This window comes from Amblyomma americanum, chromosome 1, assembly GCF_052857255.1.
Source record: "Amblyomma americanum isolate KBUSLIRL-KWMA chromosome 1, ASM5285725v1, whole genome shotgun sequence".
NCBI classification, from domain to species: Eukaryota; Metazoa; Arthropoda; class Arachnida; order Ixodida; family Ixodidae; genus Amblyomma; species Amblyomma americanum.
This window is the reverse complement of record NC_135497.1, coordinates 404,064,443-404,136,531: the sequence shown is the minus strand read 5'-3', so window position 1 is coordinate 404,136,531 and position 72,089 is coordinate 404,064,443. Positions and strand designations below refer to the sequence as shown.

The following is a 72,089-nucleotide window of genomic DNA, read 5'->3' as shown; positions in this document are numbered from 1 at the left end:
TTTTGACGTCGATGAGAATACGGTCTTGGAAGACGGCTGCCTAATCAGGGTCGTTGATGTATGCTTGGTTGCCGAAGGCGCCCCTTCAGATGAAGCCACAGGAAGCTCGTAAGTGTGTTTTCCTTCCGCGAGCATTCTCAAAGCATGTACTACTACCACTTATGTCTTCAGGAGAAAAACTTTGTTGAGATTATCGCCGTTTTATTTGCCTGCATATGCTGTACAAGCTGTTATGCATATGCAGTACAGCATATTCAGGCAAATAAAAAGGCATTTAGGAACCGCGTCCTTTTTGTGATTTTTGCTGTTTCGACTACTTCGTCATAATTTGCCTACTTACGTTAAAGCATCGAGCAAATTCATGGGCAGGACAAGATTACACCGGGACAAAAGTTGCCAGGTACAGAGTCAGCTGAAGTGCAGCATGCCATGGGTATCCCATTTATAAACCTATGTAAGCAGGCTAAGAAAGTCATAGTTGTCATCTGCACTGATGTTTCTTTGTGCAAAAGACCTACTTGAATTAAATGTATATCCTTCGGTATTTGTTGTTGTAACAAGCAAAATGCTCAGTGTAGTCACAGCTCCACAGGCGCATGACCTATCACTGTGTGGTTAGGCGCGAATACTGCAGGTTGGTTGCTACCTTTGTGTGCTGTGTAGATGTGTGTTAATTATTACTGTCTTATGCACGCTCTTCACACCATAATCATGCACATATCACTACTCTTAGGCCCTCTACACCTCGAGTTGATTTTATCGTCTACATATTTTAGTCGACCAAAAACCTCGTGTTTGGCACTCTTTGGCCTTAGGTGCCCTTGCGCCATAAAAACCGAGCATCATCATTATTGCTGTTACTTTTTAATCTTGCACGAAATATTTATGCTTGCAAACTGCATAATTTGGGTCCTTTGCTTACTGTGTGAGCTGAAATGTTGCTGTTGCTTTCGTGCAGCATGTGGTGCTGGATTTCAGTGCAGACTTCTCCAACACTTGCTTCCGTCTAATGCTCAGTTTAACTGGTTTGAAACCATTGGCTTTCGTTGTCAAATGAAGGCAGTAGTTAATGAAATGCCTGATCTTGTGCCTTTTTCTGCACTTGTGCTGTGGCTGGGCAGCACATCAGAACCGCTATTTATTCTGTTTATAAATAACTCTCTCTGTACTGATCTCAAACTTGTTATTATCATGTGTGGTGATGGCGCTGGTTAAGTTATTCAAGTTAGTAGATATGTCCGATCTTGCATATCAAGCTGTTGCACTTGGATGGACTCTTAATCTCGGCTCTTGAATGTTTCTATCATTTTGCAATGCACACAAACTGGGGACTATTCTGTTTGCCATCTTTATTTATTGTTTCTGTATCAGTGAAAGTGGAGCTTGGGGAGACTGAGAAAGCGTACCTTCTGTGCAGGTCATTCAGTAAAACGGGTTTTACAGTAAAAACATCCAAAAAAAGGGCGAGTTGGTACATACCTGAAGAACAAAAACAGCACAGCAACAAGGGCAAGAAAGAAGACGGGACAGGTACTGACTAGCAGCTGAAGGTTGATTGAAAAGGAACATATAAAATATACTCTCTTTACAACCAAGAGTACGTATGAGCTACACCAACCATACTCACAGCTGACAACTTCAGTCATGGTGATCGACATAAAATAATTTAGTCATGAACAAGGACAGATGGAGTGCTTAGGCATGTGACTCGGTTTTTGTGAATATGAAATGCTTCGCTGAATTCTCTATTTAGTTTTTCTTTGTGATTGTACAACGTCTTAGTATCGTTAAAAAGTGGACTACATGGTTATGCAGTAGGCTTTGAGGTGTTGCGACGACATTCTTTGTAGTGCAGGGCTAGGTTTGAGGAAGGGGCCGCTTCCAAAGAACTGTTGTGCTCACGTAGCCAGGAATTCAGGCACCTTCCCGTCAGGCCTATATAGCTGTTCTCGCACGTGAATAGAACACTATACACCACACCCTTGGCCCAAGGAACGAGCTTCAAGTCATGTTTTATTTGGCACGCATCTTTTGCAGCGTTTAGACGAAGTCTATGATAAAGAGCTTCCCGATGGCGAGGAAGTCTGGGTGACAGTCGTGATCTCAGGTGTGCTTTGTAAGCGCTTTATTTAGCTAGTTGAGATGCCTGAGACCTCGTGAATTAAATCAGCCTTTAATTCCGGTTTTGATGACCTCTTCGAACTGCTTCAGCTGCTTTTTTCGTTGGCCGCGATTCCACTAGGAGCTGGAGCCCACTGAAATGTAATAGAATGGCCTGCGGGAGTACCGCAGTGGTGGCCTAATGGTCTGAGCATCCGCCTTGCATGCAGGAGGTGTGGGGTTCTATTCCCAGTGCCACCGCATACCCACCGGTGATACAACGGGTACAAGGTCTCCCGCCTTGAGTAGAAGAAAATATCTTGTGCAATGGCAATCACTGGCCATGGATGCCTTTGTGCCATAAAAATCCATCATCATCATCATCAGCCTGATGATGTAGGTTACTAATGTCAAAAGAAATTGGCTGGTGATTAGTTTTCTTCAGTAGGTTGTACAGAAATTGTAGCGCTGTTTTGACGCCCGTGAAGACAGCCCGACTACCATGGTTTCGGCGCGAGATATAGGTGACCGGTTTTTTGATCATGTGGAACTCTGCTGCCGTGGATGATGCATTCCTCTGCAGGCGATGGAAAACGGTTGGCCTGTCAGGGGCATATAAAGACCACAAGAGGAAGACTGCTGGGAAGTCGAGCCATCTTTGAAGGTGTGGATGTGCACAGAGTATTTCTCAGCAAAAAATGTCAGAGCAGCTCGTAGTGCCACCTGTGGCATGCGTCTCTTCGTATTTACACCTGGTATGCAGGCAGTTGTTTCGCACGGCCTATAGTGACCTTTTACTTGTTGGTGATAGCCTGTGAAGAACTGGCAAGAAGTAACAGAATATTCCTTCAACATTGGCTTGTTGAAGAAGAACCATGGAGTGACATTTCCAGCTCAATCGTGTTCCCGTCTTGGATAAGAGAACTTCGGATGATGTGGCGACCCCCTCACGAAGAATTTTAATCTGGCGAGTCAGAGAGATTTCTGTCTATAACGATGCTAAGGAATCATTGGCATGGCACGTAAGGTAACACCCGTCAACCTAGAAGTGGGTACCTAGCCATTTTTTTTTTCTTGTGAAAGCCCTGACAGAACTTTTTTATGGCAACTGTTGCAGGCCTCGGGGAGCCAAATCTATGTAGATATTCAGTAACGCTCTCCGGAGACACTGCTGTGTGATATGGCACAATTTTGACCCGCTCCAGATGCAGATGTCATTGGCATAAATCGTATTGTGTGCTCTGTGGGGTAGGTTTCTTTTTGTGTGTATCAGGGCGATATTGAACAGTAGAGGGCTTAGTATGACCCCCTAAAATATGCCCTTCTCTACTGTGTGAAACAATGTTGGACCGTTTGGAGTAGTGGCAAAAACTTGCCGCTTTTTTAAATAGTTTTCAATCCACATATACAATTCTCATCCGAGACTAATCTGGCCAAGGCTGCAAGTATGTCATGATGAAAAACAGTCAAAAGCAGCCTTGATGTCAAGAAAAACAGCTGTTGGGATGCTCCTCGCATGATGGTCCTCTTCAAGTGACGAAACGAGGGTGGCGACATTATCATTGGTGACTTGCTTTGGCGGAACCGTTGATTTCTGGGGGATACAGTTGACTGCTTTCAAGGAAGCATGTAATGCGCTTGTAGATCATTCTCTCAATAAGCTTACCTACGCAGCTTAGTAGGGTGATAGGCCGGAACGGGTGCGTAGCTTCTTGGCTGCTTTCCAGGTTTCAAGACGTGAGAAATTTTGGCACCTTCTATTCCGTAGGGACCTCACCATTCATCCAAGAAGCATTGTAATATTTGAGGTTGCGGAGGAAAGTGTTGCAAGGTAGCTTTGAGGTAACTTAATAGCTCACTTTGTTATGGCCGGGAGACGTGCGACTGTGCAATAGTGGTTGTGAGTTCTATCGTGGAGGATAGGTCCAAAACAAGCGTCGCCGCCTGTGGAAGCCCCGGTTGGCCATCTGCAGAAAATGCCGATGGCCTTGATCTCACTGACAGTAGTCTGCAATATTCATCGGAAACTGTTTTAAAGATTTCCTTTCATGTAGAAACAGTGCAACGAAGGGGTACAGCTGTTGCGGTTTGCACATGCCTCTAACGGTTCGCCAATTTTGGCTGCTAGTTGGCACACATTCAACATTGAACAGAAGTCTCGCCGTCATCGTCGACTACATTTATCCAGGTATCGCCGAATGGGTACCCGTACCTGTCAGCAAGCGCAAAGTCTTTTTTGTGCGGAGAGCTTTCCTTTTGGCTCACGATTTCAAAAGTCTAGTTGTTTGGTGGTAAGCTGCCGTTTTTAGCCCACATCTGCATACTTGTTTCCAAGCAATTAACTATTGCCAGGACTTATTCTTCATTCCGAGTCACACCAGTGATTCCCTTGCTTGCTGCCTCTTTATATGCACCCGAATCCATAGATTTTCTCATCATAACGGAATCGAGTCATTTTTGTTTTAGTACAGACCTTTGGCTTAAGGCTCCATATGAAAAGTAGGATGTTTGTACATTGGCAGGGTGACAAGTGTCATATTACATGACACTTTTTGGGAGGTCTTTAAAAATCCACTCATCTAAATTCAACTGCTCCATGTGTCGAGATGCAGAGCAACGAAGCACTTGAAATTATAAGTGTGTTTTGTGGTGAGATTGTCGCTATACTTTTGCTTGTTGCAGGTACCCAGGACCTCCGTATGCTCAGGCAGCAAAAGAACTTGTGCTGCAATATCCCTAGCTGAGGGATAGCTGTGATGAAGGACATGTGAGTGGTTTTCTTGTTTCACACAGCTGTCTTTAACTAAGTTTGCAGTTGTGGATCTGTATAGAATAAATGAATTATTCTTGTGATCTATTTTTGACATTTTTCGTTATTCGTATGTCTTGCAAAATTTATCGCCATAAATAATTCAGGGCAAAATGCTTACAATTTTGCAGGTCAGATGTGTCTGAGAACGGCACATTGTTCCTTTAATAAAGGAAACTGGCTGTAAATCCCCACGAGTTTATTGTCTTTGCAAACAAAAGTGCACTGTTGTTTCTAAAAATGGTTTCCTTCGCTCCTCATGGCTAATTTGTTCATTCTCAGTGCTGACGGGCAGCAGTTTAAAAGTGATCTTACCTACTGACTGCTTGACTTTGTTCTTTTTTAATCTTCATATTGAGTCCCTCTCCCCTCTAAAACAGCTGTAATGAGCGCAAAAGCCATCATCTCATGGTGGCTTCGGCAAAACAAACTTTATCCGCTATGTGAATGAGAGCAGTTTTCCATAAAAAGGGTTGTTAGGTCTTCGTTCAGGATGTAGGGTTTTGCAGACATTTGGATTGATTTGAGAAATGTCTTTTTTCAAGAATAACGGCCATTGGTGCTTTTCTTTTCGTGTATATCGCCAAGTTTCTGTTACGACTGCTGCAGCAAGAATGAGGCATGATGCAACGCTGAGCCACTTTCCTGTCTATGCAGCATCCAGAGCTTGCACAGTTATACTTCATCTCATAAGTTGCTTTTGCAGCACTGTGAAAGGTAGAGCTCTGTCATCCATTCAGGTCCAAGGAAGGCAACAAACAGTCTGAATATTTGAGCGGTGTTGTGACCATTTTTGAAGCTATTATAGCAGTAATAGAAAAGGTAATTCGGGATGATGTTTTCAAACTATAGAGAGTGTTTCGTTCACGAAATCGTGCTCTGCCATTCGTAAACTACCCCGCCACGGTGGCTCAGTTGTTAGGGCGCTCGGCTACTGATCCGGAGTTCCCGGGCTCGAACCCGACCGCGGCGGCTGCGTTTTTATGGACGCAGAACGCTAAGGTGCCCGTGTGCTGTGCGATGTCAGTGGACGTTAAAGATCCCAGGTGGTCGCAATTATTGCGGAGCCCTCCACTACGGCACCTCTTTCTTCCTTTCTTCTTTCACTCCCTCCTTTATCTCTTCCCTTACGAAGATCGTTTCCCAAAAAACCATTTGTTATTATTCATTCGTAAACATGGGGTCCGCCAAATCAGCCGAGTTTTCTGAGCGCAGCAGGTGGACACTGGTGCTCTTTCCTTCCAGAGATGGAGCCAGCAATTGTAGGGTGAGAGATGTGAAGGAACACGTTTCGCAGCGCACAGCTTTCTGATTGGTTCAGATTGACTTCAGAGCGCGGCAAACAGCTTGTGAGATGTAGTATAGAGGGAAGAGGGCAGCACTAAGGGGACTGCCATTTTTTCTTCACAGAATTTAGAACCGAAACTTTAACCAAATTCATGAAATAATGAGATGAAGCTGTGCATTCTTAACGGTTTTTAATTGTGCAACTTATCTAGGATTTCACCTGACTTAACTGCACAGCAGCAGTAGGTTAAGTTTGAGCTCATTAAAAGTCTGCTCGTATTGCTTCTATGACTATCAATATTGTGTAGACAGTCAAACTCCACACTGCAATTAAGTAATTTGTTTGGTGTGTGGATTTAGCAGAGGCCTGAATCTAGCATATACTGGCTTTGAATTTTTTACAGAAGAATGTGTATGCAATAGAAAATGCTTGTGCATGTTAAATGAACAGTGCGGACTAGTGGAAGATGACCTAATCCAAATGTTCGGATATTTTAGTGAGAAAGGGACTACTCTCACTGAAATCAATGTTTCCATAATCTAGGGAAGACCAAAAAATGAATTAAAAACTGGTGTCACTCTCACTGGCTGCTTTCTCAAGTGACGTGCAAAGACGTGAGTCTGTTTTCTAACGCGACAGTGTTAAGGAGCTCCTGTGCCGCAGAAAAGCAGGTGTCGTCAGCTCTTTGGACATAACCGAAAAATGGCACATCTCGTTGGACACCTAAACCACGCAGTAAGGGAAGGGATTTTCCTTCCCTTAGGGCGCTGTAGCGAGAATTGAGACAGCGGTCATTTTCTGTCCTTAAAACCAATTTTAATTTCAATTTCCACCCGCCGCGGTGGCTCAGTGGTTAGGGCGCTCGACTACTGATCCGGAGTTCCCGGGTTCGAACCCGACCGCGGCGGCTGCGTTTTTATGGAGGAAAAACGCTAAGGCGCCCGTGTGCTGTGCGATGTCAGTGCACGTTAAAAGATCCCCAGGTGGTCGAAATTATTCCGGAGCCCTCCACTACGGCACCTAATTCTTCCTTTCTTCTTTCACTCCCTCTCTTATCCCTTCCCTTACGGCGCGGTTCAGGTGTCCAACGATATATGAGACAGATACTGCGCCATTTTCTTTCGCCAAAAAACCAATTATTATTATAATTTCAATTTCCTTCCCTTAGTTCGGTGTCCACCTAGATATGTGAGACAGGTGTCTTTTCCTTAAATTGTCCAACGGCCACGCATCCCATCGCGCCTAACGGGCGTTGGCTTTCCTGGACTCCTTGGCAGCGCTGCAACACGCTGTCGCATCTCACTCTTAAAGAGGAAGCTTAAGCGTCCTCCAAATGTTTTTCCGTTCACCTCTGAAGTGAGACACATCCATGTATTTTCAGTCAGGGTTCACAGGGTCCATATAATAGTCTCAATGTCATCGTCACCAGTTAATGTTGAGTAGAAGTAAAATATATTTCATTTTCAAGACCAAATTTTTCTGCAATGGATATCTTTTTTGCCGAACAAATGTGAGCACAGCTACGAGAGCCAAACATTTGAATTTTACTAAGAACAAAAATAAATGCTGCTGCAGTTTTGCTCATTTGTTCAGTGCACCTTTAAGCTTGATGAAATTGTTTGCCCTTTTTTGACTAAAACTGCAACTGTGTGCTTTACTGCCTAATGTCCTCGAAACTAGTCGGTGATAAAGAATAATGAATTACAAGCAACTGGAAGCAATTAAGTGTTGGTTGGGATTCCAAGTGAAGCTTCTTAGTTTAAATGAATGACAGTTGAATGCAGTTTCTTATGAAAGCAAAAAAACACCACTTTCCATTTTCTGTAGTTCATCATTGCATGCATTTTTGTTTTTTATGTTAGCTTAGGTACTCAACAGAATAATTTGACTTTCTGGGCTTCTTTTTTGTACTCTGAAATTTTCGGGCTGTCTTTTTGTTCACTGATGCTAGCAGCCTAAAAATGTGGGGGCGGCTAGCGTGGGGTGCGGGTCCGGGTGCTGACGTATACGGAGCAACATACACTATACCTATTTTGCGCGCTATGACCCTTGTGGAGTTTTTTAAGTCGCGCTCGCGAAATTCCCACGTAATTTGCGCACCCCCTTCTTCGAGCCCTAATTTCTGAATAAAAAGTGTGCAAATTATGTGCGTAAATACGGTATATGGCACATCTCTAACATGACAGCCCTCTTGCGGAAATGATTTTGCGTATAATGAAATTTCATTTGGAAGTCAGCACTTCTTCGTTGTGTCCATTTTGTGTCTACTTGCCGCGGTAGGAACAGGTTAGTTATAGGCCGCAATTTCACATGCTGCCTGCCGTTGTAATGTGTACTATAACACAGAAATTCTGTCTTTATTTTGAAAATTGTGACAAAGACGAAGCTGGCAGCAGCATGGGAAGGAGCACTCGCGCTAGGCCAGCGGTCATTAAATCACCTCATTGCCATCAGTCAACCTGTCCCATTCTTTGACTGGCCGTCATCTAACCATATTTTAGCCCAGCAGCCACCTGATAGGCATGGTCTCAAGCCAATAATAAACCTTAGTGTAAATTTACTCCTGAATTAAGTCTTTCGTGATAACTTTTCTATGTGTTCACATGTGCCATGACTACTTCTTAATTTGCAGAGGGCATTTTGGAATGGGGATGATAAAAGGAGCCTTGCACGGCATATTGACCTGATGAAGAAAGAAGTCTGCATGGCAGATGGAAATGCCGAGAAGATCAGACACTCAATAAATAAAGCTTTTCAGATTCGGAGGCAATACATCAAGAAACAACCAGGTTTAGAAGAGCTACTTCATATCTACCCAGCCCTAGGCACCGAGCGAGAGGTAGGTGCAGCATATTTTTTGATTCCATGAATGTGCTGCTAGGTACCATCAAGCGGCAGCTCCATCTTACATTTTACTGTGCCTTAACTGCTATGCTTTGATTTTTTTTACTGTGACGTTAGAGAATATAGAAGTGCAGCTGTTTAGAGCAAAATAAATGGAACAATGCCATGTTTTGCAACAAATATAAAAGTAAAAGACATCAAAATAAACAAAACAAAAACAAAAAAGAGGACGGGGAAAGGCTAAACAGAAATAAATAAATAGGAAAATAAAAATTCAGAAAGAATTAAAAAATAAAACACAAAAATAGGTTTGGCTTATGGGGGTTTAGCCTCCCAAAGCGACTAAGGCTATAAGGGACGCCGTAGTGAAGGGCTCCAGAAATTTCGACCACCTGGGGTTCTTTAACGTGCGCTGACATCGGACAATACACGGGCCTCTAGAATTTCGCCTCCAGCCAAATTCGACAGCCGTGGCCGGGATGGCACCCACGCCTGTCTAGTCAGCAGCCAGGCTGCATAACCACTGAGCCTCCGCAGCGGCTAGTAAAATACAAAAATTAAAGAAAATAAATATCGCAAAATGGATGGAGAAAGAAAAGACAGGCAAAGGCATTCGCATTCCTGCTCATAAGCAGGCGTAAGTGCAAACGAATTTTTGCCTTTTGCCGATAAACGAAGTGACTAAAGAATATGCAGCCACGCGTTTGGTTCCCTATCAGACGCCTCAATAAAAAGGCAACCCAAGGTGCCAAAAACATACAAACAATATTTCAGATACACTTTTCTGTGCTTTTAAAGACCGAACATGTATTTAAAAAGAAAAGTACGTTACGCAAACGCGTATGACCTTGCAGTTCCGGTTTGCGGCCGCTGCATAATCCGATTGCCAATGGTAAACAACAGGCACCTAGATTGTAAACAATGCACGTCGTTTCACATTTCTCTCCAAGAGGAAAATAAATTGAGTGTAAAATTTGTGGTGTGAAGTCACTTGCTACAGCAGTGATTAACGCAAAATGCCGTATTGAAACACCAAGACGCCGTGACGACCTTCGGACAGCAGTGCTACGCTTGCCGTCTGCAATACAACCAAACTTGAATTGCTCCCGTTACCCGACGTCTGAGCAGACAGCAATAATATTTTACTTGCCTTTTATATACAGGCATAGCAGGAACCGCGAGACACTAAAGTATTTTTTCCTGTAGTAAATAAATAGAAAGGTCTGATATGCAACAATTTTTATATTTCTCTTGCGTCATGTACGTGTCGGCAGGAATGGCAGACGAAGTTTTCAAACGCTCGCCATGGCGTGAACTGCAGTGATCTAGAAGTAAGGGTAGCAACAAAAGCGAGAGGTGCGGCCTGAAGCCAGATGCGTCGACTGCCGGAGAGGCGCCGACACAGAGCTAATGGTAAAGCATTAATATGCATCGAGGTACCCTAGTTAATGACCCTGGAGTGCTGCCACCGATTTTTGGAACGCGCAATGCCTAATTCTCAAATTACTGCCTATTCTAGCTCCTATGCGCGAAAAAGTTCACTGAAGACAACAGCGCCTTCATTATACACCGAAAGTTGCAGTTGAGGTTCGCGCATTGAGCGTATCTTGCCCCCGAAGGCGACTTACCTTGCCTTTACCAAGCCGCAAACGAGGAGTCGAGTTCGAAGATTGGCAATCGTTGCAGCAAGCCTAGCTGTGGCGCAGGCAACGTCGCAACTAGAACAGCGTCGTCTGCTCAGGAGTAGCACACCAGCGCCTTTTACTGCATGCCAGTGCCGCTGTCGGTAGTCGGCATTTCTGGCTTACCACATCTAGTTAAATATAGCGCGAAGCTAGCACATCCTCGCGTGCGCTTAAAAACTGCACCAGCGAATAATTTCAGAGTGCAGAAGAATTTCGTTTGCCAAACCGTCGCCCGCTGGGCAGCGGAGTGGGTCCGCCGCCTAGGTTGTGGCGCTGTGGTCGCTTGCGCCATGTCGCTCGCTATGCTGGGCTGACCGCGCCGCCGGCTCTGAGCCCTTCCGCGAGACTCCGGGAGAGGAGGTCCCACGTCCGCTCGCACAACCAACACCACCTAGACTTTTAAGGCCTCTCCACGATTTCTCCTCCGACGCGTGACAGTTCCTGAGCCATTTGTTAAAATGCCAGGACACTGTTGTGTTCCCGGCTGGCGCGGGAATTACGATGGAGAAAAGACTGCGCGTCTTCACTTTCCCAGCTGATGCTGACAGAAGGAGGCAATGGTTGAAAGCCATTCCACGAGCTGATTTCGAACCCGGAAAGCGCTCAGTGGTAAGTCGAAAAAGCGTGATATTTATTCCGCGACGTAGCTGTGTGTACATAATGCGCTACAACATGGCCTAGTGGGCGAGCTGGAAATATTCTAAATTTGAAATATTTCACTGGGCTAATTGCTATTGCACCCATGGAATTAATCTTAAATATGCTAACCTTATCTGCGCTGGGCTTTGCAGGTCTGCGAGCGGCACTTTAAAGAATCAGACATTCGGACTTCTAAGTATGTGGACTCAAAAACGGGGAAAGTCGTCGAGGCAAAATTGAAGATCGCTCGTCTCAGCTCCGACGCCATTCCCAGTGTATTCCCGAACTGTCCCGCGTACCTTTCTGCGCCCGCCACTACGTCCCGAGAAGCACCGACTGAAAAGAGAATGCGTCTTGAAGCAGCTTCTTTACGAGATGCCATCGCCATGTCACTCCAGACACACGAGGAGTAAGAAGCAAAGAACAAGATTGACACTTTCCAAGTTCTACTGGAGTGCCTTCCTCAAATCAAGCTTTCTGATTTTTGGAATGTTATTTCTCGACCTGCCTGCGTCCTTTTTCTCAATCTTGCTGTTGATGACGTCCCTCGTGTTTTGTCGTCAGTCACGGTCTTAGAGAACCTCACGGTGAAAGTTCATTACCGAAATGTGCAGCTGACTACAATTGATGGCATAGATACCATCCCTCACACAGTACATGATATCTGTTGCTTGATAGGTCTGCTGGATGCTGTAGAGTCGTTTCACGAAAAATTGTTGTCTAAGCATGAAGAAAAAATTGATGGTTTGCTTAAGTTGGCACTTTCCCTGCTTGAAGATGCCTTAAATTGTGAACTGGCAGATGTTGAACAACCCAATGCAGTTAGTTTTTTGAAAGAGCAAGTTTCTCTTCTTGTCAAGCATAGCAGGTCATCCCGGTATTCTGCAGAGTTGCTGGTATTCTCAAGCATTTTATTTACAGTTTCTCCGCATGCTTATAGGTTCCTTCACAGTTCCGGAAACCTTAGATTACCCCATCAATCTACAATACGTCGTATATGTAACTCCTACAGCGTAAGCCCGGCAGCTGAACAGCAAGGCACTTCTTTCCTATCGTATGCAAAGAAGCTTGTCGCAGCAATGACGGAGCATGAAAAAATTGTTGTACTCATGATGGACGAAATTCACCTGCAGCCGTATTTTGATAAGGGAGGAGTAATTGTTGGTGCGGCTACAAATAGCCCTAATACAGCAAAAACAGCCCATGTTTTTATGATGCAAAGCTTGCTTTCGCGTCAGAAGAATGTTGTGCACATACTGCCAGTAGAGCCCATCAACGCATAGCAGCTTCACACTATTCTGCATAGCATCATTACTCAGCTAGAGCATGTTGGGTTGCGTATAATCAGTCATAGCTGACAATAACTCAATCAACCGGAAAACAATGTCACTTTTTGGGGCCCCCTGCAAACTTCAGAGTGTATATCAATAACTCAATCAACCGGAAAACAATGTCACTTTCTGGGGCCCCCTGCAAACTTCAGAGTGTGTATCCACACCCTGCAGACTCTAAACGTCCTCTTTTTTCTGATTGATCCTGTGCACTTAATAAAATGCGTCAGGAATAACTGGATCAATCAGCGAAATGCTGGAACATGCATGTTCTTTCCTAGCCCCACAGGACCTAATATAAAACCACCTATACTTACATCTTCATTTAAAACACTTCGAGAACTTCACTCGAAAGAACAGGGTCAGCTGATTAAATCAGCACCAACACTTTCGTCTAAATCTCTGAACCCATCGAATATTGAGCGACAGAATGTCAAGCTTGCGCTAAGGATTTTCAGCCCGTCTACGGCAGCAGCTCTGCGAGCATGTGGGCCCAGACTTGAGCTAGATCATGTGTCTGGTACTGCACAGTTCCTTGAAACAATAACAAAGTGGTGGAACATTGTAAATGTAAAGACATGCAACAAGGGTACTCGACTTCGTGATGAGCTGCAGTCACCGATTACATCAGCGTCAAGTCCACAGATCCAGTTTCTGTTAAGTATAGTGGAGTGGCTAGATCTGTGGCAGTCTCTCAAATTTGACACAGGCATACTTACAAGAGAGACTCACGACAGACACCTTGGTAAAGGTGACTAGGTATTGCCTAGATGAAATGAACTTCGAGTATGTACTTTTAGGAAAGTTTCAGACTGATTGCTTGGAAGAGAGGTTTGGCAAATACCGCCAACTCTCTGGTGCGCAATACCACATTTCCATAAGACAAGTCTATGAGTCGGAGCAAAAGCTTCGTCTACAGAACATTCTGGAGCTCCCAGAGTTTGAGGCTGCAACAGATGCGGTGGCAGTAAACGATGCAGTACTTGAAGTGTTTGACATTGAGGTAACGGACGACGATTATGCGAAGGCGCCAAATCTCCCAGCAACCACTTACGTTGCTGGCTATTGTGCCCACGCTGCGTTCAAAAAGCTGTTATGCATGACTTGCAAAGAAAATTTAATGCTAGAAGATGAAATTGAAGTAGAAGGTGGAGAGTTAGTCAAGGCCATGACTCGTGGTAGTCTCAAGTTTCCACAGCCTGCCATAGTAAATGCTGTTCTTACTGCTGAGATAGTTCTTGACAAACTGAGAAGCGAAGAGCATGCGACACAGTTTCATGCACTACCAAATCAAAAGGAGGCTCTCTTGGCACTCACACATGATGTGTTAAACGACGGCATTGACTTTGATGCGTGTGAGAATGGGCACACTTCACAGTTGGTAATGCACTATGTCCTAAGTGCAGCAGCAAACACGCTTCTAAATAACCTGTGTAAAAGAAAAAATGATCAACTTATAGTTGAAAAGGCTGCAAAAGAAAAAGAGAGAAAATTGAAGACATTGAAGAATTGACTACTCTGTGTGCTTGTGACTGTTTTTGTTAGTTTTTTTTTAGTTTCGAAACCAATTTTTGCATTGTATTATATATTCTGCATATTTTCTTTTGTTTGCTTTCTGTTTACAACTTTTCTGTTGTTGGCTTCACTTACTGCATTTTATGATTCAGTGCTGTAACAGTTACCTTACCTCCTACTCCTACTGATCGTGTTTCTCATCTGACAATAAAATACGACTTGTGAAAGTCCTCTGCGTTGTTCATTTTCAATAAAAAAAATATTACGAACGTATCTTCACACATGCGCGCTTTGATATAAAGTCAGTAAAAGTCTGCTAAAATGTAACTGCTTATACTTTCAAAGAAACAAGAACAAAAAAAACATTAAGTTAGGGTGTGGGCAAGCAAAACACGATTTAAAAAAAAGTAATTTTCTTTTCGAGAGACATAATCAGCACTTTGAAATGCGCGAATGCATGCGAGCGCGGAAGCCGAACCTACTGGGCCGTCGCAGTGCGGTGACGTCACGCAAACGTGGAGAGGCCTTAAAAAGTCTAGGTGGTGTTGGCACAACCCCCTCTCGGGCTCGCTGCGAAGTCATCTGCTTGCGGCGCAATAAACCGGCCGCGTTTGGCGACGTGCATTTGAGTTCCGCTGCGCTCATTGTGTTCTTTCTTCGACTTGCGCATGTATACAGCATATTTATTTGCCAACTATGTGTGTCGTGTCTATGTGAATGACTACATTCGTGGAGCAATCTTTTTATTGCGAAGCAATACTACTTTAGGTCGCACTTCAGCCCGTTCCGTAGCGAGGCGGTGGTACGCACCATTGACCTTTAGCGTGACCTCGCTGCGTGACGTCACACCACGCGACCTAGAGTGACGTCACACCAGCTGTGTAAAAACGGGGCCCCATCTCACGCCGTCGCGAGGCGAGGCGGTAGCCACCAACGGCGGCCTAACTCCCGCTCCTCTCACCAGAGGCGCTACAGTCAGAGTGACGTCACACCAGCTGTATAAAACAGCTCCGCTCCTCTCGCCAAGGCAAGATGGGTCTACCGTCGGACCCCGGGGCAACCAGCGACACGCTGGACACGCAGATGCACAAGTGGGGCAAACTTAAGATGACCGACGAACGATGGGGGTGTTATGCAGACAAGATGGCCATCTACAACGTGGCCGAAACATACAAGCTACCGCTAATGCATCGTGAAGACGACGAGGAGACGTACAACAAACTGTATCGCATTTTGGACGGGGACAATAACCCCAACATTTATTACGGCGTAACGCTACCGTGCTTTAACGAACGCTACTGCAAGCACCGAGTGGGCATATCTTACGACGCGGAGAAAATGGAGTGTTACCGCACCGTCGGCCAATCGATACTGGAAGATTTTGTAATGGGCACGCTGGTGAGGGAAATGTTTGTCGGCATACACGGATTCGACGGATGACTTCCTCTTAGATGATTCACTGTAAGCCGTAACACTAGCATAACCCAAGACTACCACCAGCCATACTACCAGCTGATCCGAGAATAACACACTATTGCTTCGCAATCACCAGGCTTTACCAAGCTAAGCCACGGCCGTTTTTTTTTTCGCTGTGAATTTCATTGTGTTGCACATCACTGTCGAATCTTGCGCTCTTTATCAAACCCGCGCCTTTTTTAGCTAACTGAAACAGTACCCATTCTAGAAGCCCTAGTTAGTTTTCCAAAACGACGAACAGCAATCGCAGGCGCATTGAAATTTGTGACATTTAGCCGAAGTAGTTATGCGGCGCCCTGTCGAAGGTGACGCACTTTGCCGAGCAAGCGGCGCACGAAAAGGAAAATCTGGCAAGTTCGCTTCTGCTTGAGCGAACTGGAAAAAGTGTATGGGGGGGCCAGATTACTCAACTGTGACAAATTCTGTCACAAGTTATTAACAGTGACGTCAAAATGACGACACGATGAGACATCACCACGTGACGCAACGAGGAATCAGCCAATTACAGCAGGGCGGCGCACCAAGAGCATTCGAGGGGCCGTCTGCTTGATTTTTGTAAAAATAAGAAATGAGCAACGATGAAAATAACTAATATTTTATTTTGCCAAAACATTTATGTTTGAAAATATTAAGCAAAACAAAAAGCGTTCGAAGTTGTGCTATTAAATTGGCTGGTCGGTAACTTTTGCTGCCGCGGGGATGCGCTGACGGCGGTACAAGTATCTTGGGGTGTGGATAAATAAGTGTTGAGTATCTGACAGAGCATGAAAAATATGTAATGAATAAAGCTAGTAGGAATGCAGCTGTCATGAAAAATAGGGCACTGTGGAATTACAATAGGTACGAGGTGGTAAGAGGGATCTGGAAAGGGGTGATGGTCCCTAGCCTGACCTTCGGTAATGCGGTCCTGTGTATGCCAGATGTTCAAGCAAGGCTGGAAATTAGGCAACGGGGAGTAGGGAGGTTGGCTTTGGGAGCACATGGCAATACACCAAATCGGGGTATACAGGGTGATATGGGATGGACGTCTTTCAAGAGCAGAGAGGCTAGCAGTAAGATAGCATTTGAGGAACGATTGAGAAAGATGAAGGAAAAGCGGTGGGCTAGGAAAGTTTTCAGATACCTGTATATAAAGAATGTTGACACGAAATGGAGAAAGCGAACTAGAAAATTGACAAATATATCTAGACAGCAGTAAGGGGGCAAATCAGCAATTATCGGTTAAGAAAAAAGTTGAAAGAAACAGAGAGAGCTTTGTGGAAAACAGGGATGCTGACGAAATCGGCACTGGGAACATACCGGACCTTTAAACAGGAAATTGTCAAAGAAAATATCTGATAATTGTAGGGGAAGTTCTTTGTTGTTTGAGGCCAGGACTGGAGTTTTGCGCACTAAGACGTATAGAGTCAGGTACCAGGAGATAGACACTTTGTGCATTGCGTGCGGAGAGGAGAAGGAAACGGCTGAACACTTGATACTTTTCTGTAAAGGGCTTCACCCTACAGTGGAAAGCAGTGGGGCTGACTTACCCAAGGCATTGGGGTTTAGGGATAGTGAAGGGAAAGTGGATTTTAAGAGGTTAGAAGTAACCAAGCGAAGGTTACCTGATTGGTGGCTAAAAGCAAGACAGGAGTAAAATTTCACAAGACATGGCTAGGTGGCTTGAGCCACCGCCCGATTTAAAGGGTTCAGCCGTATCCATCCATCCATCCGTCAAGCCGCTTTGCACGAAAGCAGCCGATTCTGCGCAGTGTTTATTGTTTGTTACGCGGCGTCTGAAGTCAAGCTACTGTGCGGTTGACCTAAGTGCGCAGAAAAATTTGAACGAATGCAGTGAAGGCTACGTGCCTACCGAGCGAACTTGCAAGAAGCGCTTGGTACGAAATCGACGAAGACAACCTGACGTCTGTTTTTCGCCTCTTTCAATCGATGACAAAAATGCCAAAAGGTGAGGTGTTGCAGTATGTGATGTGGGGTTGTTTCCCCGTGGGAAACAGTAGACGACCATGAACTGCGATTTGCTGTGAAAAAATAAAGTGCTTTGCCAGGATAAGCGTATTTTATTTATATATCTGTGACACAGAGGTGACTGCGGGAACCCACCCCTTCTGCGCGCTAAGTTAGCAGATTGCCTGCAATACCTGCAGCACACATTTGCTCACCGTTGGTTGTGCGATGCTGACGTGCGCCTCACTACCAACGGCAGCCTGAAAGCCGCCCGTGGCAAAGAACCGCAGTGCACACAGTACCTGCCGCCGCACCGACAGCGCACTCGCACGCAACCCTCCCAGTTCATCGGCGAGTTCGCTGCATAGCCACTCCAGTCTGCTTCTCCAGAGAAAAAAAGGCGTCGAAACAGCTCGTCCGGCAAGTCAAACGTAGGGTGCCTGGATGACCGCTCGCGTGGTGCTGGCCCATCGAGGCACCCTAGTCAAACGTAAAGTCACTGGAACGGGGAAAAGTACCGCATTCGTTTTCTCTCACCGGCGGGCCAGCGCGTGCGCGCTCCCGATTCGTTCTTGACGTTGTAAGGATTCTGGCGACAGCCCGTCTGGTTCAGCTGCGTAGTCGGCCCGGGACACCTGCAGCCGGGGTCTCTGCACGGCAATAGGCATATTCGTTCCCATGGCCTGTCCCCGCTTGAGTTATTGGATTCAAGACGGACGACTCTGCCGCCGTTTGTAAACAACATTGCTACGGAGGCAGTTAGCGACCGTCAAACCGAGCAGGAGTGGCTCACCCCTTCAACTGTGCCAGCTCGCCGGCGCCTCGCCCATTCGGACTTCCCGGAAGACGTGTTCGGCTTGACAGCGTGAGAACTGTCGTTCGGACGCGAAGACAACGCTCTCTGGTGGGGGCGAGGTCCAGCGGCACCCTCTCTCTCCGGCGAGACATGTGAGGCATGTGACGGGGGCGTGTCCCTATGTGAAGTGTTGTGTGTGTGCGTGTACGACAGCGCAAGTTAGGCCACGCCCAACCTGGCAAAGACCTCCTCGAACCTGGGGAATCCTAGGGACCGGACCCTTTTAAAACCGGACGACGAGTACCATGAGAAGGAATCCGCGATCATTCTCAGATTCTCCGACCTTCCCCCATCATCCTCCAATGGGTTCCTAAATCTTGTAAATAATGTAAAATACACCCCCTGTACAGTTTCCTTCATAACCAAGTCCGACAAAGTCATTCGTAGAAGGGACCTGCGGCGCTGAGTCAGCACTCAAGGACCCCTCATCCCCAACAACTGGTGGCAGCGGTGAGATGGACCGTGCGACATCGTGCTTTCTCAACCGATAAGCGTTTCGGCATTTTGCTATGGGATTCGCCAGGCTTCAGATTTTGAGAATATTCTAGAATCACTGGGAAGTGTATGTCAATTGAGAAAGAGTAATCTCACGAAATTTTGCAGATAGCATTTCCAAAGCGGAGAAAGCGTTGTCATGGACCTTATGAAATTGTTAAAGTCGGACTTGCTGTTGTTATGCGAGGAACTGTCAAAATTACAAAACCTGAAATATGCAAGACAATTCAAAAACACGTAGAGGACGATCAGCCGGTAGATACGTGGAATTTGGTACAGGAGGAAAAAAGAAAAAGGGAAGCGGAATGGGAAAAAAAGAAATATAAAGCGATTGCAGCTTGAAAGCAAAAATCGAAAAAGGCGACAGTACGAGAGCCGGGTCTCCTGAAAGAGCAAGCGATGTACAATCATATAGAATGAACAGATCGTGCAGCCCTATGAAAGTGGAAGGGACATAAGATTGTACCTGGGAAATTTTGAGAGAACTTGCAAAAGGGAGAACTTTGCTCGTAGTACATGGCCGCAACGGCTTCTGACACTCTTGCCATGTGAAGTAGCTGAAGTCATAGCGAGACTTAGCGCACAAGACGCAGCTGACTACGAAAAAGTCAAAACCAGCCTGCTAAAAAGGTACCGGATGTCAGCCGAAGCTTTCCGACAGCGGTTCAGGAACGCAATGAAAAACGATAGCGAGGGCTACCCGGATTTCGCATATGGCCTAAAGACGAATCTGCTAGAGTGGCTAAAAGGAGCCGAGGTTTATGAAAGCCGAGACAAAATCGTGCTTTTGCCTTGAGCAATTTTACTGTGGTGAAACTGTGGGTCCAAGACAGGGAAAAAGTCGACACAGTTGAAAGGGCCGCTGAGCTAGCAGAGGAGTACGTTTCGCGCAGAAGGTTGACCACTGAAGACGGTGCGTAACACGCTCGAAACGCGATGCGAGATAAAGGGCCTAGCAGAAAGACGCAAAGTGCTAGAAGTTCGGAGCAATCGGAGGTAACGAAGGTAGCGCCAGAAAAGCGTGAAGAACAGGCAAAGAGACAGGGAGCAGACAAAGCTGCGAAAAAAGAGTTTGAGGCTAGTAGGCCATTTCGTTGCTACAACTGCAATGGTGTCGGGCACAAGTGTACAAAGCAACGTTTGGTGTTTTCTCGTGCGTCGAGGATAACTCCTCCACGAGGAGGAGTCTCGTGGATAACGCCGAGAATCTATAGCTCTTTAAGCCATACCTGCACGAGCTGCACGTTAACGGGAAACCGTGCAGGGCGCTTCGTGATAGCGCCGCGACGATGGACGTTGTCCATCAGTCTTATGTTTCCGCGGACGATTTTACGGGAGAAGTCTCGTGGATAAAACAGGCAGCAGAACACAGTGTATGCCTTCCCATAGCTAGAGTGAAAATTTGTGGACCGTTTGGAGAGCTAATCACTGAGGTCGCAGTTTCGAAGGCCGTGTCACTTCAATATCCTTACCTCTTCTCGAATCGATCAGACCAATTGCTATGCGAGAGAGGCCAGAAGCTCGGAAGCTGGGTGATACAAGCTTTGACAAGGTCAAAAACTCGTCAGCTCGCATCTCAACTAAGTCAGATTCCCGAACCTCAGGTAGCCAGAGTCGCACCAGCCAGCATATCGTTGCAAACAAATGAGGGAAGGGAACCGAGGAATGAAAGCCAGACAGCTGACTGAGCAGATGAGCGACTAGGGACTTCAACCACTAAGTCGGTAGAGGAGGCAGAAAACGCTGAAGGATCCGTTTTATCTCCAACATCGCTTAGTTTTGATCGCCTTCTGCAGGTGAACAGGAAGTCCCTAATAAAAAAAACAGAAGCAGGATCCCACTTTGGAAAGACTGCACCTTATAGCTAAAGAGGGCATCGCGAGACGCAACATAAACGATGCATGAGAAGGGAGGCTTACTATACCAACACTACCAGGACAGAAAAGGCAAAACATTTGATCAGCTGGTCATGCTCAAAAAATACAGAGCGGACATTCTGAGTCTCTGCCACGGAAATGGCTGGGCAGGACATCTTGGATTCAATAAATCAAAGGAGCAGGCTAGCTGCCAGAAAGGTTAGTGTACAATAGCCTATATTCACAACATCAATTGCCATCACGGACTTTTTCGCAAAGAAAAAATTTTATGTTTTGAGAAGCAACCGTCTTTAAAACTGTGGTCCACTTACTACGAACTTCGGGATATAACGAACGAACGCCGCGTGACGCTCATGATCATTATAAGTGGGCTCGACTGTATAACCAATGTAATTATTTCTATATATAGCCTTCATAAATTACGAAAAAAAGCATTTGACTCAAAGGAAACCTCAACAGTGATTGCATAATCAGAGTGTAGATTATGCTGGAAAATACAATGGCTACACAGCGACCATGTAAGGAAGGGCGTTCGACTACGGTGTTGGGTAGGGCCACACAATCTCTCAAGTACTATGCTGCGTGTTTTTACAGTTTACAGGAGGTATTCAGAGAATTTGATTGGGAAGAGTTGGGGACAATAGTATGGAGGATACCTCAGTAATCTGGAATTTGCAAATGACTCAGGGGACAAATTGCAAACCATGATTCAGGACGTCGAAAGGCAAAGCAGAACAGTAGGTCCAAAAATTAATATACAAAAAAACTGAAGAAATTTTCAAGTTTCAGAACACAATAACGGCTTACAATAGGCAGATAGACATCTACGGTACTTAGGGCTTAGGGCAGATAGTGACTGGAGATCCGGGCCACGAGAGTTAAATAACCAAGAGATTAAGAATGATTTAGAAAGCATTTGGCAGGTACTCTGATTACGACTGGTAGTTTACCAGTACCCCTCAAGAGGAAAGTATATAACAGCTCTACATTACTGGTACTTGCCTGTGGGGCAGAAACATGGATGCTAGTGAAAATGGTTAACTTATATGATATAATGACGCTTGTAAGCAGCAGTGTAGCTTTCTTTGTGCAGGCTTTCCTGGGACATCAACAGGCTGCAGAAGGTAACCATCAATTAATTTCAAAAAATGGTGTGCTCCCTAGTTAGGGTGCCTGAAAAAATCACTTTTCCAGAAGATGCGCCTGCAAAGGAACTGCAGGGTCATCAATGCGTCACATGCCACTCACTTCAGCAGAGGCAGGCAACGCTGTCTGGCAGACGCCAAAAAACAGGAGCTTATTTGGTGGAGCAGTTTGCCATGCAGGGGCAAGTTCACTGACCTCATACAAATGCAAGCTACATTTGAGGTACACTTGCATCGGAGATGAAAGACTGAAGCACGTTTGAAATGAACAAATGCCTAAGTAGCACAAATGGTTTATCTGTACTGTTACAGAACACAATTTGGCATCATAGTCCAACTACAAAACAAACAAACAAACATCAATTTCAAAAACTCCAAATTGGGATTCAATCATTCAGGTCATTCAGGCACTGGTCCCCTGAAAACAGCTTTGCCTTGCATGGCTGGCTTGAGTCCACAACCTCGAACTCGACCTCAACATTAAGTAACTCTGATGCACTGTCCCTGCTCACTGTCTTCACTGCCTGTAGTGCCACACAGTTGGCAAAAAGCTGTGCGTCCTTCATCTTGTCTGGAAGTGCCCTGATATCGGGGAGTGGCACAAAGTCTTCATTGCCAAAGTAAACAAATGACACCTTGCACTTGCCGTCCTCTGGTGTTGAGAGCACACAGACTCTATACCAGAGATTATCCGCAGGATAGCGTGCACATGCTGCATCGCCGACTGATGGTGCAGGCAGTGGTGTTGTTGGAACAGAGCTGTTCAGCTCACTCATCACAGCCTGCAATTCCGAAGCCAGGCTGAGCTGCTGCAGGTAGACAAGCCAATCACCATCAACATGTGTGATGACAGCCTTTGTGCGTTCACTGGGCAGGGGCCTCTCCAAGTATGCCTTCTTTGGTGTCTTAAAAAGAAACAAAGAAAACAAGGTAACAATGTGTTTGCTTAGCAGTACAGAAGCCGATGATACAGCAGCCCAAACATTTAAACCATGCTATGATTAACCTCATTTCCCACAAGTGCACACAATACAGGTAAGCATCTGTTCAGACTAGACCCATGCTGGTCATTTAGTGCACATGACTGGCAGAAAATCAAGCTTGTGGCAAGTGCTTTATGTGCACAGAGTGTGGGAGCGTCTGTGCATCCTTGGCAGCCTGCGAGGCCAGCCCGCGGTTCTCACTAACTTGCCCAAAACCGGCACTGAATGTGACGCGCTGCCTGTGCTCAAAGCCAGCGTGCTACGTTTATCGTTTTTACAGCACAGCTGTTCCTAATATTACCCTGAGGGAAAGCTATGCAAGTTTCTTAGTGAGCACTTCATCCACCGTGCGAATGCTGGGAAGACGAGGTTTCGTGTTTGGCTTGGCTAGTGTTATGCTGAAAATGTGGATAGTACCCCGAAATAGGTAATTGCGCTGCAATGCTGCTCTCCTCCGTGAGCAGATCAATTATTTCAATACTGTGCCCTGCACATCTTGAACACATTTAATGCAAGTCAAAGTTCCGTGCTGTGCTGGAATGAAAACTTTCACAGTTTTTTCTTTGAGGTTTGCCTCGAGAAGTCGTATTTTTACGAATAAATCCATGTTTTACGCTCAACAATAATCAAGCCAAGTAGGAAACCTCATCTTCCCAGCAATCCTGTGCCTCTCCATGGTAGATGAAGTGTAGTGCCGCCAGCTGTCCCCCAGACGAAGTCCTCTTGTCAAAACGCTGACAAGCGCACTGGGGCTTTCCGCTCTCTTGTTCACTTTGTGATTAGCTTGCCCTATAGTTATATTAAGAAACTAACGTTTACAGATGCCCAAAGCTTGGTAAAAGGACTGGAAATGTCAGTGCCACTGGCACACACATAGGCTGTGAAGCCTGTCGCGCGTTTTGCACTTGACAACCTCACTTCTCACTCGGACGATGTGTGTACATGCACAAAGACACACACTCACACTTATGGCAGAAAACACGAGCAGTGATTGGAGGACACTCTCCTCGCTCGCCGACAAGGAGAAAGAAAGGAGAGTAAAGAAGAGTGGATGGGTGGGAGAGCAGACCACATGGCCAGCCGCGAGGCCACCACCGGTGAAACTTCAGTCATGTCTTGGACTTCGCGTGTCGATGACAACCAGTGTTGGACACCAGGAATGATTGCACACCCTGTGTATGTCATTACAGCCTCGCCTGAATAGTTGTGCGCTGCAATGTCTATGTAGCCGATGATTTTTCGATTGCTTGCAAGGCGAGTCAAGAAACATTCCTGTAATGAACACCTATAAGGGAACATACCGTATTTACTCGCATATAATTCGTATAGGCGTATATTTCGCACCCGTAACTTTGAACTCCAAGAAAAAAAAAGACTCGCATATAACCCGCACGTTTACCTGAAAAAAGAAAAAAATGAGTGCTAGAAAGATACAACTGCACACTCGGTGACCATTTAATTTTCAGAACATTTATTCAAACGACCACCACCAGGTCACTGGTTATCAGCTTCTCAATCGTTGCTGCTCTCCCTGCTGCCATCCGAGGTTTCACCGCCACTCTCAAAGACGTAGTAGTCCTTGGAACCATCCAAGCTGTTAGTGATGGCACATTTTTTAAAGCTTTTACGCATCAAGTCGACCGGTATCGCTTTTTACGCAACCATGATCTACTGGCACAGCAATAAAATATCGGGCCTTCGCATGCGTCCCGTCGGTGTGAGAGCATTAAGGCCGTCAGCCGTCCACTGGGCACACAGCTGCTTCACGTGTGCCTTGAACGGCTTGTTCGGGCACATATCGAGTGGCTGTAGCATGGACGTCATGCCACCAGGTATTATAACGTGGTCGGTGCCAGTCTCGGCGATGCGAGCCTTCATCACATCAGTGCAGTGGCCTAGGATGGAATCCAGTACGAGCATCGACAGGCGTGCCAGTAAGGCCCCTGGTCTTCATTCCCAGACTACTAGAAGCCAGTCACCAACTAGGCCACTGTTCATCCAGGAATTTTCTTCTGCACACACAGCGATTCCTGGAGGCAGTGGTGTGCTAAGTAGTGCCTTGCAATATGAAAAACACATAAGGGCACAGTTTTGTGCCATCAGCCAAAGCACATAACATGAACAGCTTGGCATTTCTGCCAGTCAGTATGCTGACTGATTTGGAACCTTTTTTTTTCTTGGTCATGTCCATTGGCATCTCAAAGTAGTATCATATAATGCAGAATATAGGTTTACACCCTTAACTTGAAGCAAAGAAGTCAACATAAAAATTATAAGGCACAAAACTTCGTTTTATTTACTGGTGCCACCAGACTCGTCGCCTGCTCATTCTTCTGAGCTGTCTGTACTCTCGACCAAAGATGACTGCTTCACACTGGCTACCGTCCCACAACATGTCGTCCTCGGTACCGTCCAACGAGTTGCCAGTGCAACATTTCTTGAATGCCCGCACCACCATATCATTGGGCAGCGAGTGCCAAGCCCGAGACGCCCATGTGGCCACAGTGGCGAGAGGCGGCCTGCGCAGCCGGCCAGTTGGAGTCTTCGGGTTGTCGCCGTTCACCCACTGATTATAGAGTTCATGCATACGGTGTTTAAAGGGTTTATTTAGCACGATGTCCAGCAACTGAAGGGCAGACGTCATGCCCTTCGGAATAACAATGAGCTCAGTCCTCCCGTCACGGAGCGCCTTCTTCACACCAGTGGTCAAGTGCCCGCGAAAGGCATCCAAGACGAGCATGCTTGGACACCGCAGAAGTGCGCAAGGTCGCCGATTCCAGACGATATTGATCCAATTCACCGAGGGGGCCTCATCCAAATGGCCCTTTTCGTTCACGCGAACGACAACGTCCTGCGGGAAAGCCTCTTTCGGCAGCGTCTTCCTCTTCAAGATTACATATGGAGGCAGCTTTCTGCTGTCTGCAGTGTACGCAAGTGCTCATTCTGCTGCAGTGCAGAGTGCTCGTTCGCACACTGTGGTGGACGATGGCATGTTGAACCACACCGGCGTTTCATCAGCGTTGCTGATCTGTCCCAGCATGTAGCCATGCTGCTGCCGAAGACGGATAACATAGGACCGGAATTCGGCCAGCTTGTCCTCATATGCCTCTGGTAGCTTCTGGCAGAATGAAGTGCGCCGGCGAAGTGCAAATCCTTTGCATCACATGAAGCGACTAAACCAGTAATTGGAGCCCTTGAATTGCTCCTCGGACAGTCCGGATTCATGGGCGAGCTCGACAGCTTTTGATGCGGATGAGTTCTGCTGTCACTGGCAGGGATCTGGCACGATGCTCGCGGACAAAATCTGCAATTTTATCTTCGAGCTCAAGGTGCACCACGCGGCATCCGGAAAAGGACGTCTTCCGAGCGTTGCAGGCAGACAGCTCTATTTTCTGCGTTCGCCAGTACCGAACGCTTTTCTCCAAGACGTCAAAGTGTCGCTGGGCAGAGATGTTCCCATACACTTCAGCGAATTCAATAACTTTTTTTTTAATGCGGCAGTGAACTGACATCGAGTACTGGTACTCATTTTGTGGGTTGTTGCGAAATTAATACTTATTGCGAAATTAATACTTAACAACGCCAAGAACGATTACTGCCGTCAATGTTTGGCCATGTCGGTCAACATGGAGGTGATAACGATGCGGATACCAGAAAGTCTGCCACTCCCGCATGTTGCCAGACGATTGACTATTCAGGTTGTGCCAAGGGCCGGTATATAAGTCGAGAAGTGACCTTTTAGTAATATTTTTCGGAAAAATCTTGATCTATATTCCACACTATACGGTGCACAGGTGTCTGATCAGCATTTCCCACCTGAGACAGCAAATAGCTGTGCTCCTTCTGAAGTGCGATGACATACCGTTGAAAGTTCAACAATTTTTCCTCCTAGGCATCAGGAAGCAGCTAGAACATGATTGTTCATCGCCGCATAGAAAATCCACGTCCTCACATGAAGTGCTGAAGCCATCCACAGCTTGCACGAAGCTCGTGTGGAATGTTCATCTCATGGGCCGACTTCAGGGCTTCCACTTGCGCAATCTCAGTCAAAATAGCATGGCCTTGACTTATCTGCTTTTCAATGAACTTGGCAAGCTGCGTCTCGAGGAGGGGGTATGCGCCAATCTTTGGACCACAAAACACTCGCCTGTCCCGGTTTGTTGCTTCAAGACTTTCTTTTTTCTTCCCCCAGTCACGAATGCACGACTCGTCGACGTCATGCTGTCTCGCAGCAGCTCTGTTGCCGATTTTTTCGGCAGTGACTATAACTGTTGTATATGTGGTTTCGGTTTCGGTTTGGGGATCACCTGCCGCCAGAGGCACCAGTGTCGCTATGTGTATATATATGACTGTATGTGGCAATAAACCGGGATGGTTTTGGTTGCTAGCAGTTCGTGTACTTGAGCGGCACCCGCCGCTACAACATTGGCGACGAGGACGGGATCATTTCGGGGGGCGTGACTTTCGCCGCTTGCTTTCCGGCGCCATGAGCATTTCTGGACTCGCGCCGCCGCCCCGTTCCTGCCTGTGCCTGGTCGACCTGCTGTTGCGTGGCCGCAATGGTTCCGCATCTTCGAGAACTACGTGCTTGCTTCGGGGGCCTCTGACTGCACGCCGGATCGTCGCAAAGCACTACTTTTTCACAGCCTCGGCGTAGAAGGTCAGCGCATATTTTACACATTACCACTTCCATCGTTGGACAACGTCAAGCTCGGTGAGCAAACTGCTACTGAGAAAACGTCGGAAGATAGCAAGGGCACAGGCGACACAAGGCCTGAAGTATCGTCGTACGATATCGCAGTCGCCGCTCTGCATGCTCATTTTTCGGCAACAAGCAATGTTGTTGTCGAACGACATCGTTTCAGTAGGCGAGTTCAGCAAGCTGGTGAATCAGTGAATGAGTACATCACTGCATTGCGGGAGCTTTCTGCTACATGCTCTTTTCCTGCCGAAGAAGATTCGCTGCGTGACCAGTTCGTTGCTGGTATTTCGTCTCGGAGCTTGCGCAAGCGTCTTCTGTTGAAGGATCGTCTCTCTCGTTCGCTAGAGCAGTACTACTGGCAAGGCAGTTTGAGCAGGCGTACAATGATCTGCAAGAATTTCCTTCTGTAGATGTTGGACGCATAAATACTCGTAGAAATACGCCTACGCGTACACCAGAATCCGACGAGAGCTCGAAGTGGTCGCACAACCGCCAGTCTCGTTGTTATCGCTGCGGTTCATCTCGGCACAATGCAGCATCAGTTCGCTGTCCAGCCAAAAACAAGCGTTGTCACCATTGCGGTGTCATGGGTCTCTTCCGCTCTGTTTGCCAGAAACGAGGCTCCGGTGCATGAGGTAGACAGCCAAGACTCTCCTAGCGAGGAAGTTTTGAGCATTCTGGCTGTGACGACGGCCGCTCGCTCCGCTGTTTACGTCACAGTTTCGATTGACCGTGCGGACATAACTTTCCTTGTAGATTCTGGGTCGTCAGTTTCCATTGTTGCACACGATCTTTTTAAGCAGTATTTTGAAGGCCAAGTACTTTTGGCCCCGACTGTTCGGTTACTGGACTATTCAAAACAGCCAATTCCGGTTCGTGGCTGTTTCTTCGCTGACGTTACATACAAAGCTAGCACAACAAGCCTTCTTTTCTACGTCGTAGAACAAGGCACCTCACTCTTGGGTATTGATGCCATCAAGGCCCTCGGTCTACAGATTGATGGGTCATCTCTGCAATGCCTTGAAACGACGCTAACTTCTAATTCTCGAAGGGAACAGCGCCCTGACCCGATGAAAGCCGTGCAGGATATTAACCTCCCAAAGGAATTAGTTGGCGAGTTTGGATCTCTTTTCGATCCAGGCCTTGGCCTCGCGAAAGGTTTTGTGCATCATGTCAAAACGCGATCCACGGTGCAGCCAGTGCAATCCAAACTTCAGCGCCTTCCGCTCTCGCTACGACCATTGGTCTCGGAAGAGCTCCATCGGTTGGAAAATCTGGACGTGATAGAGAGGGTGGAGGCATCTGAATGGGTGTCACCCATTGTGGTCGTTAAGAAGAAAGAGGAAGGTATTCGCCTCTGTGTAGACCTTCGACAAGCAAACAAAGCTTTCCCCTTCCTCATACAGAAGAGCTATTGCATAGTTTAGTGGGGGCTACAAATTTTTCTAAGCTAGACCTCACATCAGCTTACCACCAGGTCATGCTTCACCCTGCGAGTCGCGATTTGACCGCATTTATAACTCACGAAGGCCTCTTTCGTTTTAAACGAGTGTGCTTCGGACTGGCTTCCGCGCCTTCTGCATTTCAGAGTATGATGTCCAAAGTCCTGCAAGGATGTAAGGGCGTGCTCTTCTATATAGATGACATTATAGTCTTCGGGCGGGGCCGGCAGGAGCACTAGATAACCTTGCAGCAGTACTTAACGCATTAAAGAGGCAGGACTCAAACTGAACAGCAAATGTATCTTCGATACGCAGGAACTTTCATTTTTGGGTCACAGGATCACAGCAAGTGGTATTGTTCCGCTGGAGGAAAACGTTGCTTTCATCAAGGATACACCGGCACCCACCAATACAGCCAGCCTTCGATCGTTCCTGGGACTGGTCGAATACTACTCTAGGTTCGTTCCCAACTTTGCCGATATGGTTGAACCGATGCGCGTTCTCCTTCGAAAGGGGCAACCATTTGTTTGGTCTGGCGAGGTAGACTCCAGTTTTCGAAAGACCAAAGAGGCACTTGCATCCAACATAGTCCTGCAGATGTTCGATGCATCTCTTCCAGTTGTTGTTTCCACTGACGCTTCAGACTGTGGGCTTGGAGCGGTTTTCCAACAGCTGGAGGGAGAGAAACTACACACTGTCGCCTTTGCTTCTCGAGCGCTTTCATCTGCAGAGAGGAGATATTCAGTAGGAGAACGCGAAGCGCTTGCGTGTGTCTGGGCATGCGAGAAGTGGCATGTTTACTTGTGGGGACGCCATTTCACGTTGCTTACTGACCATCAAGCCTTGGTTGCATTGCTGTCTACTCAAGGGCCAGGAAGGCGTCCTTTGCGGATAGCACGGTGGGCGGAGCGCCTACTGCAGTACAACTATACAGTAAAGTACCGGAAGGGTTCGCAAAATCGAGTAGCAGATGCGCTCTCTCGCCTCCCTGCGTCACCTCCTCAGGGAGAAGAGACTTTACTAGACGAAACTGTATCAGTTGCCCTTATATCTTCTTGCATTACCAGGGAAGAGTTTGAACAGGCCCAGTCAGAAGACAGCACACTGCAACGAATCAAGGCCTACATTGAATCGTCCTGGCCTGTGCAAAAATCTCTGCCGGGTGAGCTTCAACCTTTCCTCAAACTTCGCGATGAACTGTCAGTGGTGGACAATTTGATTTTGCGTGGCGAACGCCTTGTGGTTGCCGCATCACTTACAGCGCGGATAATTGCCGCTGCTCATGAGGCTCACCCTGGAATTGTACGAACGAAAGCACGTCTGCGAGAAAAATTTTGGTGGCCAGCCATGGACAGGCAAGTTGAGCTAGCTATTCAAACGTGTAGTATATGCCAGGCAGCGGACAAGAGCACGAAGGTTATGGCTGCACCATTGAACCCGGTCCCCTTACCAAAGGAACCGTGGCTAAAGCTTGGCATGGACATTGTTGGCCCATTTGAGAGAGCACCACACGATTGTCGATATGTGATCACGCTGGTCGACTACTTTTCTAAGTGGCCCGAAGTATACTTTTGCGACCAAGCCACAACACGCACAGTAACAGGCTTCTTGGTGTCAGTGTTCGCACGTGAAGGTTACCCAGAGGAAATTGTTTGCGATAACGGGCCACAGTTTTCATCTCGAGAGTTCCAAGCTTTTCTGCAGGATCGCGGCATCCGCTTGCGGCATTCGTCCGTATACTACCCGCAAGCAAACGGACAGGTAGAACGGCTCAACAGAGTTTTTAAAAGCTTTGTTCAAGTGGCTACACTCGAGCAGCGTCCCTTACGCCAAACGGTAACAGAATACTTGGGCATTTACCGTTGTATGCCGCATGCCACAACTGCAGTTGCTCCAGCACTTCTCCTGCATGGACGTCTACCAAGGACTCGCCTCGATGTCGTTGGGAATCCGTCAGCAATATTTGCAACTGACCCTACTTCAGAGCTCCACCGCCTATGCGAGCGGGTGAAGCAAAAGCAGCAATCCAGTAAACTATACACAGACGCTCGCAGGGCCGCAAGGGAAACCAAAGTGAATGTTGGTGACCTTGTACGAGTACGCAGACAAACTGCTTTTAAAGGTGACCTGGCTTTTAGCCGCCCAAGAAAAGTGATAAGAAAACAGGGGCAATCGTCCTTCCAACTTGATGATGGAAAAACGTGGAACGCTTCAAAGTTGTCAAGGATGCCACAAGCTTCTGCATCTATCTGTGGGTGGGGGGAAAGGAGTGATACAAATGACACCGCTAGGGAAAGCAGCTCACCGCCTACCTTGGAGAGACCCGTTTCAGAAGCGCCATCCGGAACTTCAGCTGTGGCTGCTGCGAAGCAGCCACCTATGTCACCAGTGACCGTCTGTGAGCCGGAAGAGACAAATGACACCGCTAGGGAAAGCAGCTCACCGCCTCCCTTGGAGAGACCCGTTTCAGAAGCGCCAACCGGAACTTCAGCTGTGGCTGCTGCGAAGCAGCTGCCTATGTCACCAGTGACCGGCTGTGAGCCGGAAGAGACTTCGCCTGCTGCCAGTGGTTTCTCAGAAGCATCGGGACCTCAGCGTAGGGTACAGCCATCAAAGAATAGACGACCTCCAGACCGCTATGGACACTAAGTACAGAAAGACACGTTTTGCAGTGAACATGAACGTGTCACAATCTGCACGAGTGTTGAGTTTGCCGACGTTGTGAAATATGGACATAAATGGAGTTGTATCTTGTTTTCCTCTTTTTGTTTTATATTTTTGTATTAAGTGCATAAGACAAGCACATTGTTGTTACTGTAAATATAATTCTGTAAAAGAGCACTAACGTACTACCACTACTAAATCACTAACCCATGTAGCTGTCTTTTTTTATAAGGAAGGGAATATGTTGTATATGTGGTTTCGGTTTGGGGATCACCTGCCGCCAGAGGCACCAGTGTCGCTATGTGTATATATATGACTGTATGTGGCAATAAACCGGGATGGTTTTGGTTGCTAGCAGTTCGTGTACTTGAGCGGCACCCGCCGCTACAACAATAACCTTTAGCTTCTCTTTCGCTGTGAAACACTGCCGCCGAATCGCACTCATGACGCCAAAACAAAGCAGGCAAACAGTGCAAACTGGGGTGTAGTACATGAAACTGTGCCTGCCACTAGGCTCAACAACGCTGGCTGAAGAAAACGTGGGGAAGAATAAACAGACTATGAATGCTGATTGGGCTATGCCTTTCGTTCACCTCTCGTTGGCTTGACAAGCGTCGATGATGATGGGGATGGCGGACTACACGGGGGAGGCAGTCGCGCATTGCCGTCAAGCCGACACCCCCCTTCAAAGAAAAAATTAGCAGCTAACACACACCCCCACTTTTTAAACGCGTTTTTTCAAATTTGGGTGCGGGTTATACGTGAGTAAATATGGTACATTTCGCAATCGTCACTGGCACTGGCCGCCGGGCTCTGTCAACTACTTTCAAAATTAATGAAGGCGAGAAGAGTCACTCTTCGTTTCAATGACCATCAGAATGAATTTAAAAAATGCCCAGGGTTAACCGGTGATGGCTCAAACTGTGCTAAAAACAGGAAAACATGGTTTGGCCACCCGGAAGCGACCCTCGGAGTTCAAGCTAAATCCGCCTCTTGTCGGATCAAGAGGAAGTGCTCTGCTGTGGAGCAAGTTGCTTCAAAACAACCAGTCGAACTCGTAAATGCGATCCAGATCAACAAGTGGAACTCGCACTTGATGCCACAGAGCAAGAAAAGCCGCTCCAGATCGACCAGTGGAATTTGCCATAAGTGTCAAAGGTAGCACTTGGTTTCCGACAGCAAGTTCAGTCTGAATCATGTGCAACTGTATTTGTGAGTATTACTCCTACAAGCAAGATTTCCAGTGGCTCAGTCAAGAAAAACCACCACTGTCATGTTCACACCACCAGCCTCCAACTCCTCCTCAAGCTTGACCTTATCTAAACAAAAATCAGACAGGGCAGCTCTTTCATGCTTCTACAGCCCAGTCAAGTTGTAGGCAGCAACTTTTAGCCTTGGAGACCGTCCAGTATTCTGGTAAATAAAGAACTGAATTGAATTGAAGTCTGAGAAGCAATAAAAACCGGTTGGGATACGTTTCCTTTTACAGTTTAGTGTTACAGCCATAGCAACCCATTACAGAGGGCCGCCGCGGTGGCTGAGTGGTTATGGTGCTCGGCTGCCGGCCCAAGACGTGGGTTCGATCCCGGCCGCGGCAGTCGAATTTCGATGGAGGCGAAATTATAGAGGCCCGTGTGCTGTGCGATGTCAGTGCACACAAAAGAATCTCAGGTGGTCGAAATTTCCGGAGACCTTCACTACGGCGTCCCTCATAGCCTGAGTCACTTTGGGACGTTAAATCCCCCATAAACCTTAAACCAAACATTACAGAAGCTGTTGATCAAGCACCTAGAAAGCTTACTCTCATACTGAGCCTCAGATGTTCCAACAGCAAATTGTGTGCAAGGACTAAGGGACTCTCACAAAGAATACACAGCTGAGCAAACACAAAGCACTACACAGGAAGCCTAACCTAGTAAAGGTGTGATGCTGAAAATTCTGGAGGAAAACAACAATGCCACTCACCGGAGATACCAGCTTGTTGCATGCAGGCAGCCATAGAGTTGATGCACTTTCTCTTGAGCATGAGGCGGACCAATGGCGGCCCGTCCCCGCTGTCGCTGCCAACCAACTGCACCACCACCCGTGGTTCCCTAGAAAGGATTTCACCGGCCCAGGGCGATAGCACCGGTGTGCCCTCAAGTCGCACAGCCAGGACGCTGGCGGGTTCTTTGGCCAGTTCTTCCTGCATCGGCAACAACAGTTTGATGGACATTGTTTCTGTGTTACCGTAGTCCAAGAACTGCACCCGCACCTGCAGATGAAAGTGGACCAGTTGGACTAGGAGCAGCGAAGGGCAATACGCAAGAAGGCCAAAAAGAACTGAAAACATCTTCACTTTTCAACTGCTACTCAGTTATGACTTGCAAGAAAATGCAATGTGAACCGAACAGCAAGAACCGGATGACAACCACTATCAAAAGGTAAAATTTCGGGCTTCATTCTACCAAGAAAATAGGTCACAAGCAAATCATTAATTTTGCTGAAAACCTGGCAATGGAAAACTGACAGACTGGCAAGGAGCCCTTAAATACTAAAAGCTTTTAAAGGACACTTCTGCAGAAAGTTATGAGACTGCAGTGTACCATGCAGCCGCTTTCATCTGCCGAGACCACGCGGGCACGGTACCACTGGTCATCATCTGAGTAGACAGCCAGCACACACTGGTTGACAGGAGGCATTTCGGTGAACTTGTAGCCGGGATCTCGTCGGGCTTTGTTAGCCAGTGCCTCCGTGAACTTCAACAGGCCCGAGGCGCGGATGATTGGCTGGATGTAGACGAGATTGCCCTCCACTGATGCGACAACAGCATCGAATGGTCGCTTGGGAAGGGGACAGTCAGGAACATTTACAAGGGTCTGGACCGCAACAGGTGGTTTCTGCGGTTCCTCCTGCGGTGCTGACCCAGTCACTGTTGACTGTGCAGGGTCCTGCAGCAAAAAAGCAAGCAGTGCAGGTTATTATTCAAGGCATTTTCTTGCTACTAGAGCTCAAAAGATTCAATGTTCAGCAATGTTTGATATTGGCACAGGAAAAAAAATGCCAGGTTTGAACAGCCACTAGTGTTTTAGCCACAGGTGGAAAAATGTACCAGTACCACCTGGCAGTTCTGCTGCACTGGGCTCTGCAGTAGAACAGTTGAGGTAGAAAATGGCAACCTTGCTGCTGACCCCTGTGATGCCAATGGTGGTGAGGCACAAAGGTGCGACAAAGCCGGAGCACCTGCCTCTACTAATGTTACTAAAGTTCCCATCTGCACAACCTTGCCTTACATGCAGCCCAACTAATCACAATCCACGAGGATAACGTTTTCCTGTTGATGATGGTCAGTCATTAATTGTTGCAGAGTGGACTGAAGTTTCATCATATTGTAAAGGATAATGTGAACGAAGTGTAATAGTTTCATGCATGCTTTGGGCACTAAGTTTTGATCAGAGTGTTCTTGTGTGTATTGAGTATGTGTCCTGTCACGTAACAATATGGGGTAGGTATGCGGGCCTGAAACCCTCAAGGTTCCACACGGTCTACGAGAGCCACTGCATCGGAGGGGTGTTACGTTTGGAGACGCCAACATGTCAAGAATATTCAAGCCACTGAGAAGCATCAATCGACAGAGGCTTCAAAGGGCCGTCGACGTGGTTGCAGCGCCACGAGTGCAGGTGGTGGCATCTACAAGAGACCTCCCCCCCCCCATGCTGTTTATGGGGTGAAACGGCCGTCCGCTGCCTGAGAATGGCTTTGGTGAACCTGTCGTTTATTCTACACAGGACCCACCCGGGACATCTTTATCCCGGAGGGGACGGCTGGGGAGCCGGCGAGCGGCGGGGTTGCAAATGAGCCGTGGCAAATGCGGCCGTGTTTGACCAAGCCAACGTCGCCGGAATCCTCGTGCTTAGACTGTGCTTTTCCATATACGTGGAACCTTCTGCAAACTGCAGCGGCAACCTTTAGTTCCCACGCTACCGCTGTGAAGTGCAGGTGACTGACCTTCGACGCTGCCATGGGACCCCCTTCAGGCTATTCATCATAGCTGCCTGGAGAGCGCAGACCATTACTTGCCAGAAGTGGCAAGAGTGTGTTGTTGGGGCCGTCCTGGAAGGCGGACCCTAAAGACTGGACACATGATCGACGTCACAGTGATTGGACGCATTTTTAATGAACTAGATTCCCCAACTAGGGACCTGGGGACAGGGGACCCTATTTAAGCAGCGATCTCGCGTGTGATCGCCAGCTCCCGATTCACTCTTTCGAACTATGCAAAAATGTAAATAAACCCTTTCAGTCTCTTCTTCACCTCGAAGACCCTCTCATCTCTTCGTCACCCCCACAACAGCAGTCTCCCGATCCGGAACCCGGGGACACCGACCTGGGCGAGAGACAGCACAGGCGAACCAGGGGCCCGCACCTAACAACTGGTGGCAGCGGTGGGATCGAAGCGCAATCCCCCAACACCGGTGGCCTGCTACGGGACAGAAGCCCCACTCCTAACAACTGGTTGGCAGCGGTTGGATCGACCATGCGGCGTGGTGTTGCTTCTGTGGGTGAGTGCTTGAACTTTGCTTGAGATTCGCCAGGCTTCAAATGTTTGGGTTAATAACTTTGAACTGCTGGGAATCGAGGGAAGTTGATCAGTGAGTCTGAGTGCGTGTAGCTCACGTCAACAGTTGTTCAGCAAAGTCAAGGCTCAGAGCAGCAAACATGGACCTAATGAAGTTGCTAAGGTCAGATTTCTGTCATTGTGCGAAGAGTTGGGTGTCGATGTAGGGGTTAAGATCAAAAAGACGGAGATTTGCAAATTGCTGTTGGAAACCGCCGAGGAAAGAATAATTAGCGATACGTGGGAACTCCTCAAAGCAGAGCGAAAGAAAAAAGAAGATGAGCGGAGAAACATAGAGGAACAAAGGCTAGCGGCAGAGAAAAAGGAGCGGGAGCTCAGAAGGTTACATCTCACGTATGAGCTAAAGAAACTGGATGATGAGATCTCGAGAGGCAAGACTTCAGAGAGAGCGAGTCAGGCCGGATCGTTCCAGTTGGACAGATGTGACGACGTAAAACAGTATTGTGAAACAGCGCACAACCGTCATGAAGATTGCGGAGCTGTAATGTTGTAACGCAATATCGAAAGCAACGCGGAGACAGAGGACGAAAGCTACGTTACAGACGAGCAGGGCCTTTCAGGGGTAAGCGCTCAGGCCGATAAGCGGGCGGTGGAGGACTGCCTTCAGGAAAGCGAACTGCCCAACTCGGGGGCAGCGGAAGGTACGTCTGTCAGCAGTGGGGAGCTGACACTGGCCCGCGAAGGCAAAGCGGCCAGTTTGCAATTGGATGAAGGTCTCCGAGCAGAGAAACTAGATGAATCTAGTTGTGATCAGGAGACGCAAACGGAAGTGTCTAGGCGTAAAAACGGGAAGAGGGCACAGACCAAGAAAAAACGGTTGAAATGCCAAGCCCTAAATTCAGGGGCGCAGACAGGTGCTAACGTTAGCACAGATAAAAGTGCGGCAGAAGCGGAAGAAAAGACTTCCCGCATGGGACCTTGTAATTTTGCAGCTAAAGTTACTGGTCAGGCGGCACAAGCAGATGCTTCTGAAGGTGACCGCAATAACGGAAAGAGAAAAACGCGTCTACCAAGCAGAACAGGAGCGAGGTTCTTGAAAGGGCATCGGTAAGCATTAAGACCCAGACAACTCCGACCTGACAGAAAGGCGGTAAAGAAAAAGGCGAAGTGGCAGGAAATATCAGAGGGCGCTAGTTTGCGGGATACCCGGCGCATGCGAGCTCACAGGTCGAGCAATAGAGACCATGCATGCAGGTGTGTTCGGCGCCCACAATTGACAAGGATGGGTCCTGCACTTTCCGCACTGTATTCGAGGAAGCGCGCAGGGCGAAAGGGTAGGCGGGCTTGCTTGGGGCGAGAACAGAGAGCAGCTTCTCGCTCCGGTCACTGTCCGTCGCCCGGAATCGGTTATCTGCACTGCATGGGCTACCGGGGCCTACTGAGCGCGTCGAGGGGCTGTGGAGATGACAGTAGCGATCAGGAATGTCTTCTTTCAGTTGCCCTTTGTCACGAGTTGACAGTCGCACAATCAGTCGGAGCGCGAACCCGGCGGGCGCGGCTGAAGGACTAATCGTTTCGACACGGGGGTGGTGAGCCATGTTTGACCCTGCGTAGCAATTCGAAGTAGCTGTTTTTTTTATTCCTCTTTTTTGGTGTGTGCGTATAAAACGGGGAAGGAAATGCTACTTTGTTTAACGTTAAAGATTTGGATTTGATCAGGTGTTACTGTTTTCTTGACAGTTAGATCAAGGTTATTGTGCCATTCAGTAAGAAAGGACATGTGTTAATTTGGGATGCTACCGAGTGATAACGGCACTCACAGGAGTTTCGCGAAGACAGTTCCCGAGTAGACGATGAGCTGTTTGCTTATGTAGAACCGTTCCGAGTAAGCAAATTTTTTTGTGTTTGAATTTTGAGCACACGTTTCGCTTTGTATCTTTAGCAGATACCGAACGACATGTTTTGTTGGGCGCCATAGTTACGTAAACGTTTGTCTCATTCGCGACAGTGTAGCTAACGCATTGCGGAGGCAATGAAAGCACGTGTATTTGTGCCCATTTGAGTACCTGTGTTTAGCGGCGCTTGGTTAGCTAGCCGATTTTGGTATTCAAAGAGTAAGCGAACGAAGTGAGGCTACAGAATTCTGCGGAGAACAGCTGTAGCAGCTTTCTGTACAAGTGATAGTGACGAGGCGCAGGATTTACTCATTGAGTTTAGAAGTCTCTCGCCAGTACGGTAAGGAGTGAGGATTGCGATGCGCAGTCGCATCTTTATGAGTTCAACTCGAACAGTTGATTATTATACTTGAGCGTCAAGCTTGTTTGAAAAGAGCCAGGGAATTAATTTGAGCGTGGGCCAAATTTTAAGCAATCTATCGGTATTCCGGTGGTATAAGGGGATTAGAGCTTTTAGTGATAAGGAATAAAGTTCCTAATCAAGAATTTGTAGGTTTGACACACCACCGCGTATTGTACAACTTGGCAGTCTGTCTTTGGCGACATTAGATGAGACGCGGACGCTCTCTTGACCCTAAATTCGGGCAAAATTGAGGTGCTAGTTGTTTGTTTATTCCAGTTTTGCTTCCAAATTTGCCACCCCTCTTCAAGTCGTGTACGGTGAATCGGGCCTTGGCAGCAAATTTGGCAAACATGGATGAAGCTGTTCTTAGTAGCCGAGGTTATTGCTGTCAGCTACAAAATTTTGTGCTTACGTTTATATGGACAATGCAGTAGTATTTCATAACAGCCTGGCGGCTCTCGGGTGATTTTTGGGCACTGCCTGGGGAGTGGCGCTATGTTGAGTGGTTGGTTTCACTAATGCCTCGGTTGTATGAGGTTTACGACTCTGTTCTGTGCTCACAGAGAAGATCAAGAAGGGCCTCCCACGCTATAACTCCCATCTCTCCTCGACCAGTGATTGTGACCACTGGCCGATCGAGATTGTCCTGGCCGCGGAGGAGCTGTTACGTTTGGAGACGCCAACATGTCAAGAATATTCAAGCCACTGAGAAGCATCAATCGACAGAGGCTTCAAAGGGCCGTCGACGTGGTTGCAGCGCCACGAGTGCAGGTGGTGGCGTCTACAAGAGACCCCCCCTATGCTGTTTATGGGGTGAAACGGCCGTCCGCTGCCTGAGAACGGCTTTGGTGAACCTGTCGTTTGTTCTAAACGCAGGACCCACCCGGGACATCTTTATCCCGGAGGGGACGGCTGGGGAGCCGGCGAGCGGCGGGGTTGCAAATGAGCCGTGGCAAATGCGGCCGTGTTTGACCAAGCCAACGTCGCCGGAATCCTCGTGATTAGACTGTGCTTTTCCTTATACGTGGAATCTTCTGCAAACTGCAGCGGCAACGTTGAGTTCCCACGCTACCGCTGTGAAGTGCAGGTGACTGACCTTCGACGCTGCCATGGGACCCCTTCGGGCTATTCATCATAGCTGCCTGGAGAGCGCGGACCATTACTTGCCAGAAGTGGCAAGTGTGTTGTTGGGGCCGTCCTGGAAGGCGGACCCTAAAGACTGGACACATGATCGACGTCACAGTGATTGGACGCATTTTTAATGAACTAGATTCCCCAACTAGGGACCTGGGGACAATGGACCCTATTTAAGCAACGATCTGGCATGTGATCGCCAGCTCCCGATTCACTCTTTCGAACTATGTAAAAATGTAAATAAACCCTTTCAGTCTCTTCTTCACCTCGAAGACCCTCTCATCTCTTCGTCACCCCCACAACAGCAGTCTCCCGATCCGGAACCCGGGGACACCGACCTGGGCGAGAGACAGCACAGGCGAACCAGGGGCCCGCACCTAACAACTGGTGGCAGCGGTGGGATCGAAGCGCAATCCCCCAACACTGGTGGCCTGCTACGGGACAGAAGCCCCACTCCTAACAGGGGCCAGTTTCATTTTCAAACCCCTAGGGGTTTCTAAAAGAACACCGGCATCGCATAATACAAGGGTGTGTCAACATTCTGCGCCCACTGAAAAGAAACCGCCATGGATGCGATTTGATGCCACAACCTTAAGGGGGGACGCGGGTCTTGAAATCGCGAAAAATGGTCAAAAATGGCACTTTTCAAAAATTGCGATTTTGAAGTCTTTAATGTCCCAACTATTCCTCTACAAAATATTTTAGCTGAATTCCAACTCAAAGTATGAAAAAAACGGCAATTTAGAAACGTCAGTGAGCCGAAATTGAACGCCAAGCGCGAAGGTTTGCCCCATTTTCAAGCTGCCGTAGCTCCGCGCGACGCGAACCGATCGGTGCCATCTTGGTCTCGTTTGAAAGCTGCTTTCCTGCTCTCCAATTTGGCGCCTTTCTGCAAGCTGTAGACCTTCGCACAGCGAAGCTATTAGCACCCGTTCGCAAGAGGGGAAACCGTCGCGAGACAGCCGCCGATTGGGTAAAACGGGCGCCTCCTCGAGGCGCAGCCCTCTGATTGGCCGTGACGCATGCTTTGCCCCCCGCGGCCGCGTTGTACGGCTCCTTCCCGTCGTCTGCTTTCGCCTGCACGCCCGTCATTTTTCGCGCTCCTCTTTGTTTCCTAGTATTTTTCGTTCTGCCGTTTTCCTTATCGTTATTGTAGATATTTTGGCTATTGAATCGCTTCTTTTAGCCTCGAATTTCAAGCTTTTGCTTGTATTTGCCTGCCTGGTGTCTTTGTTCCGTGTGTCACGATGGCCCGAGACGCGCGCTTGAAAGCAAGCATGCGAAAAGCAGTCGGCAAAAAGAGACGCACATGGAATAAGTAGAGCGCTGCATCGTCGAGCGCAGCAGCTTCGGTGATGCCGCAAGCTGCTGTACCCTCGGTGGACGCGGCTGGACTGAGCTCGCCAACAACAGCTTCGCAGGTGGACGCGGCTGAACAAACCCTGTTGACGCCAGCATCGCCGGTGAACGCGGCTGGACAATGCCGATCGCCGTCAACTTCGGTGTTACCGCAAGTCTCTGCAGTGCCGGTGGATGTGCCTGGACTAAGCCCGTGGAAAATATAGACTTTTGATACGCTGCAAGCCGCTTCGAATTCCGTGTCGCCGGAAGCGGCCGAGCCGGCTGACCTAAGCCTAAGGTCGACTTAGGCCGACTTAGGCGTTTGCGCACACTGCTTCGTGCCGACCGACCGGACCGGCTGAACCGAGCTCGCGTGCTCAACGCTTCGACAAGCACGCGCAGCGCGGACCTTGGCAGCACGCCAAGCCGCTGCCGCCGCTGATAACATCATTTTTTATATATATATATATATTGAGGAGAGCTCCTGGAGGGGGGGGGGGGGGCGCTCGGCGAACTTGGCAGAGCGCCAAGACGTTGTGCGCTCTAAGATGAAGCTTGAACATTCGCATTAGACACTCCTCACTGTCCTGTTTTTAACCTAGCAAGAAGCAGTTTCTCGCTTCAACCAAGGAATGGCAACAACCAGCAGAGCTGTTGCAGCACAGCTTGGTTACAGGCCTGGGAGCTGCCCCATTAGTAGGAGCCTTGAAAAAGATAAACAGAGGCTGTGCAGGTCTGATAAGGGTCACACCAATGCTGAAAAGGTGAAGAAGAGGATGGCCAAGAAGCACAAGCCTGACAGCACTGAGGACTACTGCCCAGGACTTTTGTGAATGTGTGGCAGATTCAAAGAAAATAGCAAGTGATTTTCTGAGCTTTTTTTTTGTCAAGTGCCAATGCAATACAGAGGTTTTCATAATCTTTACATGAACAGATTTCTGTAAATTTGGTGTTATTGTGTTCAGCGATGACTGGGTGGCATGCTAAAGCATTAAATTTTTCCATATGATCAGTAAACAAAAATGGCAGAGTAAGCAAAACTTTGAATGCAATTTTCTCAGCTTTGCTTTTTCGATCAAATGCCTTTGCCTTACGGAACTTTTCATAATGTTTGCATCGACTGATTTTATTGAAGTAGGTATTATTTTTTTCAGCAACACCTCAGCTACATCCTAAAGCTTTCCAATTTTCATTAAACCCAATAGACTAGCAATTAGGTCAGGTGTAAGCTAATTACTCCCACATTGTTTTTTTTTCCTTCTTTGTTATTCATTCATGACCTATGTGATGACTTTTTTAAAATTTCTTTAGCTTTAGGATGTGCAATGGGCCCTTAAGAATAACAGCATTACTTTAAAACTAGTTGTTTTAATTAAGAAATCACCATAATGGGCCGTAAGAAAAGACCTAAGTGGCATAAATTATTTTGCCCTATCTTCATTTCTAGATGAGATATATAAAATATGAATATATATTTGGGATTAGCATTCAAAGACATATCTGCATGCCAATTTTCAGGAAGATATGTTAAGAAATAAAAAAAAAGTTTTCAAGACCCTCATCCCCCCTTAAGCTGAGCAACATAACATTTGTCCCTATTTGTGGGCTCTGGAATACAGCCAAACTCACTTATAACAATACTGGTCAGAACATCACATCAGATATAAGAATGGACAACTGTGGCACCTTCAGCATTACCATCTGTTCTATGGTAAGATAAACCGCTTATAACAATCCTACCATGGCACAAAATTGGTTATAAAAATTAAATCTGGTCACTGAGAGCAAACCCTACAAGAAATAAAAACAAGGAAGTGATACAACCACGCCAGCCAAACCACACTTACAATGCAAAAACGCATGCATGTGCATGTTCGATGGATCGAGCAGGCGCAGCAAAACCGAAAAAAAGCACATGACCATGCAGCATGCCATGGCGATGCAAAGGACTCTTTCGGTACGGAAGGCTATTACAAAACTCCATTAATTCAAGACTTTAAAAAGACCAGGATAAATTTTCGAATTATCTGAAGGTGGGGGATTTTGCTGGACGACAAGCTGTGGGACCGCAGCAGCGATGACGGCAGCACTAGCGTGGATGAGTAGTCCAGTAAATAATACATTTGCACTTTGGAATATGGCCCGTGGGCGCACCCTTTTTTTTCCTGACATGCGTATGGGGGGAGTCGACTTACTTTCGAGCAGACTTACAATCGGGTAAATATGATAAATGTTCTGAAGTTTATAGTTTTCAATTCTTTTCGGCATAACGTGGTTATAATTATTATCTGTTATAATATTTCTTTGGCACTTCAATACTGTCATAAGTGGGTTTGGCTGAAACCACAAGGTGTTCCTCAACTTTCACAAAAACCTATGTTCACCTGCCATCAAAACAGATCAGTTACCTTGTGAGGTGAACGGCTGATCAGGTTGTTGATGCAGGTGCCATCCTTGCGCTCCAGTCTAACAACTGCCAGACCTGCCCGAGTGGTGTCCGCCTGCACGGCTGTGAACGGCTCCTGCTGCAGCAGAGCTGCCAGCCGGGAATTTTCCGTAGGCACATTCTGGGGCACCACACAGAAGGCAAAGAGTGGCTTCTCTGCAAAACTAGGCGGCAGCGGGCGCAGAGAAGATGCTAGCATCCGCTCCCTGTTGCCGAAGTCTACGGACAGCACCAGGTATGTTCCATCGGGGGACTGCTCACTCAAAACCTGCACAGAGAAGAGCAGTCGTGCTCCTTGAAGTAACCAACACTGAGCTGAAAGTGCAAAGATCAGCACATTCATGCATGCGCTGATCATTTCTCCTCAAAAGAGAAAATGTCAAGCATATTTGTACTGTATATGCAGCTAATGGGCACATTTTCCCAGCGCACAATTTTCAGACAGATGGCGGCAGCTACAGAAAGTAGAAGTTACCACTGATTACCAGTGCCTATCACCAGAACTCAGTGGTTCACTAGGTGAACACCTGTGCAGACAAATGCTTAAGATCTTGAACAGTTGAAAACAATGAACACAGTAACCAGGAAACAGCCATTTGCATTACGTAGACTTTGTGCACTTACTTCACCAGTTTCAAGTTAACATATAAACTCGTGTAAGGGCCGCACCTTTTCTTCAACAGTTTTGACGATGTGTGGACCTTACATGAGACTGGCATTTTTCCATTACATTTTTTAGACTGCATTGAAGTCCCGACTATGCTTCCTTTTTTATGCTGCAAAACGAATTTTTATGATGAATTAGTGCACTTCCGGTGAATCCTTCAAATTTGAAAGTATGAATGCTGCGCACCCGACGACCGACACGAATCAACCGTAAAAAGTAAAACAGGTTGATAGATCAGTTTACTGGCAAATGCAACATGATTCTAAGTTAAGATCAAGATCCTCCGAAGATCTGGTGCTGGAATGAACGACGGTTCAGAGCAACGTGACACGTGTGGCCCACCGCCGTCAATGTACCGTGGCATCAGCCTGGCCTGTTTTCCGTGCGTTTTACTGTCGAAGGCCTTCCAGAAATCAATCTATGTTCATTTTATTGTGAGGTGACTGTGTGATGGTAAACTGGCAATGAGGTCAGACCTGCGGCGTCAATATGAAGCACGCTAGGCCTAGCAACACAAGGTGAATGGCACACTACTACGGCAGCCGCGCCTGGCAGGTGGCGCGTCGCTGCAAAGAAACGTGCCGCTAGCAAGCATGAGCGCACAACATTCTAGTTTTTTGTGCAGCATTATGTTTTGTCCATTCTATTGCGAACGCCGGGTGCAAAAAACGAGTTAGCAACGATGCGGCATCACACGTTACGTTGGCAATTCCAGACAGAGTCCGGTGCGTAGGATGGCGCATGCATGGTCATGCAGGCAGATATACTAGTCTATCACAGGGGCTCAAAATTTTTGCCCCAAAAAACCCCAACAGCCTACATGTGGTAACACCACAATGATCAATGTGTGCCAATTCTAATGCCTTCTGTAGCTCATAAAACAGGTGTACTATTGTTTCGGTACTGAAAAAGCATTTATCATCAGCACTGGTTACAAGTTTGTTATTTTAACGTATCTACTGTATTGAACTTCTTTCCATAAATGCAGAGAGAAAGCTTTCTAAAAAAGGGGATAGTGTGCTACTACTGATAGAGTATGCTTGAGCTCAAGCACACACAACAAAGAGCACAAGTACCTGGCCTCGATACCAAATGGAATCCTCGCTGAACAAAGCACAGACATAGCCCGCCTTGGAGTACTTTGTGGTGCTGGGCTCAGGACTCTGGCTTTTGACCCAGGCGTTCAGTGCCCCAGTCAAGCTTTGCTGCTGCACAAACAGCCCATCTGGTGTCCTCCAGACCAGGACCATGTCAGGCCTGTCGGATGGGAGTTTCCGCTGAGGCACATGCAGAACCTTTGCATCCACATTTGACTGGACTGAAGGCTTGGTGCAGGCTGGGCAGAAGGAGTGGATGCAGGCTCAGCTGGGGTGGGTTTGGCAAGGGCAGACTTGGGAGGGGCAGGCTCAGTGGGGGAGAGCTGGGCATGAGAACGAATGGGGACAGCATAAACGCATTGCATATTGGTACTCCACAGCCAAATGGCATAACCAGCTAAAGCTGCCTCCTCTAAAACAAAATATGGTGGAACCCTGTTCATACGTTATTCACCGGACCGCGAAAAAAAAACGTAACAGCCGGGAAAACGCAACAGTGAGGAAAGGTCCGAAAATTAATGAAAACATTATTTCGACATCACGTGAGCTTAGGTGTTAAAAAAATCGAGAATGGTCGATTGCCGTTTTTTCCGCTCGCTGGAAAACATCACGCATTTCTCGATGGCCTGGAAAGCTGCATTGCTCTCAGCGTCGCTTTGAGGTGCGACGTACCTGCGGAGGAGGTCCAGAGCCACGACAGCTTCTCCAAAGCTCGGGTCCGCCAACTCCCCGGAATCATGCGGCTCGTGCTCCTCGTCGTCATCACAGTCTGAGGCTTCACTCGCGACTGAGTCTGCAACGATCTCGGCGATACTCTGACACTCGGACGTCACGACAGCAGCATCCATGGCGACGTAGTCGTCATACGTGACTCCCGTGGCACCCAGCGCATTCAAAGCTTCACTCGGCTCTTGATCATGAGAGGCTGCTTCTGTCTCTTCAGCTTCCGTGGCAGTTTCCTCTCCGCCGTCCATGCGAAAGCCACACCGCGCGTAGCAGTGCTGTGCAGTTGACGCACTGACTGCAGTCCACACTGAAGCGACGTAGTGCATAGCGTCTAGTATTGAAACAATCGTAGGCTGCTGTCCGCGATCAATACGCGCCAGACAGCGCTTTACGATGGACTTCCTGTACGAGTGCTTTAAGTTCTTTATGACGCCGGCATCCAACGGCTGCAAGTGGCTTGTAGTGTTTGCAGGAAAAAAAAACAAGCTTAACATTCCGAAGAAACGACGGGTCTCTCGGGTGGGCAGCACAATTGTCCAGAAAAAGGACAACACTCCTGCACTGGCAGCCCATCTTGTTGTCGAAGCAACGAAGAAATTCTTCGAACAAAGAACCCGTCATCCATGCACGACTGTTGCTTCTATAGTGACATGGCAGCAGGCGAATGTTCTTTAAACACCGTGGGTTTCGGTATTTTCCGATTGCCCATGGCTTCAGCTTGTCCGAGCCATCCATGTTGCAGCAAAGGAGCACCGTCAATCGTTCTTTGCTGCATTTGCCTCTGTGGCATGCTTCGCCCTTTAGGCTTAACTTAACGACTTGGATGGCTGCACCCGAAAGAAAAGACCCGTTTCGTCGGCATTGTAAATGTCACGAGGCTCATACCCCTCAATTATGGCAGATAGTGTGGCCTTCCAATCGTCGACTGTTTCCAAGTTTACACTTGCTGCTTCCCCGGATACCGTCTTATACGCGATGCCGTGCCTCTTCCAGAAATGGTCGATCCAGCTATTTGATGCCGCAAAGTCACTGATGCCCAGTCGGTCGGCTATTTCCATTGCCTTCTCGCGCAAAATGCTGCCGTCGAAGTTAACACCGGCAGCGCGAACTTGTTTAAGCCAAGTAAGAAGTGACTCGTCGAGGTTTCCATACTTGGCGCCATGAGCCTGCTAAGCTTTCGGGCCGAAGAGCGCGGCATTCCCTTGTAACTCGGCACGCTTCGAGACAATGCTGTTAAGCGTCGAGGGTGGCCGACCAAGATCCTTGACGATGTCGACTCTTTTCCGCGCTGGCTGCCTGTCGACTGCATTGAGAACATCCAGCTTTTCCTCGAGGGAAAGCGCCTTGCGCTTGCGCGACGCCATCAAAGAACGACAAATCGCTCGCGGTGTTAGCGAGGCCCGACGAGGCGTAGGCAGCGTAGGTGTTGACGGGAGGACACGGACGACTCGGATGGGTTGAACCGCACAAACAAGAAAGACTGGATTAGCGAGGCCTGACGAGGCGTAGGCAGCGTAGCTGCTGACGGAAGGACACGGACTCGGATGGGTTGAACCGCACAAACAAGAAAGACTGGATTGCTGCGGGGCCGCGGGTTTTACTCGCTTCGGCCGACGAGGCAGTGGCCGTCTAGTGGCAATCTCTCCAACTTGCGTGTGGCTTTTTATGGCCTCCGAGATTACCCACGCGTGCAAGGGGGTGATCTCGGAGGCCATGGTCTTGTAGCCAATTCCGTAGCCAAGCCTGGCCAAGACTCGTCAAAATGGCGGTTGGCGCGTGTTGCCCGGCCGGGTTCGGGGTGCCAGGTTGCGACGTATCATGCGGGAACGTTTTCACAGCTACAACGTAACAGCGGGGTACCCAATACATTGGATCCTATGGGAGCTATGCCGGGTCCGGACGAAAATGACGTAACAGCCGGGAAAACGCAGCAGTGAGGAACGTAACAGCGGGGTTCTACTGTATACACCATGGCCATCTGTTCAATCATTACATTGCGCATTAAAGTACTTTTTGGAGTTCATTAATTTAGACTAATAATTTAAGATTTTACTGAATAACCATTGAAAAATGGTCTAAATATGTGAATGTTCCAAAAAATATGTTCATGTCCTACAAAGCCTGAAAAATCCATCCGCAGCTGCACTTAGTTGCTGGAACGCTGTTTGTGCTTGTTGTTTGGTGGGTCAAACTCATGAAGAAGCTGCATTAAGGCACCAGTTTAGTGCCATCGACACCAAGAGCAGGCAATGAACACAAGCACTAGCAAATAACCTTTTAAAGCTGAAACAAGGTGGCTTAAGCAAAGGACACTGTTTTTGGGTGAAACCTGATTCTCACACCCGCAGCAAGTTTGGGAATTTGTTCACAGCATTCCCTTGACAACACTAGGTGCACCAGTGAAGCAGCAACGCGTAAGTTAACACTCCACCCTCGTTTCACTGATGGTCAGTGATGCCATGATTAAGGCAAAGTTCATCATGGCAAAGCTTACTTGAATATGAAGGGGGTCCATATGATAATTGTCAGTTAATATCATAAAAAATAATGCTTCTTAGTCTTAATCCGTGTGACACCCGAAATGCCTTCACTTAGGCATAAGTTCAAAGCGCATCCGTTTGAAGCGAAAGTTGCGCTGAGGCGATTTGCAAGCTCACAACATGAGCCACAATGCACTTTTTTGTGGTGGAATGAACTAACAAGTGTAACACGATTGTTGGAGGAGAAAGCACAGAAGCATCAGACTGCCCAATACAGTTAAACCTCGATATAACTAAGTCGGAAAAATCGGCACTTTACTTCGTTAAATTGAAATTTCGTTACGCCAAAATTCGCCTCCCAGCATGCAAAGGAACTTCCAAAACGTGTTGTGAGTGCGGTGCACGCACGGCAAAACGCTTTATTAATGGTGAAAAAAGTCTGTTATCTTTTTCTGCGCTTTTTTCTTCATCAACAAAGGCATCACACGTCGTTCGTAGGCCCAGAGTGACTGGATGGCATCTTGGTCTTCTTCTGCGCTAGCAAACCGCCTGAGCACGTCGATCGCGTCGGCCACTTCGCGAGTGGTTGGGATGTCGCACTCATCGTCGGCTTCGCCTTCGCTGTCGTCTTGAGAGTTTCCCAACACGTCGTTCACGATCGTTTCCACCGTCACCTCCTCCGTCGCGAGGACACAGGAGCCTCCAAAAAGATAGTCATCCAGCTCGACTCCTTCCGGGATGGCACCGTCGCTGCGAAGACGCTGCCACCTCTCATCAAGCGCCTCTTCTTCCAGCGCGGGCAAGGCCGCTTCAGAACTAGCTGCTTCAGCTGTCTTGAAGCCCACTTTGCGGAAGCAATTCTCAAAAATCTCCTTTGAGGTGGAGTTCCAGGACGCGGACAACATCTCAAGGGCCTGAAACAAGTCCACTTTAGTGGGGCGTTCTAGTCGGAGGTCAAGCAGCAGCTTGTCAATTAGCCGCCGGCGATATGCACACTTTACGCTGTTTATTATGCCCTGGTCCAGGGGCTGAATTAGTGACGTGCAGTTCGGCGGCAGAAACTTCACCTCAACTTGCGACAGTTCTAAATCTTCAATGTGGTGTGCGGAGCAGTTATCCAAGATGACGCACACTTTGCGTCCAGCGGTTTTCATGTCCGCGTCGAAGGCTTGCAGCCAGCCACGGAAAATATCACGCGTCATCCATGCTTTTTGGTTGGATGCGTACTGTATTTCCAGCTGGCGCGAATTGCTGAAGCACCGCGGCTTCTTGCTGCGCCCTATCACGAGCGGCACACGCTTGTCGCTGCCATCCATGTTGGCACAAAGCAAGACCGAGATGCGCAGTTTGCTATGTTTCCCACCGTGACACTTTTCACCTTTTAATGCCAACGTACGACACGGCAGCATCTGATAGAACAACGCCGTTTCGTCGGCGTTGTAGACGTCTACTGGATCATAGTGCGCCAAGATCTTCGGCACTTCTGTGTCGACCCAAGAAGCCGATCCTGTCGTGTCAGCTGATGTTGATTCACCACTTAAGATTTTGCCCACGATAGCATGACGGGCTTTGAAGCGGTGCAGCCACCCGCTGCTGGCCTGAAAATCGTCGTGGCCGAACAGACAGGCAAAATTCCTCGCCTTTTCTTGCAGTAATGCGCCGCATATGGGAATGTTCTGTTCCCTAACCGACACAAACCATGCAAAGACCGCCTTATCCACATCTTCGAAAGTGGGAACCTTCAACCTTTTTCGTTGAGCGTTTGTTCCGTTCTTCAGGGATTCGAGGATAGAGTCTTTCGCTTTCAAAATCGTCGAAAGGGTGCTCTGCGGTATGCCGAACCGGACGGCGACATCCTTCTTCTTTTCACCATTTTCCACGGCTTTGAGCACATTCGCCTTTTCTTCAAGAGCTAGGACTTTGCGTTTCCCACTCATTCTTTCCGAGATGTCAGGCGCGCGCACAAAAACACAGCGCGAGACACATCGACGCGTACACTTCAGCAGCACAAAACCGTCAGAAAACTTGCCGTGCACGCTTCGGTGGCAAGGCCTAGACTGCGTGGGCGAGAAAACAGCGCGACTGAATGTGTCGATGCTAGTGTCCTCTAGCGGACTTACTCGACACAACGTTCGGCAGTGTCACCCGTGCTACCCCAGATGGCGCGGCAAACGGCACCTTGTCATCATCATCGCGATTGCCAGCCATGTACAGCTGCGCCGCGGCCGTTTTTAGGGGCGCAGGTTAGTGCGCGCACACTTTTCAACCACTAAACTTCGCAGTATACTTTTATTAAATTATTTTGGTTCATCTCGAGCCAGCAACAAAATTTCGTTACGTTGAAAGTGCGCCACAACTACTTCGTTATACAGAGGTTGAAAATACATTGTGTTCTATGGAAGCGAAGTTATAGAAACTGAAATACTTCGTTACATCGAGGATTTCGTTACACTGAAGTTCGTTACATCGAGGTTTAACTGTATTTTCACTGCGAAAAAAGTTTTATCCAAGAGTGATTAGCAATACATTTTGAAGGATTCTTTACGTGGCAAGAGATGAATTTCAATATAGCTAGATTTATAGTCCAGAGTTTGATGGAATATCATCTGGCAAGGAGCGAAAATTGCAGAAATAAACATACACTTGACAAAATTTCTGAAAAAAAGGAAACATGATGTTTCGGGGCCTGTACGGGTCGCTTGATCACAGTGAGCGCCGCATGGAACGATGGCAGATTGAGAACTGTTAAAATTGCGAAGTGTCAGATTGTAATCTCTGGAAGATTTCACCGTCGTTCCATGCGGCGCTCTATGTGATTAAAGAACCCGTATGGGTCCCGAAACGTCGTGTTTTCTTTTTGTAGCGATAGCTATATTACGGTAGCATCTCGAGCCTTCAGCGTGGCGATGCACCCACGCTTCACGTGGTGCGGAGCAGCTGCCGGTGGCACGGCGCTGTGGCTGATCACGTGGTTCGTCACGTGGTTGGTCATGTAACCAAGTACCACTCAGCCAGCTGTAGCTATCACGTCACTCCAGGTTTAACCAGAGCTAAACCACCGGCAATTTTTTTGTAGTGAGAGCTACACTATGGCAGCTGCTTTGCGAGGTCAGCTTGGCTAAACTTGAGCCGTGGTCGCACTGTGGATTCGAGCCGTTGCCTAGCAACCGCAACAGCTGGCAGCAGTCGCTCGCTTTGCCAGCTGTGTGCATGCGCATGACGTCATAGCAGGTCACGACGACGCGTCATCGGCGAAACCCGAGTTGCAACTGCCGTGCGCATGTGCAGTAGGAGGGAGAGGGATTGGCGCAGCTGCATATACAGAACACGGCTCAGTGGAGCCATGGGTAGAGATGGCAGAGAGACTGAAAGAAGCCAGGCTTTGCCGTCGGAATGAAACCAAGAGGAGGCAGCGAGCCGAAGAAACCGAGGAAGAGTTCGCTAAGCGCCTCGATAAGCGGAGCAAGGAAGACGTGGCTAGATGGGCCCGCTTAGCCTCCGACAGTGCATCCACAGTGGCCGAGGACGATGACTCGAGTTCTGCGTCTCTGAAAGAAGCTAGACTTATGAGGAGAAACGAAACAAGCAAGCTCTCGCTACTCTACCAGGTTTATACAGAGCTAAACTACAGCTAATTTTTTCCAGAAGTTTTGGCAAGTGCATGTCCATTTATGCAATAGCTAGATTTAAATGTTATGAATTAAGGTGTGGATTTTACAGACTTCGTTAGTTCGAGGTCTAACTGTACTAGCATGCAGATAGAGGAGAAATTTTAAAAAGTAAGCAACAGGTTGGTTGCAGAGGCTGCTATGGATCCAGGCTATGGCTCTCGCAGTGACGAAACAGAAAGCTTGGATTCACCACAGTGTATGAAAACAAACACATGGCAAGGCCAAGACATTAGGCTTCTGCATTTGCCACTGGATAGTTCCTCCTGAGGTGCTGATTGCTGTGTAGTTATGTCATCTTCCTGTCAGTCCACATTTTTTTTGTGCACTGTGGTGATTCAAAGGATATGGAACCAATTAACCCGAAAATTCATCTGAGCATATTCATTCCTGATGCTACCCCGTCAAATCTGTTACCCCTTCTGCATAACAAAAGATCTCATAGCACAATGAATGAACTGCTGGTGACATAAGGTAAACGCAAGAACAAGCAACAAAAAAAGACATCCAAATCAAGAATTATGGGATTACTGCACAGATTTCCAAGCTTGTAAAATAGGTATAATTTACAGTTATGTTAATGGACAAAGAACGACAATAAACAGCTTAGTGAGAATAATTTCCAAGGCAACGCCACAATCTAGTCGCCAGAGGTCAAGTCTGGCAAGTCAACGGCCTTCTTACAGGAGTAGATGGGCTGGATGAAGATGTCTTGGCAGATCCTCCTCGGATCAGGTCAGCGTGCCAGGTCACCAAACCTAATCCACCAATTGACTTCCTGTCTTCCTCAGATGAAACAGTTCCTTGAGCTGTGCCACCATCAATCGATTCAACTGTGAACGAAAGCAGCTGCCCCATTCTGAAGGATGTAGGGTCTGAGGTAAGAAGACGCACTGCCGCAGCAGGAACCTGCTTGTGCTTCGATGCCAGGAGGAAAATGGTTGTGTTGTCCTCGTCATTGCCATAATCCACATAGCGCACGGTGTGCTTGCTACCAGTCATCTCAGTCACATAAGCACGGTACCAATGCCCATCTTTTGTTGATTTAGAAGCCACGTAATCTCCAACGGTCACCCTGCAGTGAACACAGATGAAAACCAGGTGACCAGGCATGACAAACTTTCCCAATTATTTTTGTAAAATAAGATACAATGACCGCAATTTGTACACACCACAGCAAGACAAGTCGCCATTCACAACAGCATTAAATGACATTTAGTTCTAGTTTAGTTTAGTTTAGTTCATGGGGGTTTAATGTCCGAAAGCGACTAAGGCTATGAGAGACGCCATAGTGAAGGGCTCCGGAATTTCGACCACCTGGAGTTCTTTAACCTGCACTGAAATCGCACAGAACACGGGCCTCTAGAATTTCGCCTCCATCGAAATTCGACCGCTGCGGCCGGGATCGAACCCGTGTCATTCGGCCCAGCAGCCGAGCGCCATAACCACTCAGCCACCGCGGCGGCTGTGACAGGTAGTTCTGAAAACTTCCCTTTTTTTCTCAAATAATGAAACACCTTTGCTCAAAACAACCCTGCTTCCCTCCCCATAGAGAATGTACTGGTGTACCGCTTAATACACACCAAAGCGCAACCGGAGACCGTGTATAGCATGGTTCCTGGAAAGCCTGGCGGCCCACGTGCCGACAGGCACAAGGAGCGCGCTCCCCAGATTGAGCAAGAAGAGGGCAGCAGGCGGGGCGGGGGAGTGTTGTCAGTATGGTTCAAGGCAAGGCGGAAGACAGGAGAGGATAGAGAGCATAGAAGAAAAAAACAGAAGTCACAAAGCAGATATTTTTCCTCTCTCTCTCCGATGTGCCTCCGTTGGGCACACTGACTGGACAAAATTTGAAAGCACATGATGGCACGGCTAGACGGGCATACTGGAGCGGCGGCGGCGACGAGCGCATGGCATGACGCTGCAAGTGCTGCTCGTACCACGCGCACATGCAACAGATTCTCGTCACGCCTGAGCCCATGAGCGAGATATGCGTGTCGCATGCAGCGAAAAGTTGACAACGTAGGCAAGTCAGCGGACGTGAGTCAAGAGTGGTTTGAAAACGGCACGGTGGCAAAGAAGTACGGTGTCGCCGATGCTACTGTGTCCGCCATTTGGAAGAATAGCGACATGTTGCGACAACAGCTACAGGAAGACTCCGCGTCGCTTGCAAGGAAGCGGATTTGTGCGTCAATATATGAATATGTCGTTGCTTTGTTCGAACGGTTTCGTGAGGTCCGGGCCCAGAGCGTTCCAGTGAGTGGCTCGATATTGCAAGCCAAGGCCAGGTGCCTTTCATACATTTTTGGGGCATGATGGTTTCAACCTATTCAACGGTTGGATTCAGTGTTTCAAGGACCGGCACGAGGTCATCACCGTCGCCAACCCCTACGACGTTGTGTGTGAAGTAGCCACCACAGATGAAGACAGCGTGGCAGCGATGCGTAGTCGCGATGAGCCTCTATCCAAAGATGATCCCGACGAAGTGAGTGAAAGTGCAGCAGAAGTTTTGTGCAAAGATGTGCTCAACTGTTGCAACAAACTGCGCCTCTACTGCGCTCAAAAAAACCTCAGCGAGCAAGCGCTCAAGTGCCTCACTGTTTTTGAAGATGAAGTCATTAGCAGCGCCGTTCAATTGCAGCGCCAGACTAAAATAACGCTGTTCTTTCATTCACTGTGACGCTTCGACAAAAAGGTCAAATAAACTTCTTTGTTGCCTGTGAGTGATTGCAGTGTTGCTCATCTGATGCATTGTAAGGTGCAGTTTGAAAAGTAGGCTGGCCATTCTGAAAACACGAATGCATGGAAAAGCTACGCTTTGATAAGCCCCCATTTGGCTTACCATTTGATCTCACTAAAGCCACATAACCCTTTTCTCTTTTTTTTACCATTTTTCCTTTCCTTGACTACTCTATATCTGATATCTTTTACACTGGCAACATACTGGTACCTCCCCTCTGCCCTGTTCCCCCCCCCCCCCCCCTTTTTATAATCCAGCTTCAGTGGCTAAACCAGAAGTGGGTGCAATATTGCCAAATTCAAAGAAAAAACACTAGGGTTTTTCCCCGCTTCCTCCGTTTTTTTGAGTCAAGATTCTTTCCCCTTGACCTCCCTGCCATGAAGAGCGACGCCGCCCCACATTCTTCCATGAAGGTAGCTGCACGGCCAAGCACGCTGTCGCCCATCTCAGCTTAGCTCGACACGGCTGTCAATAAGCAAAGCATGCATTACTTTACAAGTAGCGGTCGCATCTGGATATTTCTGTACAGCTTACAAGTTCACACTCCATTTTTTCGTGCGGCTCCCACTCCCCTTTGCTGCTTTTTCCTATCCATGTTTTTTATTTATTTTTAGTTGTATTAATTTTCTTACTTCTATCGTCTTAGTTCTATACTCCCCGCCCGTTTTTCGCTCACCTGTGTTGTTTGGTCTCCCTTGTCTGTTGTCCTAAGTGCGCTTTATATAATTTTTGAAAATGAACAACCAACTAGCTCAGATGTCAATTCTGCTTTTCGCTCACCCTTTCTCTGTCCAATATCTATAAAATGCGAAACACCAGCAACAACAAATCACTCTTGAAAAAGCAACATCGGCCCACCGATCGACACGTTGAGTAAAATAAAAATGTTTCCTTTGCCGATGGCCCGATAACGCCTTAACCGGAGGTGTTCAGTGCGATAGCGAGGAGTGAACACATATCCTGAGGGAGTGGTAGGTAGAGATCCGTAGGTGCATCATCGCATCCCTTTATCTACAATCAGTGATGAAGCGCTGATGCTTCGCGATGACCCGATAACGCCATCACCGGCGGTGCTTAGCGGGGCAGCAAGGAGTGATCAGGGCGATTCCTGCTGCGTACAGACAGTGTAATCATGACTGTGTAGATGAAGTGATATTTAGGCAGTTTTCGTTGACAGCCAGCAACGGCACGATGTATTGAGTTTCTGGTAAAGCTGGAGGCGTGGCGCCACAAAGTCACAAAACGGCGTCCCACAACGTGCGGAATCTGAAACATCGACAAAATAAATTTGCTTGTGAATATTTTGCGGTGCAAGATGAACAAAGAGCATGCATCGTTTGTTAGGGGCTGACTGCGATCACAGCGCCGTTTGCGATCACAGTGCTGTTGTGAGATAAAATCGTGTGCCGATACTTCGGGGAGGTCGCAGTGCGAAGGCACTCGTCTTTGGTTTCAGCCTCCAGACTACGCCATCTGTTAGCCGGCAATTTTCTTGTTGCAAGTGCAGTGATGTCGGCGGGAGATGGTGCTTCCACATCAGAAACCAGCCAGAACTCACTTCAGTGATTTCTAGTTCGCTGCTACAAAAATACTATACCGAAAACGTTTTTTCCCCCCCGATTCTTCAAAACTGCATTTTCGGCACATTCAGAATTAGAGGAGCAATATCTCCAGTTCTATATCAACATTTACTGTAATTCTTTTCGCGGTAGAAGGAAATGCAGAGGTTGTGCAATAATGCTAACTTTAAACCACTGCTTCCTTGAGAAAATTTTCAAAATAAATCCTTTGTCATCAAAATGAGCTAATTATGTCAATTTTGACCACCTGTAACTTACGTCCAAGTCATCCTAGAACGCTCATTTACCGTATTTACTCGAATCTAGGCCGGCCACGATTCTAAGCCGAGACCCGAAAGTTGAAGGCCACAGAAAAAAAAAAAACTTACCTCGATTGTAGGCCGGCCGAAAAAACAACACTGTTTATACCTCATTATCACAATTATTTTTATGACGCGACACGACTGTTCTTACGTCGCCGCGCACGTGAAAGTGCGTGGCGCGAAACGACTGCACCATGTGTCTGCGCATAGGCGACTTGGTGTAGAGAGAGGAACTCGAGTGAGACACAGCGGGAAGCATCGTGCCTGCATGCTCTGCCGAAGCGTGATTGATGGCCCCGAGAGGGACCGTTGAAAAAAAAAAGCTGCCAAAGGAGCTTTGAGAGAAGAGGAGGAGGAGAGGCGGCGTTGGGCGAGGAGACATGCAACGCCAGCCCGGGATCAGCCACCGCTCATTCGTCATCATCATCGCTGACTTCTTTATCGCTGGCCTCCTCGAACAGTGCACTATCTTCACTGCCATCAAGTGCATTAGAGATGCAGCACTTGCGGAATGAGCGTGCAACCAAGCTTTCTGGGATGTCATCCCAGGCTGCAGCTATCCAAGTGGCTACAACTCCCAGTGAGGCGCGCTTTATTCGGCCTGTTGGTGTAAGCTCGCGCCGCTCTTCACTAAGCCAGTCCACGTAGTACTTGCGCAGCCGATCCTTGAAAGGCTTATTGAGGCACACATCAAGAGGCTGCAGCTGGCCTGTCATGCCGCCGGGTATGATGGCGACGTCGGTACCAGCTTCGGAAAGCGCAGCTTTTACGCCGTCAGTGAGGTGTCCACGGTAAGAGTCCAGGACGAGGAGGGAACGTTTGGCCAAGAGGGCCCCTGGACGCCGCTGCCAAACCATTCTGATCCACTGCTCAACCATATCGCTCGCCATCCATCCATTTTCGTTGGCGCGGACGATCACATTTCTTGGAAACACTTCCCGAGCTGGTAGTCTTCCTCTTAAAAATTATATACGCCGGCAGCTTGTGGCCATCCGCCGTGCAGGCCAGCATTACAGTCATGTGCCGCTTTTCGTATCCGGCCGAGAGCACTTTCACTTCCTTGGCACCTTTTTCGTTCACGGTGCACGCCACTGGCATGTCAAACCATACCGGCGTCTGGTCAGCGTTTCCCATTTGTCCTACGGCGTAGCCGTGCTCCATCCTCTTCCTTATTACGAATCGCTGAAATGAGATCACCTTCTCTTCGAAGTCGCCCGGCAGCTTTTGACAAATGGACGTGCGACGTCGGAGGCTGAAGCCAAAGCGCTTCATGAACTTCTGCAACCAGCCCCGGCTGGCTTTGAACAGTTCCCGGGGGACGCCTCGCTCTCTCGCCAGCTCTCTTGCTTTGGCTTGCAGCACTTCCGTGGTCACTGGAAGTGCCGCTGACCTCTGCGTCTCCACAAACTCGGCCAGAGCTACCTCCACTTCTGGATGGCGGCCTTTCTTGGGGCCCGTGAAAGCCGTTCTCGTTGCCGCGCAAGCAAAAATTTCGTTACGCTGCCCCCTCCAACGGCGAACATTCTTCTCATCCACGCCGAAGTCCCGCCCGGCTTGAAGATTTGACGACTGCTCTGCAGCGACTATAACTTTCCGCTTGAAGGCGGCACTATAATGGCACCGCCTGTTTGGTGCCATGGTGTTGGTGATAAAAACTACGCACGAAAACTTCACTGCTGCGAATGTGCTCACGCCACCGCACGAGAACAGAACAAGGCCAAAATGGCAGCCAGTGCTCATGTGTGCTTTGATCAGTATCGGCTACGGATAGCAACGGCTATGGATAGCAACGGCTACAGTGCTGTCTTTCGTTGGCGTTTTGTGGGGGCGCCACCTGCGTGCTACATTTATTCGTATTTTACGAATACGAAACCTCGAAACGAAATCCTCGAATCTAAGCCGACATAAGAGTTCTACATCTCGTTTTTTTTGAAAAAACTATCGGCCTAGATTCGAATAAATACGGTATGCCTTATTGCACTTCTTGGCGACATTAGATCATTGACAAATAGAAATCTCCACAAGATGCTATGTTTGTTAACAAAGCTTCCTCCAAACAAAACACGTACTTTCCATGATAAATCTAAAACTGTGTGCTGCAGGAGGGAACAGTTTGCAGTTTTGGAATCGGCACACGAAAATACACAAACAGTGAAAATTTGGTACAAATCTGTCCATAAATAAAGAAGATAGTATAAAGAGGGGTGTCCCCCCTTAATTCGGACGGGCCCCCGAAGGGGCACCGTGTGAAGATACAACGGTCTCAACAGGCGATCGTCCATATACGGTGGAACCTCGTTATAGCGAAACTGTTTATAACGAAATAATGGATACCGTATCTACACGCTAGTAAGTCTACTCGAATGCAAGTCAACCCCCCATCCCACATAACATTTCCGGAAAAAAAATAAAAAGGTCGTTTACACTTGTCCTTTAATAAAAGAACGCAATAGCACTATCCTGTGGCCTCTGCTTATCGCCAGCCACTGTCGGATGCCGTGCGCAGGCGCACCCGTGGGCACATTTCGAAACGAAAATGTATTAGTCACTAGACTACTCGCCCACACTTGCGCCATTGTCCTCACTAGCACTGCCGTCCTGACCGCTGCTACGGTCCCACAGCTCGTCATTCTAACATCGTCGTGCGGCGAAAACAGACTTCGCAAACAGCCGCATCACGACATCGTGTGGAACAGCTGACAATTTTGCCTCGCTGCAGCTGCCACACCTGTATCACCCATTGCGAACGTCAATCTTTGCGGCCCGGCGCGCAGTTCATTTCTTCGCCGCAAAGGAAGAAAGGACTGAAATCTTGCATGTAGCTGTAAACGAGTGCCGGTCACTTACCGGACCCGGAGCAAAAATGATGCACTACATTATTACTTGTCAAACGCGGCCGGCAGTAGTCAAATGCGTCAGAACTAGAGAAACCACACGTGAATGGTGTCCGCTCTTCCGTCGGCTCCCGACAATCCCCGGCACCGCTGCTGTTCCGAGCGGGGGTGCCACCTCGATTGCAACAGCGGCCCTTCCATCAACTATCAACGCTTCCTTGAGTGCCGAGCACGCATTTGAAAATAAAAAAACGTATTGGACGCTTGAGCTTCCCGAAAAATTCGATTGCGTTATCGGGCCGCTGCAGTCTGCAGCCACGTGTCGCGAGTGTGGGGTGCCAGTTTGCTGCTTATCGATAGCCGCCATCGGCCGCCGCCCGCGGGGGGAGGGGGATGCCAGTTCTGCATGTTGACATAGTAGCTGCTCAAGGCCAGCACCAAGAGCGATGCGACGGAGCTGCGCAGCAAAAATCAACCACGCTGTAGCATGCCCGATATCTCGTTTGTTTTGCCTTTACTTATAGTGCCATGTTTTCGTTTCGATTGTAAGTCGACACCCCCCCCCCAACCCCAGTTCGGATTTAAAATTTTGAAAAATAGGTAGACTCACAATTGTGTAAATAAGGTAATCGTCGGGCCCCTTCAACTTCGTCATAATGAAAGTTAAACCGCCTGAACTGCGTATCACATTGTCTCCTGTGCCCCACTGATATGTGCGCAAGGACAGGAGTGCTGACGGTGGGAAGGCTCCCGCAAATAGACCGAGGGAGTGTCCAGTAGCACAGTTTCGTTTTCGTTCTCATCAAACACGCAAAGATATGACACTTTTCGCTCAACCGCCGGACACAATCACAAAATGGTGAACGGATGCAACTTCGTGAAGACTGAGCGCCACTCGGTCGACACGGTCAGAGAAACCCAAGTGACGGAACGGCGAATGGCGAACGTACGAGACCTGCCGCAGTGGCTCAGTGGTTGGGGCGCTCGGCTACTGATCCGGAGTACCCGGGTTGGAACCCGACCGCGCTGGCCGCATTTTGATGGAGGCGGAATGCAAAAGGCACCCGTGTGCTGCGCGATGTCAGTGCATGTTAAAGATCCCCAGGTGGTCGAAATTATTCCGGAGCCCTCCACTACGGCACCTCTTTCTTCCTTTCTTCTCTCATTCCCTCCTTTATCCCTTCCCGCCGAGATGTGAGATAGCTTCTGCACAATTCCCTTCCAACAACCAATTTTCAACGTGTGCGACAAGCGATAACTGCCCGCGACAATGTCAGCAACAAAAGCAAGTTGACGGCAATGACAATCCGGCTGCCACCTCGAAGTGTCAGAGATCTCAGGGACCTCTACTCAGGGGGGGGGGGGGGGTCTGCACTGGGGTAAGTTTTGCCACCGGCGAGCAGTATCTCGCCGTATCTGTCTAAATTAGTGGCAAACAGCCATTGAAACCCTAACGCGGCGTTACGTGATTCAGTGCGTAGCACGGCCAATAGAGTACTTGAATGCGAAGCATTTGTCTTCCAACTGTAGATTTCTGCATTTGTCTTGCGGTTAAAGGTGTGAACATGAGTGAGAGATGGGCATTGAATAAAAACTGACTGCTGAAAGTAAGAAAACAAACAAATACATGCAGAAGTGACCAACAGCAAAAAAAAAAGCAAAAAGGGTCCATTCACAAGCACAAGCATCAACAGATTACAACGGCAGATTGGGACCAGGAAAAGAGGCAAGGGGGGGGGGGGGGGGGGCCCTGGCACATGTTGAAGGCTGCTGGGGTTCCTTGAGGCATAGAAGTTTGAAAACACCTGTTCTAGATCACTTATTAATAAAAATCTTACCCACAATGTCTTATGTTTATTAACCATGCTTCTACCAAACAGAACATACTTTCCATGATATACAGTAAAAGCTAATTAATGAACTTCACGGGACTGGGAAAAAAGTTTGAATTATACGATGTTCGAATTATCGAATGGCCTCGAAAAACCTGACCATAACCGTTTGCATTACGTATATGTACCGTATTTACTCGTGTAGTGAACCCACTCTCATAATGAACCCACCCACCCCCACTTTTTGCCTAAGAATTTGGAAAAAAAGCGTCAGTGGTTAACGCTTCCTCCATTTCGCACCGTCACGGTCCACAATGCAGTTCTTGGCGGTGCGCCAAGATGCTGCGCAGCAATAACAGCACGATGTGTTTACCTTTTGACGTTAGCTCTAGCAAGGGGGAGAGGCGAAATTTGCAGAGTGCCAGCGCTTGTCCGGTTGTGCAAACCCCATTTTCAGTATGTTCGCCTTAAGGGTGACCCACACGTAGCGAACTTGCACTGCGGATTTTGAGCGGCGCGACGGAAAATGGGTGGCTGCCACCAGACCGCTGCCGCCAGGATTTAGAAACGGCACGATTCCATATGCTTAGTAAAATGCTGAAAAGAAAAGCTGTGCATTTACAGTTAAGCTATTATTTATTCAATGACGACAAAGAGGACGAATTATTCTTTGTGACCCCTTTCTGAACCAAAATAGTTGACCTGTTAGAACCACCCGCACTTCCTGACGTCAACCGACGCGTAGTGGCTAAGCCTAGCAGCTTTGAAAATCCAGAAGCATTCTGAAAATCTGGCGCGTTTTATCGCTAAAACTCTGTGCTGCGGGCATCTTCAGACAAAGCGAAAGCTTCGTGCATCTTCTGTTTGCCGTGAGCATGAGGCACAGTGTAGCGGCAATGACAAGTTCGTGGTGAAGCGAGAGGCCGCTTCGGCAAGCGCGGCCATGTAGTAGAAGCGGGCGGAAGTCTGACGTGGTCGCGCCCTAATTGGTCCGCGCTGATAGCCCAAATTGGCTGCTTTCAGCCAACGGCTGACCGCTGGGCTATAGTGCCTAGAACCTTCTAGGCACTATAGCCGGGCGATGCTAAATGCCGGCGTCATGATCGCTGCTGACCGCGTGCTTCCGTTGGCATCTGATGGGTGGAAGGATGTACGACACTCGCAAAGAAAGAAAAAGATTTTCACACGTAATTTGTAGCGCCCGTCAGAAGTCACAGCCTTTCATGGGCGTTGGCTGGGACCGCGCCAGCAGTATTTCCAAATTAACAGGGCTCGAATTAACGAGTATTTAGTTGCGAGTTACGAAGGCTGCGCGGAAATGAGGGTAGGCAGCCGCCACCAAGGCCGCCAACCCCTACTCTCCTCCACCGCCAGCCGCCGCGCTTGTGATGGCGCCATTTAGGCTTTACCCACTCTTCCAGTTTCTGGTTCCATCTTTTGTCCCCGTTAAGGACGTGCGCAGCCACTATGTGAAGGTGCTTTTTTTTTGGCCATGTGCTGTGTGCCAAGTCGCCCAGACGCGGCGGCGCGTAGTTCGAATCATCCGAAGCGAAACAGACTCGCTTTTGAATTAACAGGATTTTTATACACAGATCTCTATGGAGCTTGGCCGGACCAAGTAGTGCACTTCGAATTATGCGAAAATTCGAATTATCGAAGTTTGAATTAATGAGCTTTCACAGTACCTACAACTGTCTGATGAAGGAGAAAAACTTTTGCAGTTTTGGAAACATCACATGAAAATGCACAGCGAAAATCTGGAGTAAATCTGTCCATAAATAAAAAAAATTAGGTATAAGAGGGGTCTCCCCCCCTTAAAATACAAAATACACAGACTAGGTAACATTTCTTTGGCACATGCTCTGGCTGCCCCACACTTACTCATGAGCCCTGCTCTGGCCACCAAGTTTCGTGGCTTCGTCGTGCAGCGCCTTCTCCACTTGGAGCAAGGGTGCGGGCATGTCGGGCATCAGAGCCAGGCACCACACTATTCCTTTTGCAGACACCGTCACTTGCATGGACAAAATGTCTCCGATTTTGACAAGGTCCAACACGGCGTGCATGGGCCGCCGGTGAGGCATCATGCCTGGTTCCGCTGCTGAGGCCACCACTGAAGTAGCCGCGGGGCTAGCTGCTGCTTTCAGGCTGGCAGCAAGCCCTTCAGCCACCAGCTGCTGGTTGAGACTTTGTCCACCTGCAGAAGAAAGCAGAGGCTTAAAACAGGCACCAGTCAAGACACATCTGTGCCTTGCCTACAAGCACTTCACCTAAAGAGCGAAAAAAAAAGCATTCCGAATGTGGCACAAAGACAACTCTGGGTGATGACTGATGACATAAATAAGATGTGCCCCAATAAGGAGAAACTCATGCCCACATAAAAGTTTGGTTTGGTTTATGGGAGTTTAACGTCCCAAAGCGACTCAGGCTATGAGAGACGCCGTAGTGAAGGGCTCCGGAAATTTCGACCACCTGGGGTTCTTTAACGTGCCCTGACATCGCACAGTACACGGGCCTTTAAAATTTCGCCTGCATCGAAATTCGACCGCCGCGGCCGGGATCGAACCCGCGTCTTTCAGGCCAGCAGCCGAGTGCTATAACCACTCAGCCACCGCGGTGGCTCCACATGAAAGAAATGGTTCTGCACTCCCTGTTCTGACCCAGCATGCAGTCACATACAGACCCTATTCACTATCAGATTTGGCGAGGGCGGCAGGAGGCTCCTGCATGGCAACCTTGTACCCCTCAGCCACCATACCCATGCGAGGTTCTAAACTAAAATCTCCAACTGAGGGGTGCTCCGGCTGCATAAAGGAAGATGAGGAGGCAGCAGTGCAATAGACATGTCAAAGGGTGCTGACAAAAGTCCCCTCTGCCATGCCTTGGGGTCGGGCCCCTTGTCTGATTCACTGGACAACAGGCTTGTCTGGTAGGGTACAAGAAATTGTGAATAAGCTCTATAGCAGTGCTATTTTCATGAAGCTGCAACATGCAAGCTGCAGTAGAACCTTGGCAATATGCTCCTTGCTCAAACGATTTCTTGGTTCATATGTTCAAAATCCTGAGCAATAAAATTACAGGGACGCTATTCGTAAATTAAATCTGGAGCAAATTATGGAGCACTAAAATATCAAATTTGGAGCACTTTGGAGTAGACGAATGTCTATTTCGGAGCAGTCTGGAGTATCAAAATTTGCAATCCCGAAAACTTTTGAGCAGTAAAAGTAATAATTAGAAGCACTCTGGGGAAAGTAGCTTTTAGATTCCAAATCTCTTAGGATGGCAAACAATGCTGGAAAAATTTGAATGATGTAAATGTATGCTACATAATTATGCTTGTTATTATTGGCATAGAGTCGCACCTGACAGGTCTTCAATTTAAAATTTCATGCAGCATAAGCAAATTCTGATCATATGATATGTTTGGCAGCCAACACTAGGTGCCCTAACATACGAGGGGGTCAAGCCCAGGGGCAGGCTGCATGAGAAAAATTGCAGTGGCAGCCAGCCATCAAAGTGGCTTCTCCGCAGTGCATAAGTGCAGTGGGGCAAAATTCTCCATAAAAGATGCCGATGACAAAGACGAAATGGCTACTTTCACCTGTGACGTCACTGGAATGGCCATGTTGCTAAGTTTGTTTAGCGCAAAGAACGATACAAATGCAGACAGAAGCCAAGCCTAGAACATGCCGTCAAAAATTTAAGGCTGCGCTCTTGGACAAGCCGCGCAATCCAGTTTGCCCCTATAACACCATTTCTTTGGTTTCAGTTTTATTTTTTCATTTTTTAACGTGACGAGGCGATGTGAAAAATGAAACTGACCAGATGTAGTCCACTGGTCGCTGATCATGGCATCCGTTTCACCACGCGCTCTTCAAAGTCTAAAGGCTATTTTGCCAGTTCTTATGCAGTCTTTTTTTTTAGAGCAGTAGTGATGAGTTAGGCAACCATGTGGAATGGTCGGATTTCAGTTTCGATTGCAAAACCATTTCAGAGGCCGGGACATCAGTGTGTTCGCAGTGTTTCGTTTTGCCGTTCACGTATTTTATGTAGTGCACTTGAGTTGCAAATGATGACAGTGGTTTTATTTGGTGCTTTAGGCTCTTTGAAACATACTGCCAAGATATTTCACCAAATGCACCAGCAGAATTTTGATTTATGATGATTTCAGGGAAGGTTATGCGCCCTTTTCACCCACAGAACCCATTTGCTACCAATCGAAAAAAAAAAAGAAATTAAGAAAAGGAGGAATTGAATCTCTGCTATAGAAAACAAGAGCAGAACAATGTGCAGCACATCCCACATTTACCTCCACTTCATGTCCTCAGGCGACTGCTTCGCTTAGTAGCATCCTGAAGTTCATGATGATAATTTTATGGTACAAGGGCATCTATGGCCAAAGAGCACCATGGCACAATATGTTTTTCGTCGACTCAAGATGGGTCAAGCCAATTCCCCAAAGAAGCCACACACTAGGCAAGGAAAAAACCTGTGCCCAGTACCTGGCAGCACTGGGTATTGAACACCGCACATGTCGCTTCCAAGGCTCATGCTCTAACCACTAGGCCATCGCTGCGGTATCCTTCAGGTCATTGCAAGTGGACACAGGATTACATACTGAACTACCAATGGTTCACATGTTTTTGCATGGTATGCACTTGAAGCTGTAGCCCCAGCAAAATTCTGGTGCAGGTTTAGCATGCTTTTGCATTGTTGTCCATTTGTACCATACGAATAAAAAAACAGCAGGCAGTGTACATAAAGATCAGCCAGCAAATACCCTGAGGCAAGCATGTGTTTTAAATCCACCATTCCAGGATGCTTTGATGTCAGGCTTTCAAGGGCCAAGCACTATTCAAGAATTTCAAGGTTTACAATTTTGCCACAAATCAAGCTATAGACATCATGCACAACATTTATTATGTTTAGCTCTAAGTACTTATGGCGAGCATTGGCATATATGACTTAAAGTGCAACAACACATCTACGTTGCCTTGACATTCACTTGCGACCTTCGCTGGAATGCTTCACATCATCCAGGTTAGGGCTTAAACTGCTAAAATTCTGCTGTGCAACATCCTCAGTCAAAACAGAGATGCTCAGTTAGTTCTGAGTATACACGGTGTAGGTGAAAGTGCATCGGAGGGAATCCACCATGGAGCATTTCATGCAGCTGACAGTGAAAGTGGCTGTGCAGTGCAGTGATGGCAACTAGCCCTATGCTCTTCACAAGTCAAGGCCTCTGATTGCGCAGATCCAGTGAACTAGGGACTTCAGGCCCTTCAACGAGGTAGGAAGCTGATCTCCATCGAATGCCCCTTTTTCCTCCCGAGAGCAACCTTAAGTGCAGGACTACCATGCATAGAAGCAGCTGGTGCCAGCAGCAAGAATCTTCCGGGAACACTCACCTTTCTTTGAAGCCAGTTCCACTTCGTGCATGTCGTCCACCAGCTTGAGTGCATTAGCGACCACTGGGCCTGCTTGAAACATGGTGGCCAGCATTGTATATGCTTCCATGGTCCAGCCTGTGGCGGCAGACGCTGGGTGCACCCCATGCAGCCGGCAACGCACTGCCTGTGCTGGCAGTTGCAGGTAGAGATCCGGGAGGGGACGAATATTTTCGGGGGCCACTGGAGCCACGTTGCCATAGTCAATGAAGTACACCATGCACACTGATCCCTGAAAGAGAAAAGCAGTATAACTGTGAAGCTACAGCCCCGCAGCATACTATAGTCGGATACAACTTAAGAACACACTAGCTTTTCCCCAGACCAGGGTCCCTTCCTGCCAATGGCGTTGGCTGGTTCACATGACCCCGCTAGTGTGACAAAGCAGGGAGTGGTAGATGAAAGGGGACAGTCCCCTTCCTCCATAGTCGGGGATAGACCTCTCTCTCTGTTGTGGCGCCACTCACTGCATCGTAAAATGAAAACCAGCTGATGCCATTGGTTGGACGGGGGTCCTTAGACGTGGAAAGCGGCTGTGTTCTTAAGTTGTATCCGACTATATACCAGTGAGACCTAAAGCAAACTAAGCATGGCAATATTGTTCAGTGGCACTAACACTAATAGTGAATACAGCTCAGACCATTTATAACGTAACCGCTTATAATGCGAGACCAGATTATATGCGGCTTTTTGTGACAACCGCTTCACTTCCCATGGAGTTCAATGTATTGGCGTACCGCTTAATATGTGCCAGCGCGTAACCGGAGACCGCATATAGTGCGGTTTCTGGAACACCTGGTGGCCAGCATACCGGTGCATGCACACTAAACAATAATCAACCCAGATGGGTGTTTTTGGCTTGTCCTCTAGCGTCCTCCCAAATCGAGGTTCGATATACACCGTTAGACTTGGGGTAGATTTCAACACCAAAAAATACGGAGGTCTTACGGTTGGCGAAGGGAGCAGATTGGGTGTGGATTTTTACACCAAAAAATACCAAGCACTTGCGGCTGACAATGGGAGTATATTTGGTGTAGATTTTTACGCCAAAAATACGATGCATTTCCGGTAGCAATGGGAGGTTTCAACCGCGGCGATACGCTGAGCGGTGGCTACGGTGTCGTTTATGCAGGCGCCAAGATTTCGCAACGCCGGCATCTAGGAGGAGGAGGTGATGACAGCGCTCAGTTTTTCTATATTGCATTTTTGCTCTTTCTTACAAGGCTACTAGAACTGCTAACTATATAGGTGGAACGGTGCTAGTTCGTTAATCACAATAATCAGGTTCAAATGCGCTTTGTAATCATGAACAAAGCCCAATCGAACTTCAATGTTGAGATATAACAACCAGCCCTGTTCCGTCCATGCCGTTACGAAGTAGTACTGTAAGGAACAGGGCAAGAACGCTGGATACAAAGTGCATCGGACCGCTGTCTTCACCTCCTCCTGGATGCCTGCGTTGCACGATCGTGGCGCCATCCATACACACGACGTCGCAGTCACGTGGCAGCGTACTGCCGTACATCGCAGAAACAAAACGAAACCAGCGGCGGCGGCAAGGAAACGTCTTTAATCTGACTCCGCTGTGTATACGGAACTTCTGTGAAAAATACACAAACCATGGCTCCGGCGCTAGCCGAAAGTATCTTGACGGGGTGGTTCGCAATGGGGGCAAGAAAAGCAGAGTTGGGGAGACGACAGGCAATGAAACTGAAAACAAGACCGTGTTAAGGGATCTACGTGCCAAATTCCTGCAACACATTTTTCTTCTCGTAAAAGTATACGCATCTCTTCACTGTGGTCCAAAAACCGAATCCCTGAAGTTAAAGAAACCCCGCCGCGGTGGCTCAGTGGTTAGGGCGCTCGACTACTGATCCGGAGTTCCCGGGTTCGAACCCGACCGCGGAGGCTGCGTTTTTATGGAGGAAAAACGCTAAGGCGCCCGTGTGCTGTGCGATGTCACTGCACGTTAAAGATCCCCAGGTGGTCGAAATTATTCCGGAGCCCTCCACTACGGACCGATTTGTCCCTCTCTTCTTTCACTCCCTCCTTTATCCCTTCCCTTATGGTTCAGGTGTCCAACGATATATGAGACAGATACTGCGCCATTTCCTTTCCACCAAAAACCAATTATTATTATTATTATTATTATTAAGTTAAAGAACCTGAATGGTGCACAAGCCACTTGCGGGCAGCTCCACATTGGACAAATAATGTTTGCCATCTCTCTGCCTTTAGAAGTTTTTAAAAAGAATGCATCTGTATATTGTATCCTTAAAATCTGTTCATTACTGTCACTTATTTTTGCAGTCCATAATGAACCTTTTTGAAGAAAATTTTGAATTCCGTGCTCCACTCGCGCATTGAAAATATTTTTCGAGCACTATTTTCATCCAGTCTATAAGTCCTAAAAGTCGATAAAAGCAGAAGGATTCGTCGTAAGGACTACACAAGAATATTGCATATAGGTTGTGCTCCGTGGTTTTATTTTCGAACAAAAATATAGTTCTTGGATTTTACCTTCATAGCTAGTGCAAGGTAGCTGTGTAAGTTTGTTAGACATTTTTTTTTCCGAGACTGCAGTTTTAAGCATTTTACAGAACATTGTTACTAGCACGTCCTCAAAACACTGTTTGCAATTTAACTTGTGCATGCGACTTATTCATTCCATTGGATGTTCGAAAATACTGAATTACACAGACCACCGCTACAAATAGCACTGGATTATCACAAATGTCAGTTACTAACCTACACACACATCTGAAATATTAACACCAGCAGCATTAAAAGGCTGCTTAACATGTCAAGCTTATTCAATTGAAAAGAAATTGAAGAGCCTGCGTAAAGTAAAGAAAAGGTCACAAAGAACTGTAGATTACAATTTTATTTTTTTTAAATGGAGGACAATAAACAACATTTGAAACCACAATTCTTGGACAGGTATTAGAGATAGGGACTAACTTGAAATCAGCACCTAAAGTTAATCAAAACGATACAATAGCAAATCTTGAAAAACAATGTAGAGCTGACTTGAAAACCTCTTCGCTACACTTCAGGCTAACTGGTGCTGTCAGATAAGATTAGCTAAAAAAAATATTATGCACCAGACAATTCCCAGTGGCTAATTCCAAGTGGCTAACTTCAAGATGCAGATTACAAACTACAGTAAAATAAATACTAAACAGGCATCCTAAAGCAGCCCACTAAATCTACAGTAAAATATCCAGGTATACAACCTCTAATGTTTGTGTTTGTTCTTGAGAAACCCATAGGATGAACATAACCTTAGAAAACGCATACAATACATTCAATTTAACACACAATCACATAAAAAGAACACACAACAAAACTTTACACTCAATATATGGAGGCCTTTGCTCTAGAGAAAGTTTATGTGCCCCGAAAGATATGTTAGCCACCCATTTGAAGGAGCCTGTCGCAAATAAAATGCAGCACTCATAACTTATATGGAAAAAATTAGAATACAGAAACACATGCACGCATGCTTTTCAATCTAGCTAACAAGCAATGACTAATGCTGAAACACAAGGAATTAGTCAACCTGGTATTACATGACTGTGCACACTACAAGCAAAGCAAAAACACATGGCTAAGGTCAAAGCGCTAAGGACACATGCTTTCTGTTTGATCGGGAGAAAGGCATTCATCACCTTCACTTTAGGACGAAGTGAAGAAAAATTGCAGAAAAGTTCCCATGGCAATTGATCAGACTAAGGACTAGTAACTTTGTGATTAAATAAGTAATTGAATTTCTGAAGACCTGTGTCTAAGCACATATTTGCTTGAAAACTTAATTGTTCACCAAATCCATTATCACCATTATTTTTTTTCTAATTAAAGGATATGTATAAATGCTAGCAAATGTGTCATGTGGCCAGAACGGGAAGTCTATTAAAAAACAAAAAAATTACAAAATGCTGAGAGTGCTCCCAGGAAGCTGTCCGAGCTAGATGCAAAAAGATAAAAACCACGATTAGCCCATGCAGGACAAGAAACCAGTGGGGTGATGATCTTAGGGTCAACGAAATGTTGCTGTTCCTGTTTGTCATGTCTTTCCATGCTGCCACATAATGCGAGTACAGCATTTGTCGAAGTTCAGAGCCCAAGGAATTCGCTTCTGAGCCTTGTTGGTGCATCGCTAGCATTCAAATCTCTTGAAGGTACAGAAAATCTTGCCCTGACCACCGTGAATGTTGGACATCCATGGATGCTCAGAGGCCTTATTACACGGCTTAGAAGCCAAACTCTTTGCTCTGTACTTTTTGACAAAGGCTATACATCAGTTTTCTCACAGATTCATGCTGATATTGTTTTCCTTTTTCTTCGCTCTGGCCAACTGTATCTTGTTAACATTGATAAGTTATAGCAGCACAGTTTGTGTTCCACTACCAGTATTCCAAACAGTACTAAAAAACTAGACATGTAAAACATGTACAGGCCGATAGAAGAGGCAGCTGTGAAGGAAAGACAAAGCGGTTTTTAAAAACTGATGAGCTCAAACCATCGAATCGTGGTTTATTTAAGCTAAGTATCTAAAAGCACTCTCAAGAAAGGTCAGCAGACAGAGTGCCTTCTTTAGATTTTCCAAACGGAACACCCAGAGAGGCTGCAACAGCAGAATCTCCACAGAAGCGATGAGGTCTACAGGGTGATGGCCAATGAACAGGAAAACTGCGCCTTGATAGCTGAGGAGGCATGCTGTAAGTGCTTGGTCCTGCAAAATTAAAACGAAATATCACTGACATTTCTAACACTTGTAGAGTGCAAAAAAATACTGTCGCATTTCAGTATATGCACATTATGACTACACTATCCTAGGGATGAATTCATGAGGGGTGGTCTCCCCTCCTCAAAGTGAGAAATTTTACATAGAAAAACCATGCTCAACCCATTTTTTCAAGAATAAAGTCAAAGAAATGCGAGGTTCAAACATGTCACTGACCGATTTTAAAGATAATGGTAACCAGGACAATGTACTTTGAGCTATCAACACTGTCTAGCTTCAACTTCATTGCCCACCACTATGTGCAGGAGACCTTGGTGACAAGTTTTGTACCAAAACTTTTTCATTCATGATTCGTTAGTATGGATGAATCACTGCAAGAATTTTGCTGCGGAAACAGTGT

At 47.5% G+C, this 72,089-nt stretch overlaps 1 protein-coding gene and 1 pseudogene across 1 annotated transcript; one reads left to right on the top strand and one right to left on the bottom strand.

Annotated features, from left to right (window-relative positions):
* Nucleotides 1-12,815: 12,815 nt before the first annotated feature.
* Nucleotides 12,816-14,251, top strand: LOC144102547 (uncharacterized; annotated as a pseudogene).
* An 8,014-nt stretch (nucleotides 14,252-22,265) lies between these two features.
* On the bottom strand, nucleotides 22,266-70,959 carry LOC144123973 (uncharacterized). Its single transcript, XM_077656671.1, is given in 12 exon segments — nucleotides 22,266-22,912; nucleotides 25,443-25,556; nucleotides 25,965-26,143; nucleotides 33,764-34,052; nucleotides 34,384-34,728; nucleotides 43,538-43,843; nucleotides 45,319-45,558; nucleotides 45,561-45,662; nucleotides 49,031-50,143; nucleotides 52,898-53,288; nucleotides 63,380-63,692; nucleotides 66,904-70,959. Coding segments are annotated over 12 exon segments (4,170 nt in total). The 5' UTR covers nucleotides 67,163-70,959; the 3' UTR covers nucleotides 22,266-22,393.
* Between the last annotated feature and the right edge of the window lie 1,130 nt (nucleotides 70,960-72,089).